Source organism: Centroberyx affinis, unplaced genomic scaffold, assembly GCF_046629955.1.
Source record: "Centroberyx affinis isolate AG114_WGS23_722 - 3 ecotype Tasmania unplaced genomic scaffold, CSIRO-AGI_Caff_v1 ptg006592l_1, whole genome shotgun sequence".
Taxonomy (NCBI): Eukaryota; Metazoa; Chordata; class Actinopteri; order Beryciformes; family Berycidae; genus Centroberyx; species Centroberyx affinis.
The window spans coordinates 1-72,089 of NW_027283341.1; the positions used below are offsets into that span (position 1 = coordinate 1).

General features: G+C 40.8%; 1 protein-coding gene and 2 long non-coding RNA genes across 4 annotated transcripts; 2 read left to right on the forward strand and 1 right to left on the reverse strand.

Moving 5' to 3' along the window:
- The first annotated feature begins 563 nt into the window (after positions 1-563).
- LOC139638844 (uncharacterized) lies at positions 564-5,526 on the forward strand. Its single transcript, XR_011694825.1, has 3 exons — positions 564-747; positions 984-1,126; positions 2,907-5,526. It is a non-coding gene; the product is annotated as an uncharacterized lncRNA (long non-coding RNA).
- A 5,579-nt stretch (positions 5,527-11,105) lies between these two features.
- LOC139638843 (transmembrane protein 50B) lies at positions 11,106-35,727 on the reverse strand. Of its 2 annotated transcripts, XM_071512871.1 has the most exons (7): positions 35,437-35,727; positions 33,962-34,213; positions 28,796-28,908; positions 25,965-26,032; positions 23,693-23,785; positions 14,519-14,576; positions 11,106-13,268 (listed from the first exon to the last, which is right to left on the reverse strand). In XM_071512871.1, the coding sequence occupies exons 2-7, from the start codon at positions 34,058-34,060 to the stop codon at positions 13,223-13,225; spliced, it is 477 nt and encodes a 158-aa protein (XP_071368972.1). In that variant the 5' UTR covers positions 34,061-34,213; positions 35,437-35,727; the 3' UTR covers positions 11,106-13,222. The 2 variants fall into 2 exon arrangements, with proteins under 2 accessions (XP_071368972.1, XP_071368973.1); XM_071512872.1 differs by lacking the exon at positions 23,693-23,785.
- Positions 35,728-38,004: 2,277 nt separating this feature from the next.
- On the forward strand, positions 38,005-47,933 carry LOC139638845 (uncharacterized). Its single transcript, XR_011694826.1, has 3 exons — positions 38,005-38,144; positions 42,878-42,970; positions 47,218-47,933. It is a non-coding gene; the product is annotated as an uncharacterized lncRNA (long non-coding RNA).
- Positions 47,934-72,089: the final 24,156 nt, after the last annotated feature.

Sequence of the window (72,089 nt, forward strand, 5' to 3'; positions counted from 1 at the left end):
TTTACTAATTATTAGTAATGCTATAATTTATGTTATTTTATCATTAGTTTGTGTAATATAAAATCATTTGTTTATAAATGATATATTGTATCATAGCTGATAAGAGACGATAAAAAGGGTAAAAAGCTATGATACAATATATAATTTATAAACAAATGATTTTATATTACACAAACTAATGATAAAATAACATAAATTATAGCATTACTAATAATTAGTAAACATTATTAATGATCATTTCATTGTTTGTTAACAGTAAAATAACTATTAACTAAAGTTTAATTAACTATCAATTTACCATTTATTAATGATGGTTATTATAAAGTGTTACCACTTTTTCGCGAATGAGCTGACGTCGTTCAATTTAAATTAACCGTTAAATTTACCGGACTTCTTTCTGCGGATTGATACGATTGGACGCGGGCCCTCCAGAGTCTGTGACCAAACTGTGTCCATGGCAACGGCCTGTTATTCATAGCAGCGGTCTGCTATTCAGAAATAACCGTAGAATAGACCGTAGAATGCCGTAACTGACCAATCAGAATCGAGTATTCAACAAAGCCGCGTGATAAGTACGAACGTTATCCAACCTTCTCCCCGAACAGGAATTTGAACGCACCACTTCATCAGTGACTATCAGAGATCTGGAGGAGGGGGTGCGCTACTGTGTGAAGGTGCGGTTCATCTTGTACCACAAGCTGCTCGGCCCGCCCAGCTGCACACAGTGTGAGCTCATCCCCGAGTCAAGTAAGGCTGCCTTTGTTTATAGGTGCTAAAGTCTGAAAGGCATTGAAATCGTTAACCGATTGAAAAAGTCATAATGATATTTTTTTAATTTGAATCGGCTGCAACAGTTTCAAGTCATAAAATCATAACTCTGAAGTCTGAACATGATAAAAAGTGGTAATGGATTGCTTGCAACTTTCTCTTTTGTCTGTGTGTGTGTGTGTGTGTGTGTGTGTGTGTGTGTTTGCATTTCCCAGGCACAAAGCACAGTCTGATAGTAGGCCCCATAGTGGCAGTGTTTGTCTTGGTGGTATTCCTGATACCGGCCATCGCCTACATCCTCCTCTTCCACCTGGAGAGAATCAAACGGTGGCTGCAGCCTCCATATTCCATGCCAGAGGTCGGTACATTCCTGAACAGAGCCACCGAGGCTCCGCTCTGCATCTCTGCTCATGTTTGACTTTACTGGATGATTTGCTAGGATGGAAAGTACCAATTACTTTGAAATCCTAAATACTTAGTTTTTACTTGGCTTCGTGTCGTCAAAGATGCTCTATACTTCCTGAACCGTCTCTGGTGTTGTCATGGCTACGCATCAGTGTCGACTTAAGATGGCGTTAGATTCAGGCGGATACTCTAGTGATCGGTTAGGGAAAATCGAATCCCCCCTCCCCCCTCGGAAATCGGTTAGAGTGGAGGCAATGTCAGACTGAAGATGGAAATGGAGTGGAACGAGTTGACAGTTCTGTCTGATATCAGGCAACGGTCAAATAATAAGATCATAAGATTGTCAGTTAAACTCAAAAAGTTAAAATTGTGCTCATTGTTCAAGTTAGAGGACACAAGTCAGTTTCAGCCTTTCTCCACCTACTGCATAATGTAGAAAAATCCAGAAGAAGTTGGGGGGGAGGATTTGGGGGTGGGGGGGGGTGTAATATGCCGTTTGAAAAAATCTCCACACCACCAAAACGTCATCATTCAAATCAAGTCATTTCAGCAGCTAGTTGGTGATGTAAAGCTGGGACTTTTCACACATAATCCAGAAAGCAAATATGCATTGTAATGTCAGGATTATGACCAGGAACATTAACAGTTGGGGGGGGGGAAAGTTTAAGGTGTCCTGGGCCATGCAAACTGATATACCAGGCTCTTGCATAAAGTGGATTAATAGTTAAACTAGTTTGCCTGGTGTCCAGCCAACAGAAATCTCAGTCTTTAGCACTTGGATTTGCATGGTGATTCATAGCGGTCTGATCCACTGACTGATTCACTTCTGAGCTTTTAAACAGCTGATTGTTCCTAAATTCCGTTTTTAAGGACTGACGAAATCGCTAAATCTAACTTGCTATCATACAGTTCCTTTGCCAGCTGCATTTTGGTTGTTGCTGTCACTCTGTAATGTTTGTCATAAGTAGGTTCATCCAGCCCACATCAAGGTTATTATCGTTAACGAAACTAACAAAATAACGAAAACTAGGTGTGAAAAAACATTTTCGTTAACTGAAATAAAAATAAAAACGAGGCTTTACAAAAAAACGATAACTGAAACTGTATTGTGTGTTTACAAAACTAACTAAAATAAACTAAAATTATAGAGAAAATGTCTTTAGTTTTCGTCTTTGTCAATTTATTTCATACATAAGCCTAGTATTTTGAATTTTTGAATCTCGCCCCTGACAAATACCCCATATTACAAAAAAAGACTAAAACTAACACTGAAACTAATAAAAACTAAACTAAAACTAAGCATTTTCAAAAAATAAAAACTAAACTAGCAAACCCGCTTTAAAAACTAAATTGAAAACAAAAAGTCAAAACGAAATAAAAATAAAAACTAATGAAAAATGCAAAACTATAATAACCCTGGCCTACATCGACCATCCAATCAGGTTTGTCGGACAGTACACTGTCTGATTTAGCTGCTGATGGATAGGCTTGGTCCAGACCGCTATGAGTCTAAAGACTGAGATCCATGGGGGCTGGACACCAGGCAACAAACTAGATGTGCAGCACAAAAACTTGTAGATAGATTCACAAATGTGGCAAAACCACAAACCGGCTCACCAGCCCACATTAAAATGACCAACTCCCACTCATTCACATACCTGTTATTCACACTGTCCACAATGCATATCAGTAAGTGAACGTTATATCTGATTTATTTATTTTTTCTCCTCCAGTTTATCTTCCAGCCTCTTCCCAAGGACTGCCACTTCAGCAGCAGCATCCCCACCGAGGAGCGCTACGATGAGCTTTTAATTTCACAAGAGTCTTGCGTGAGAGCGTGACCCGCAGCTCCTCTTCACTCCTCCCTCTGCTTCTTCAGTTTTTTTTTTGTTTTTTGTGTGTCCTGCTCAAACCTGTGGATCTACAGTCTCTCTAACCAGCATCAACAAGAACTGAACAGATTTAATCCAGTTTTTCCCCAGAAGTCATAGACTGGCTGCAGCTGGCGATGTGGAGTTTGACTGAGGAGTAAAGACTGGATTTGAGGTTAAAGGAGAGGACCTAACGCACTCGCCAGACCACTGGGCTCATTAAGCTCTATACCATTTTATCATCCCCCTAGTCAAATTTCGGCTAGCGAAATTTCAATTGCCAAATCGAGAATCCCAATCTTTGCAGCTATCTGCAAAACAAAAAAAAACACAAGATTCACTAAAAGTTCGCGCACTACCCGTGTGCAACGAGGAAATTTCCTAAACGCCGGTCGAAAAGATGAAGCACACGTGATAGTCATGCACGCGTAAATGGAATCATTTTGCCAACATAGTAGGGATGGGACGATATCTCGAAATTCAATATATCGCGAAAACAAAAATTTGACAATACGTATCGTGGGTCCGAAAAAAATAAATTGCGATATTAGCTACGTTTCATTCTGCTGTAGTCATCACAAATGAGACGCTTGACCATCACAATTTCACAAGCTCGCTATCCAAATGACATTATTTGCACTTTGTAATGACATTTTTTTGAAATTGTTTACATTCTAGCGAGCCAGTGGCATTCCTAGAAAGACAGAATTCTGCACAGTCAGACTTTTATTTATTACGTCGTATCGTGGTCGTAGCCAATCGCGTATCCAATGCAACTTGATTTGACAAAAACTATTCGCTTAAAAAAAACAAAAACAAAAAAAACGCAAATTCCCTTATTAGACCCACCTTCCTGATGTTGAGTTCCTTTGGACAGTCCGTGTCTTCGTTCAGTCCTTCACCTTCCTCCCCTTCATGACCGAGGTGGATTCAGATTCACCAGGCGTTCACCAGTGCGTCTACTTGACACTAGTTTTGGTGGAAGATCGTCTCGAGTTAATTTCCCTGAGCCAAGAATACTGCTGATGTGATTTTTCTTTTCATGCATTGGGATTTAATATTTGTACACTATTGCTTCTTTATACACGAACAGTCAAAAGTTTGGACCCATCTGATTAAATGTGCTATGTTTCTCATTCTCTTAAAGCCATTTTAATCTAACGGCTTCTGCTTAAATGCTTGAAATTTGTTTCTTAGACAAATATAAATAGTTGATCCTATGTATGAATTTCTTTCCAAAGCCTTTGCCTTTCCATCGAGGCAAAGAACCTAAAATATAAGATCGTTTTGGTCACTGCATAATTCCATTTGTGTTATTTCATAGTTTTGATGTCTTTACTATTATTCTGAAATATGAAAAGTAGCAAAAATAAAGAAAAATGTGTGTGTCCAAACTTTTGACTGGTAGTGTAGGTGTCTTCTTTTTCTTGTAATTTCAGTACCATGCACTTTTTGAAAACTATTGCAACATTTTTTGCTTTTAGGCATAACGGTTCCTTTTTAGTAAAAGTTTAGCCCATAGTACTGCAGCTTATGACACTCATGGTGTTAACAAAAATAAACCCGACTTTTCAGAACATTGGCTCCAAGACAGTCATGTACTCATCTTATTAAACAATGGGAACATAGTAAAGAGTTTGCAGAATTCTTCATTTTATACTGTATTGTAGGGTACCAGCACTATAAAAGTACCAACATTTTAAAACGGTACTAGACAGCATTTCAGTACTTTCTGAATGCCATCCGTCGGAAAATAAAGACTGTAAGGATTCAGTGGAGCGGTGATGTGTCGGGCTGCTCAGGATCTTCGTGGAGAAAAGACGGAAAAGCTCGGAAATGGCAGCGGTTTGAAGTGAGATATGGCGGTAGGCTATTTCTCCTACAAAGCCGATGATGAAGGTGAAGCTGAAGATATTACTGCACCTGTTTGCAGGATGTTTGACAGTCTGTGTCGCCAAGGGAGGCAACACATCTAATTTAGCATCTCAACAACCAATCCCGATCTCTACAAGGAATTCAAAGCCCGACAGCTGTGACAGTAACGGTTAGATGCATGACAAGAGGAGATTAAGGTATTTTAAGTTCATTCAGACTCCTTTCCCCCAGTCTCTGACGAACACAAACCGAATACAAACACAAACTGAATCCAAACACAAACTGAATCCAGGCCGCTTCAAGGCTGATGCTCTTTGTGATTCTGTCAAAATCTGTCACTAAATATAACATGTAGGCCACAGAGTTTAAAGCTCCACCGTGTAAAAAAAAAAATAAGTGTGATTAAAGGTTTAGAGCTCAATAGGAGAATTTCTTCATAGGTGCCAAAATAATAAAAAAACAATATAATAGAAGGGCATCATCAGGTAGCACAAATGAACACAAAAAGGCTTTTATAATACATGCAGCTACTAGTGTTTTCAAGGCAGGCTTGTTTGTGTGTGAGTTGTGAGTTGTTGTATTTTGTTAATAAATATTTTTGACAAGATATGTTAAGTTTCCGTTTCATTTTATAAGAAATTCTCAGCCGACGGTGATTTACCGTAGTATCGATTCAGTACCGATATCGAGGGGCCAAAGCCGGTATGGAGACAGCGTCACTACAGGCACAGCCGCTTCAAAACCGCCTGGGCAGACCGCGTCGGGCAAAACCGCCTGAGGCAAAAACCGCCTGGGCAGACCGCGTCGGGCAAAACCGCCTGAGGCAAAACCGCCTGGGCAGACCGCGTCGGGCAAAACCGCCTGAGGCAAAACCGCCTGGGCAGACCGCGTCGGGCAAAACCGCCTGGGCAGACCGCGTCGGGCAAAACCGCCTGGGCAAAACCGCCTGGGCAAAACCGCCTGGGCAGACCGCGTCGGGCAAAACCGCCTGGGCAAAACCGCCTGGGCAAAACCGCCTGGGCAGACCGCGTCGGGCAAAACCGCCTGGGCAAAACCGCCTGGGCAAAACTGCCTGGGCAAAGGCAGTTTTGGGCCTGGGCAGACCGCGTCGGGCAAAACCGCCTGGGCAAAACCGCCTGGGCAAAACCGCCTGGGCAGACCGCGTCGGGCAAAACCGCGTCGGGCAAAACCGCCTGGGCAAAACTGCCTGGGCAAAACCGCCTGGGCAGACCGCGTCGGGCAAAACCGCCTGAGGCAAAAACCGCCTGGGAAGACCGCGTCGGGTAAAACCGCCTGGGCAAAACCGCCTGGGCAGACCGCGTCGGGCAAAACCGCCTGAGGCAAAAACCGCCTGGGAAGACCGCGTCGGGTAAAACCGCCTGGGCAAAACCGCCTGGGCAGACCGCGTCGGGCAAAACCGCCTGGGCAAAACCGCCTGGGCAAAACCGCCTGGCCAGACCGCGTCGGGCAAAACCGCCTGGGCAAAACCGCCTGGGCAGACCGCGTCGGGCAAAACCGCCTGGGCAAAACCGCCTGGGCAAAACCGCCTGGGCAGACCGCGTCGGGCAAAACCGCCTGAGGCAAAACCGCCTGGGCAGACCGCGTCGGGCAAAACCGCCTGGGCAGACCGCGTCGGGCAAAACCGCCTGGGCAAAACCGCCTGGGCAGACCGTGTCGGGCAAAACCGCCTGGGCAAAACCACCTGGGCAGACCGCGTCGGGCAAAACCGCCTGGGCAAAACCGCCTGGGCAAAACCGCCTGGGCAAAACCGCCTGGGCAGACCGCGTCGGGCAAAACCGCCTGGGCAAAACCGCCTGGGCAGACCGCGTCGGGCAAAACCGCCTGGGCAAAACCACCTGGGCAGACCGCGTCGGGCAAAACCGCCTGGGCAAAACCGCCTGGGCAAAACCGCCTGGGCAGACCGCGTCGGGCAAAACCGCCTGGGCAACCGCCTGGGCAAAACCGCCTGGGCAAAACCGCCTGGGCAAAACCGCCTGGGCAAAACCGCCTGGGCAGACCGCGTCGGGCAAAACCGCCTGGGCAAAACCGCCTGGGCAGACCGCGTCGGGCAAAACCGCCTGAGGCAAAACCGCCTGGGCAGACCGCGTCGGGCAAAACCGCCTGAGGCAAAACTGCCTGGGCAGACCGCGTCGGGCAAAACCGCCTGAGGCAAAAACCGCCTGGGAAGACCGCGTCGGGCAAAACCGCCTGAGGCAAAACCGCCTGTGCAGACCGCGTCGGGCAAAACCGCCTGGTTTCACCTGTGGAGCAGGGGCTGCGTGTGCGACCGGGTTAAAGACTGCTAATATCAGCTTTTCATCTGTGTTTGCCAGTGCTTCACCGTTCCCACCACATCAAACCAGGAAGGAAAGCCCGCCTTCTGCTTGATTTGATTGGCTGCCTGGCCCTGAGTGTGACACGCTTCTTGGTGTGATCGCCCTCTTACTGAGTCACTCTGATGGTGTGGAAAAGTTTTGACTTTAGAAAACACATAGATGCTCCCTTATCAGTAGACTTTTTCAGATCTGAAGCAAGAGTTGAGCTTAATTTTTTTTTCTGTCTCAAAGATGCCACTGTAGAAGCTCCCTTTTATATCCTGCATTACTACTGCTGACAGTGCTTTATTGAATGCTGTACAGTAGTCATACAAAAACCTCTAGTGTCTCTAAATCCACCAGTAACTTCCAAAAACCTGTACAATGGCTACGTTTTCTGACGAGTAGTCGCACAGACTGGGCAACTCCCGACAAATATTACTATATACTACACTGAACAAAAATATAAACACAAGACTTTTTCTATATGCACACAAAAGGCTTATTTCTCTCAAATTTTGATCACAAAATTTTGATCACTAACACGGATTTAAACAAATTTGTGAACAAAATTTGAGAGAAATAAGCCTTTTGTGTGCATAGAAAAAGTCTAAGATCTTTTATTTCAACTCATGAAAAATGGGAGCAAAAACAAAAGTGTTGCATTTATATTTTTGTTCAGTATACTATTACTATATCATAAAAAAATAAAAATAATTCAAAGATGTGTTTTTCACCACCTCATCTATTTCCTCCCCAGCACTACAAACAATTGAAGGGGTTCCAGGGGGTCCCCAGCAAATTGATCAATTGTTAAACCTCAGCATTATTTCATTTACAAGAAGTTAACACAATTAGAGAATGTAGACAAATGACTGTTTTGATCATAGTTTCACTGTTATCTCTCTACCTACAATACAGATAGTCTTGGGTTTCTGGACAAAATCACATCTGACAGTAAATATATTCTCAGATTTGGGTCCGAGAGATAAAATCTCATCAAATGGGGGTCTGTGGCCCTAATGTGGACTGAATTAGGGGTCCTTGATATGAAAAAGGTTGAGAATCACTGGTATAGTATGTAATGGTTCACAAACCTGTATGCGTTGATTAGTCAAACTCCTATGCATTTAGTCGGATGTTGAAAGGTTTAGCACAGAGCAGGTGGATCTACATCTCTTGATCCTTCAGAAACTCTTGAACACTGTTTATTGTCCATTTTGGTCTTGAATGGGACTCGCTCTGGTCTCGATCTCGACTTGGTCTCGACCCCCTTTAGACCTGGTCTTGGAATCGACTTGGACTCGACTAAGGCTGTGTTGACTACGGCCCTGGTTGACAATACTAAATAGAACACGAGGGTTGCCGCTTCTTGTGGAGAACATATCGAGCTGCTCAGAAGGAAAAGTATTTGATTTTTACCCTGTACAGGCAGGATCAAGTGGACTGCATGGAATGACAAAACATTTTTTTTTTTAAAAATCCTCATCCCCGCTTGTCTGTAAAGCAGTGGTGTCCGACCGTCTTCCATGGGCGGGCCCAGAGTCTGCAGGTTTCCCTCCAGCCAAACACCACAGCAGCTGGTTTCACTCATTAGCACACGGCTCATCACAACCCAACTCCTCTGGAAGGTTTGTCCAAGTTCAAGTTCAAGTTCGTTTATTTATATAGCCCTTTATCACAAGCATGTCTCAGAGGAAAATCAGTGGTGAACAGAGAGATATAGGACAAGCATAGCGAAAAGCACAAGGTAGACAAGAGGAGACAAATCTACCTATTAACCTTAGTGATAGACGAGAGAGACTTAAGAGAGAGGGCAGCAGTCGTAATTTGTGGAGAGAGAAAAGGCTTGGATCTAATTGTGCGTTCGTGTGCTAGTAGATGTATCTGAAAGACAAATTTTCTACTTGGAAATGTCACACGAACGCCCTCTGAAGACGAATGATTACGTTGGAAACTCTTGAGAACATTTTGCTACGCAAGTTTCCGAGTTACGACGCAACGGTGACCTTTAACCTTCTCAACATGCGTAAAAAAAGTAAAGTTTTGAGTCAGTCAACGGTAAGAAAACACATAGATGCTCCTTTATTGCAAGTTTGAAGCCTAACATCTGTTTGAATGAAGTTTAATTAGCTTGTTTAGCTGCAGGACATCCACGTTTGTTTATTGTTTGTCTTCTGGGTTTGATTTTCAGACAAAGTAGCACACGATTCCAATGCTGTTCAGCAGTTAGGGCTGAAAGATATTGACCAAAAATCTATTTTGCGATTATTTGACAGAATATTTCAATTGCGATTTAAACTGCGATTTATGTCATCAGAAGTTTTTCTTGTCATGCATTTTTTAGAACTTTAAAATTGTTTAAAGAAAAGTGATTTCATTGTTTTAAATATGCCAGTCTAGACACATATATCCATCTAATCAACCCATCAAACTGAAAGTGGACAACTTTCTGCCTTCAGATTACCTAAATAAATACTTTTTAAATGGCATTTCTGCTTTATTGTATAGTTAACAATGGAGTTAGTCAGGAAAGATGGGGGGGGGGGGCTGGTTATCAACTGGCTCTGTCAACCCAGGATTTACCTATCAGCTATGAGTGTGTTCACATGAAAGAGGCGGGGTTTGTAACAAATAGCCAATCACATGCAACATGGACAGATCCAGATCAGACAATTCGGATAAGATGAAAGTATTGATCCCTGTGGGGAAACTAGATTGTTGCACAGCAAAAGTAATATGATTCAGCGAGGAAAAGGACATAGAATAGGCCTATAAAAACTAGAAAATAATAGTCTAAAAGTAGGCGAAAATAATAAAATAGGCTAATCAAACAATAAAAGCCATAGAGAACAGACCTAATTATAGGATGATATAAGCCCTAATATTTCCTGCTGACATTTTCAATCGGAAAGAAATGGATAGCAACTAACACTGGGTTCTTCTCTCAAGAAGAACAAATTCTTCAAATGAATAACTGTCAGCATTACAAAACATAACCGTGAAAAGTAAAAGTTGTTTCTGCTTCCAAGGCTAGAGAGGATGACTGGAGGAACTGTCTGTCATCAGGACACAGTGGGCATATTTTTCATTGATAAAATAGTTTGTGGCACACTGAGGCTGTAAAAAGATTTTCTATTCATAAAGTCGGCCTCATGTTCTTCGGGGCTGCGGTGATGGAATATGAAATAGCTGACATTGAACCAAACACCGTCGGGAATCCAATTAAAGTCAGCACAATTAATATATGCAACAGTAACTTGCATTAATAATATGGTCAATTAAGTAGCCTACCTGCTATTTCTCAGATATAATAAGTTATCATGGAAAACAATGTGATTCTACTGGTCTGTAAACACGTCGCCCTGTGAACAGCACTTCTTACTGTCTGTTCATTCAAAAATACCCAAACAGTTTTCAGTTTTTTATTGTGATTTCCATTCGTATATTTGTCCATATCGGGATCCTGTAGGAATGGTGACTCCCTGTTTCCAGAGAGCTGATTGGTCAGAAGGCCTTTCATACGTTTTGATCCGATGAACCCTGAACTTAACCTGCTCCGGAGCAGGTTAGCCGTGCAGCACGAGTTACCATGGTGATCTACCCCGGTTAAAAGTATCCCTAAAAACCCAGGGTTACACCTGAAGTTACCTCGCTAACCCCAAATCCTGCTTCGTAGTAAAGGCCCCTGGTGTTGTGCCAAAATGTGTACCCCCCCCGAAAAAAAGTTTTCCCTTGGCACTATGTGTTGTTTTGCCAGATTCAACCTCGCAGTTACACGGTTTGAACTGTAGCCGACTGAGCCACAGTCACACTTCACTTTGTAATAAAGACTCCCACGCAGCCGCATTTGTTTTTTTTTTTTGTTTTTTTTTATTGCAGTGGATTACATAACAGGTATTCAACATCAGTCATTGTAAAGTCAATACAACAAGTGAGCGGTAAGTTTGGACAAAACGCTCGCAAACCAAACACCCCCAGATCTAAACTGCTTCCTTTTGACGGAGAATAATTCCCTGAAAGGTGCGTCTTGTCAGCCATTCAAACGTATGATGACTTCATTCACACGCGGGCCGTTCAAGTCCATGGATCGGATGTCAGCGGTTCGGTTGTGAGCAGCGAATGAGAGCGCAGCCCCCGGTAAAAAATCGGTGGAGGCGGCAGAGAGAGAGAAACCCGTTTGTTTTGCTTTGTGGGGGGAATTCACTCACAGATTTCCTCAGGTTCAGCTCACACCCAAATGCGTTTCCCACAGCCTTATGCAACGCTTTGGAAAACGTATTTCTAGACCACAGGACATTATTAGATGGCTGGGGAGACTTGTGATGGAAACTGACGGTCTGCGGTACAAAATATACAGTTATTACTCTCATAGTGCCATTGGGGCCATTTTGTCTATTTTCCAGCGAGGTGGGAGGGTAAATTAATGTGCTGCAAAAATCTAGAGCTGAACAAGAGCCGCGTTTCATAGGCTTCATCTTACAGTCGGCATTTAAGTCGATGGAAAGTATATTTAAATATCATATCCGAGCCCAAATGCTGTTTCCCCTGCCATGTCTTTCCATGCAGGAACGACAAGAGCATCTTATTAAATTTTTAAAAAAATGGCACGTATGAGAGTGTATGATAGTCAATTACAGGTTCTTTAATACTGCTTCCACTGCAGTCGGTCTGACAGAATCACAAGGCTTGTTAAATACTGAACTAGTCTGAAATGGCTACAGAGATCCTGCTAACGAAAACTAAAAAACACCACTACTATCTCTTAATGCGTACATCTTATTTTAAAAGACATTTGTCCCTTTTCTGGTAGAAACGACAGGTTCGGTCTGAACAAGGATAGAAGACGAGAAGGAGATGAGACAGAATTACAAGTTAGCAGAAGACGCTTTCATCCTGAGGCAGAAGAAGAAGAAGAAAAGAAACACTATCACTCCTCTAAAAGATGATATAAATCCAGTGCATGTGTTGACCGCTGACATAAAAGGATACAAAGTGAGCAGCTAAAGTAGAGACGGCAAAAAAAAAAAAAAAAAAAAAGAGCTTTGTTCCCTCTGCGGTGTGCTCTCGCGTTTCTGTTCCGCACCCACTTCAAAAACATATTTACATCGATAAATTAGCCCGTCTCTCGTGAACGATGAACGTGAAAAGCAAAAAGCAAAAAGCACAAACGCAGGTGGTCGAGGTTGACAGCATCACACTTTCCCTTAGTGATTCCCTACAGTGTGATTACAGCTGAAACTACTGAAATACTTCTAAGATAGAACAGAATTTAACAAACTGGCTCCACATTTCATGGCGACAAAAAGGGATTCCCTCATTCAGTACAAAGACATTTTCCGACAATTTAAAAAAAAAAAAAAAAAAGATTTTCACAAGAGAAGCACGCTTACAGTATGAATTAAAACTTGAGATGTATGCAAATGCGTCTGAGCTACGGCGTCCAATCAAGGAAATCCAGCGAATAATGTGATGAAGGAACTAACAGCAGGTCGGGTGATAATCTCAGAATAAAACGACTGAGAAGAATTTTCCAATCAGGAAAGACGTGAAAAGAGATGGAGAGTGATAAACAGAAAAAAAAAAAAAAAAAAAGGTTTAACACTATATGCTGGTTGACACATAATCAACGTGTGTGTGTGTGTTTATGTGTGTGCTTGAGCTGAGGGGTCCTGATGGATTTCTATTTAAAAACAGCAGGTTACAAAACATGTTTTTAAGACTCTGTGTGTGTGTGTGTGTGGTGTGTGTGTGTGTTTTGGAGGGGGAGGTTACTGAGGGGTTTCAAAACATTAGGTTATAAAACGTTCTGTAGATTCTTGTGTGTGTGTTTGAGCTGAGGGGTCCTAATGGATTTCTATTTAAAAACAGCAGGTTACAAAACATGTTTTTAACACTCTCTGTGTGTGTGTGTGTGTGTGTGTGTGTGTGTGTGTGTGTGTGTGTGTGAGTGTGTGTGATAAATGCATATGCCAGATCATGGACCCTCTAACCCCATAAATCTTCGGTCCGGCCAAACTTGTAGATCAGAGTGCTAGAGAGGGAGAAAAAAAAAAAAAAAAGACATAATGTACTTTGACGCTGCATTGCATTCTGGTCTATTTTCTGCTACTGTGGGTGGAGAAATTGGTCTCTCTGCCTCTTCTAAGATGGATTTCTCCCTGTATGATTGTTGAACGTTGGTTTGACGTCACATTGTCTTTGTTCCAATACGAAAAATACACCCAACAAAACACATGGACCCAGGAATGCAAGGTGCATCGCTAATAGCTGTTTTTTTGTTTTTTTTTAACAGTTTAAGTGTTTTAAGGTGGATTTTTCCTTTCCTGATGCTGCACAGTAAAATGTTATGACACTACACTATCTGACACTTGGCAGGTTTTATCTTCATTTCATCTTTTCAATTTAATTGTTTTATGTTAAATAAAAGTAACAAATTGAAAGATGAAGCAGAATTCTATATTGGTCTGTTAACCAGGTTCTGCTTGATGATTTCTTTCTGATTATGATCTTATTCTGATTAAGATAAGATAAAGGCATTTGGTAACACTTTATAATAACCATCATTAATAAATGGTAAATTGATAGTTAATTAAACTTTAGTTAATAGTTATTTTACTGTTAACAAACAATGATCATTAATAATGTTTACTAATTATTAGTAATGCTATAATTTATGTTATTTTATCATTAGTTTGTGTAATATAAAATCATTTGTTTATAAATGATATATTGTATCATAGCTGATAAGAGACGGTAAAAAGGGTAAAAAGCTATGACACAATATATAATTTATAAACAAATGATTTTATATTACACAAACGAATGATAAAATAACATAAATTATAGCATTACTAATAATTAGTAAACATTATTAATGATCATTTCATTGTTTGTTAAAAGTAAAATAACTATTAACTAAAGTTTAATTAACTATCAATTTACCATTTATTAATGATGGTTATTATAAAGTGTTACCAGGCATTTGCTTGACAATTTAAGTAGTCAGAGTATTGCCTAATCAGGTTAAGTTCAAATTATTAGTGTGCATGTAAACATATTAAAAATGTGACAAAATGTGAATCTTAAGCATTTTCACTCCCTCCTGCTGCATTTGTTACATTTCTTTTAAAGTGATGAAAAAGAAAATTGTACATAATCAGCTATAGTAAGACAATTAAAATCATAATGTTTTGTTGGTAAATATCATGTAGCCCTACTTTACAGCAGGTTTGTTATTTGACTGTTGATAAAAAGCTGATGTAAGTTTCACATTATCCTCACCTGAAGAAGATGAAGGCATTCTGGAAGAACACAGCCAGGCCGGGCGCCACTTCCTTTTCTACAGAGAGAGCAAACAACATGGTAGAAGAAGTAGTTAGTTGAAGGAGAGTAATTGTACACACATCACATAGGTGCAAGGCTATCAGAAAACTCATCTCTCTATCATGACGGCTCTCCCTACATATATGGGTATTTCTCTAGACCCTGACACACATATCTGTAAATTTCCTTATTGTGTGTTTTCATTGTGATTTTTCCTTATTGGGATTTTTTCCTTATTGTGATTTGATCTAGCTGACTTTTTTATAGAAGGGTGTTAAGACGCAATTTCTTACATGAATTTAAGATTTCTTCTTTTTCTCTAACTTAGGTGATGTAGATTTTGATATATGGGATGTTGTACCTGATATTATGTTTATGCTTATATATAAGATTTACATGTATGTTTGATATTTTTGAAGTTTGGCCTTTGTACTACTGTTTTTTGCTCTATGTATCTGTTTTCTATACTTTATTGAATTGTTAATTATTTTTGGATGTTTATCACCCTGGGCTGTTTGGATGGTTAACCACACCTGCCATCATAGAGCTTGTCAGCCTATGGGTGAGCATGATGTATAAATATGGGTGTGGTTTCCATTTTTCAAGCATTTTGACCTGATGAAGATCCAAGTAGGATCGAAACGTTGTCACTATTAAACTTTTGTGGCATGGAGCGAGTGTGCAGAAGTATTAGTTAGCAGAGCTGTGGACTTGAGTCATTGTGACTTGGACTCCAGTCGACTCGAGTCACTGTTTTGATGACTTGCAACTTGACTTGACAGAAAATAAATGACTTGAGACTCGACTTGGTCTTGGAAGTTAAAGACTTGTGACTTGAGACATGATGACTCGAATGACTTGTTTGTGTCCATTTTATGCTTTCAGTTTAAATATTAAATATAAAATATTAAAATGTTCAACGTTGTCAATGTTCACATTACAAGTGTCTGTAGTGTGTAGGGCTGCAACTAACGATTATTTTCATTGTCGATTAATCTGTCGATTATTTTCTCGATTAATCGATTAGTTGTTTGGTCTATAAAATGTCAGAAAATAGTGAAAAATGTGGATCAGTGTTTCCCAAAGCCCAAGATGACGTCCTCAAATGTCTTGTTTTGTCCACAACCCAAAGATATTCAGTTTACTGTCATAGAGGAGGAAAGAAACCAGAAAATATTCACATTTAAGAAGCTGGAATCAGAGAATTTTGACGTATTTTTCTTAAAAAATTACTCAAACCGATTAATCGATTATCAAAATAGTTGCCGATTAATTTAATAGTTGACAACTAATCGATTAATCGATTAATCGTTGCAGCTCTAGTAGTGTGTAACGTTACCCGGTATGCGAGCGCACACTGGGAATGGCGTTGTCATGATTGGATGACGAACCTGTCAGTCAAGCTCCTCGCTACCTGACGTTTTTTTCAACGAGAGGCACTCGTTAGTCGTTACACCCTCCTGCTCTAGACTATTTGGTATTTCTGGTGGTTACACACACACACACAGTATGATCAGATCTTTATACGGTCTATGGATCAGATCAGATCATCATGGCGGCCGCGACTGTGCCAAGAATCGTCACTTTCAGATTAAAAAATTTCAAATGTGAAGGAAAATGGCGAACTGCTGAATGCAAGACCTGCTCATCAAAGATTTCTGACAGCCAGACACAACATCAAACTTTGTTCATCATTCGAAGACTCATTCGGATCAGTAAGTGTCTGTGAGGGCCGATGTTAGCCAGATACCATCTGTTCTCTCACAACTCCGTAGCTTGCTAACGTTAAAAAAAAAAGTGACTTGACTAAGGACTCGACTCGACTCGACATAACCTGTGACTTGACTTGACTTGCCCAAGAAAAAATGACTTGGGACTTGCTTGAGACTTGGACCAAATGACTTGGGACTTGCTTGAGACTTGGACCAAATGACTTGGAACTTGCTTGAGACTTGGACCAAATTAATTCAGTCACATGTCTGGTAGTTAGTGTCGTTGCATGTGTGCCTGGTAATGTCCTTGAAGGCAGAGAGAGAGATGAAATTGTCCAATTTGAGAGTCTTTTGTAGTTCTTTGTAACTGTGACAAATTTGCGGCAGCTTCCTGTAGCAGCAGGTCTGCTGCACATCCTGCTGAGCGTTCCTCATTCCAGTTTGCTGCTCCCAGTGACTGGAATGAGGAACGCTCAGCACGATGTGCAGCAGACCTGCTGTTACAGGAAGCTGCCGCAAATTTGTCAGATGCAAGAGCAAGCAAATGGATTTTCCATAAAGTGTATAAAAAGGGTCAGTTAAAAATCACAGAGGTCTGTCCTACTGGGAGCGTTGGTGACAAACCTGATGGCTGAGTGGAACAGACCGACCCGCTCGAGAGCTCTCTCACCTGCAAACCTATAACTCACATCACCGGAATTTAAAATGGGTTTCATGTCACTGGGCCATGAAGAGTTTGGCAGAGAGAGTGAAGGAGGAACAGTTACGGTACAAAAAGCCAAGTCTTGCTTTGAAACTTGTCTGAAGTTAGCTTTACGTTAATGCAAAATGGAAAATGAAAATGCAGTCCCACATTAGCATTTTCATTTTCCACTTTTACGTGCATTATTTGAGCCGAAATTAAACTTTAAATGCAATAATCCAATTTGCATTTGAATTTTCATACACTAGAATGGAAATTTGCTGGCAATATTAAAATGTTAATGAAAAAGACATTTGACATTTCATTTTCAAAACACATGCTCCGGTTTATAGTTATTATGTGTGCAACATTTAAGTCAAAATTAAAACAAAACTTCAATAATCCCATGGCATTTTCATGCTCCTGTCATGCACAATCAAAGACAATCTGAAAATGCAAATGAATAAGCCATTTGACTTTCAAAGACTCGCCCTGCTTTGTGGTTCACAATATTCAAATGTTAATTCAAATGTAAAGAGAGAGAAGCAGCGCCTGTTTTTGCCCGTTTCAATCCCACAATGAAAACGCATTTTCATTTTCCTATTTACATAAACATTTGGATAAAGTTAACTGTACGCTTAAGGCTAGATCTCATCGCTCACTACGCCGCCCTGCTCCCTCTGAAACATGTTTTCAGCTGTACTGCTCCTCCTGATATGCAGCAGTAACCTGGAGTTTAGAGAAGCCTGTGACTGGAAAGAGTCCCAGATCCAGATTCAGTGGAGCTCAGCGCCCAACAGCAGAAGACGAGGTTTCACTGGGAAGCTACAGGGTGCTGCCGAGAAAGAGCTTACAAGCTCAGTCAATTTTCCCAGGATTAAAAAATTAAGAAAATGCACCTGCTAGCTGATGAGCTAAATTCATTGTGTAAGCAGATTATTTAAAAGACCTCAAGTTAATTTATTTCTCTCAATCACTGAATTTCACATTTCTGGTGTGAATCCCGATCCCCCAGGTCTCTAGGATTATTGTCAGGGGATCGTGGCACATTTCCTGCCTCAGAGCTGATATTACTACTATAATATTACGTTTTTATTTAAAAGTTTAGACAACATTGTTGACCTCGCAAAATTTTTCTCCTCTCCCATTAACTGGCTATGCAGCAGCTCCGGGCTGTGCATGGCTGTATCGTCCAAAAAACTGTTTTTGGTCTGTGAAAGTTTCAAGCTTTTGGAAAACATGATGGTGTTCCCCTTGTTGTCCTGGGTTGTGCTTTTCAGACTTCAGGCTGGTGCTGCAAAAACAAGTCTATGCCAGGGACTCTCAACTGTTTTCAGCTGTTTATTTTCTAGACCTTTCACACCAGAAGCGGCAATGCGCATATTTTGCGTGAGTTAGAGCGCAAGCTGGAATTTCGGCTACAGAAACATATTTTCGGCTTTCACTAGCGGGGGTCACCAGCAGTTTATTAAACAATTTCAACAGCCTATGGGTTAGTTTTCTGTAAATAGTCCGTTTTAAGTTAATGCTTTACGTCTTAACATCGTTCAAAGCAGCTGAATAATTCAACAATGATACTATCTAGGCTTCTTTTGAATATGTAAATAACGCAATATAATTTTTCTAACCTCATATCCCCATCCTTTCGGATATTATCTGCCATGCCTGTGACTTTTTGGCCAGGTTCCAATATGTTTTTAATGTGGAGTTATATAACTCCTTGGTGCTCCGGCGCCTACAAAACGTTCGCCTCCTGTAAACGTCAGAATGCCATTGGACGGTCAGCGTATTTGGAGGTTAAAGTTCAATATAGTTGAACTTTGGGCACAAAAATGGGCTTACCTGATGCGTCTTCTGAGTAGAAATTGGTTAAGTGAATATGTCACTGTAGCCGCTCATTAGAATGTGCCTTCTACGGAGGTGTCTGGAAACAGCGTGTCTTTGTCTTTGTCGAAATCAAATGCTGCAGCACCGTTTTCTAGATGCAGCCTTGATTTGCGTTCAAATTTAATATTCTGCTCATGCAGTAAACACTGGTATGCAAACCAGAGAACAACAGCAAAGGCAATAACCTGTCCACGCTGCTGGTGCACAAGCCTATGCTCCATTGTGTTATGTTTTTTTCCCGGGAAGTACAGAAGTCCCGCACGAAAATTCAGACTAATGAGGGACCAGTTTGATCGCGCATGCCGTTTGTTTGCAAATCTTGGTCCGCTTAGAAATATTGCTGTGTGAAAAGAAACTGAGCCAAGGGTTAACTGCAACATTGAAACAAATTAGTCGCTGATTTGGAACAAAGCGAACAAACTACAGGTGTGAAAACGCCCTTAGTTTCTTTTATCAATCAATAAGTCATGAGCATGTAAATCATCTACATGTCTTTAAAAGAAGACGAGTAAAAAAAGAGGTAGGGCTACATGGGCTCACTAAGGCACGTTCACGCCAAACCTATTTACCGTGGTTCATTCAAACTGTGAAGTGTTCACTCCTTTAATTGAGTTCATTTGGACAGATGAGAACAATGCCTACAACGCCTAAAAATACAAGTCTGTCCTCTTCCAGGAGAACTGCAGTGCGGTTTGTTAGGAGCCCAAAAACCTTCACCTCATGATGTCGATTCCCCACGGATATAGGATATAATGGAAACTATACAGCTCCACAATATCGCCAGCTGACAAAATTAATGAGGTGGTCGAGTCGGATAGCAAGTGCCAGACAAGAGTGAGAGACGGGGGAATAATGAAGCCTACAAGTCGCTGGTGTGAATACGTCTTCCTGCGGGCTTATTATATGACTTGGGGTGCTGGAGCAGAGCATTGTGTACCAGAGCCGACTCCAGTGTGTCTCGAGATTATGCTGAAATATGAAGAAAAAATACATCCAATGTGAAGTCCAGGAAAGGTAATATGAGTGGCATTGAGCTGAATGGATGGATGAAGCTGAAGAGGGATGGAATGGATGAAGCTGAAGGGCGCACTCAAGCTGAATCCAATTTAAAGCCCTGCAGCTATATTTATTCCTGAAAAACATTAGAGCAGAGGATAAACACTGGGGAGTGAAAATTACTGATGTTATTGAATCTCAAGTTTAACGTGTCCTGTTTTCATTTCCCCAGGGCGAATTCATTTATTTTGAGCAGCATATTGTTAGTTCCTAGAGAGGCACGACTTGCCAAGTTGAGAGTGAACATCTGGCACGATCCTTTTATGTGCCGAGTTTCAAAATCAGTCGAGCTCAAAGAAATATAAAGCTCAAAAGGTGTTTTGGCATTAATGTATTGTATCCATGGGGTTTCAGAGGCAGGACTGGAGTCAAGACCGCCATAATCGAGTCCGACTCAAGTCCAACGCCAGGTCCGGTCGAGTTTGAGTCAAGACCGAGTCCAAAAGGGGTTGAGACCACGTCAAGACTGAGTCCTGAACAGATCGAGTCACATTCAAGTCCAAACTGGAAATAAGCAATAAACAGGGTATTATGCCTTTCTAAATGCAAAAATGACAATAACAGAGTTTCTTCATTTTCTCTGGACGATTTATCTGCAAAGGAGCTCTGCATTAAACCCTTAAACATCCACTAGCAGGACTAGCATTTTATTGGAGGTAAGGTGAAAAGGTTTAAAAAAAAAAAAATCATAGCTATGCTGAGGAAAAAGCAGAGTCAGGCAAAAAAAAAGAAAAAAGAGTCGACATTTAATAGTGGCTGAAACCCAAGACAAGCCCGTGACAAGTCCAGACAAGCCATGTAATTGCTATCCCTACTCGAATTATCAGACTGAGTTTTTGTGACATTTACAGTCACCTACTCATTGTACTGAGTCACGCCAGAAGCTGCACTGCCAGCAACAAGGAACTCAGAGGAGAATCTTGGAACTATGATAGATAAGTTGAATTTTGAGAGCAACACAGATCTCATCTGTAAAAAAACTGCAGCAGTGGCTTTATTGCCTCAGAAAATTGGCCATGACTCTGATGACCTCGTTTTTTCAAAGCGTACACTGGGCCTTGCTCAACCGGGGCAAGTAAAGTTGAACTCTGAAGCAGAAAACGGAGGATGAACTCCCTCCCCCCAATTTGAGCGAGGAAATAGATTTTTCAAGTCGACGAGCGATACGGCGGCGGTGACAGCCGTCTACAGCACCCGTGGGAGAGGATATATATCAGTCTGTCAGTGTGATGGAAGTGATGGGTCATCAGACGAGATGGAGTTAACTCCGGGGATCTCATTTCTTGCAGCAGAGAAGTAAAGAAATTACGCATTACATCATCATGGCAGAAACCCACGTAAAGGTGAAAGTGAAGGGCGCCCTGGTGTCTCACTGAGTAGAGTCCTTCCTGCAGCAAATGGTAAATGGACTGCATTTATATAGCGCTTTTCTAGTGCATGTCCTTCCCTCTCTCTCCCATACCTTCCTGTCTCTCTCTCTCACACTGTCTCTATCAAAAATAAAGCATAAAAAATGTCAAAAAAAAAAAAAAAAAGGTGAAAGCAAAACATTTACCGATACGACAGGATCTGATATGACGACACCTTGTGCGATTAAATTAGGGCGAGCGCCTAGGATTAAGTCTAACAATGTATTATGGCGCCCCAGAACCATCCAACGCCTCGATACCCAACCTCAGCACCGGCCAGACCTACACTCACTTAAAACTACACTCCCAGTCAAAAGTCTGGACCCACCTGATTGAATGCACTATATTTTTCATTCTCTTAAAGCCATTTTGATCTAAAGGCTTCTGCTTAAATGCTTGAAATGTGTTTCTTCGACAAATATAAATAGTGAAGTTGATCCTATGTATGAATTTCTTTCCAAAGCCTTTGCCTTTCCATCAAGGCAAAGAATCTAAAATATAAGATAGTTTTGATTTGTTTAACACTTTTTTGGTCACTGCATAATTCCATTTATGTTATTTCATAGTTTTGATGTCTTTACTATTATTCTAAAATGTGAAAAATAGTAAAAATTAAAAAATGATGTGTGTGTCCAAACTTTTGACTGGTAACGTACACTGCAATAAAAGTCAAAGACTCATCAGCACAACACCTATATTACATTTTTGTCATTTAGGCCAGTGGTTCTCAAACTTTTTCATATCAAGGATCCCTAATTTAGTCCACATTAGGGCCACGGACCCCCATTTGATGCGATTTTGTCCCTCGGACCCAAATCTGAGAATATTTTTATTGTTAGATATGATTTTGTCCAGAACTCCATGACTATCTGTATTGTAGGGAGAGAGATAACAGTGAAGTTATGATCAAAAGAGTCAGTCTCCTACATTCTACAATTGTTCTTGTCAATGAAATAATGAAGTTTAACAATTCATCAATTTGCTGGGGACCCCCTGGGATGCCCTCAAGGACCCCTGGTGGTCCCCGGACCCCACGTTGAGAACCACTGATTTATCTATCCAGAGTTTGCAACAGTAGAGTAAGCTTCGATTCCCATATCAGCAAAAATCACAAGGTCAGGTTCTTAGCGCTCTTACAGTATTACTGTAACTATACAACAACTCATGTAAGAGAAAAGTACTTGGAAAATGAATAGAATAAGAGCTATGGAGAGAGACAAGAGGGGATTTTTTGTTATTGGAGAGCAAGTAGAAAAGCGATATCATTCAGAGGCAAGAGAGGGTGACAGATCTGTACAAACTATCAAATCTGTTTTCTGCCAAATGTATGGTATCTTCTACTCACTGAGATAAAAAAAAAAATCATGGTACATGTGAATGTAAAATCACAATAAATCGGATTTTGATTCTGCCCGTTGAACACTGAGTCGAGAGTCGTATTGGCCCAGTGGGCTTCGGTATCTTCCATGTAGTGAACACTATGTACATGTAGGCTCTACTCTGACTTGTTTCATTTGTCACGGTACACATGACCCCCACTCTCAGCCATTTTCCCCCTCACTTTCCACTGTGTGAGGTCTGATGAGGTAGAGATAGCTAAATATATATAAATATATATATATAGCAGAGACCGACAGAGGATCCAGCTACAGATATTAAAGTTATTACAGCTGCATCTTTTCTGGCTGCTTCTAAACCAGACAGGGAGAAGGGTGATTTTGTACCTCTGCTATCACACTGCTGCCATTACAAAAATGATGAATGCCATATTTTGTAGGTTTTGGTTTTAGAGAGAAAGCAAGTAAGTAAGTAAGTCGCAAGCAAGCAAGCAAAACAATCTAGCAGGAAGAAAGCAAGCAAGAAAGGAGGAAAACAAAGAAAAAAAAGATAATACGTAAGACAACATTGAAAGCTTGTTTTCTACCTCTTTTATCACAACACTACTATTACTGCCAAACATTCTGTTTCTTGGTACATCTTATTTTCTCACAGTATTGATTCTTCATCTTACGCTTCTGTCGCATTGTTCGGGGGCATTTCTGTGAGTATGAAAGTAGTAGAGCAAGAAAAAAGTAAGCAAGACTGAAAACAAGCAAAGGTCAGAGTGAGCAAGAGACTGTGAAAGAAAATATGAAAAACAACAATTAAGAAAGTAGAGAAGTGTGAATGAAAGCACAAAAGGACATGCAGGAGAGTGGGTAAGGATGAGCGAAGAAAGAGCCTAAGCTAGAAAAAAAAAAACAGCGAGGGAGAGATAAAGCGAGCAATGACAGACGGCAAGAAAGAAAGATGCAGAGAGACAGAGGTACGGAAAGAGACAGAGAGACGAGGGCAAAGAACGAGACAGAAAGAAAATCAGTGCAAGCGTCATGAGCGAGACACTCACTGGTCACGACGTAGGCCCCGAACAGGATCCAGATGGAGGCGATGAGAGACCCAAACATCATCATGAAGCCGATGAACAGCCAGAGTCGAGCTCCTGCAGGGATAAGGGAGGGGCTAATCACTTTCATTAGCACATGAATTACTCGTCACCGCTTCACAGTAGGGCTGTCCCGAATACCGTTTTTTGGGCTTCGGAGCTTCGGTAGTAATCAACAGCGAATATTCGAAGCTTCGGCCGCAGCGGGGGGGTGTGGGGGCGTTTAAGAGTCACGCACCTTCAAACTGCCATACACGGGTAACAGTTCACCCGACAAAGTTCACACATAGTCACAGTTCCTCCTCACAAAAACACAGCGCTGAAAACATGCTTAACATACATATAACTTCAATTTATAGCCCGAGAGAGAGAGAGAGAGAGAGAGATGGTCGAGCGAGCTAGAAAGTGAATGAAGAGAGGGAGCGGTAGTAGTGAGAAAGCCGGTGGATCAGAGAAATAAAACGTTATTCTCTGATTGTTTCACAGCGGTTATGTTCTAAAGCGCAGAGAGAGAGATCAACAGAGAAATGTCTTGCTGCTGCTTCTCCTGAGTTTTGTTCAGCAAATTTGACAATTGACAGCTTGAATTTCAGGTCGTACTTTTTTCTCTGTGCCACCATGGCGATCAGCAAATGTGACTGACATTTGAATGCAAGTAAAAAAAATAAATAAACCGCTTCGCAGCGTCAATGGCAACCGGCTTACGGATTACATATAAAATTACATTTAAAAAAACGAATATCCGAATCCCAAAATTGAAAACCGAATACCTACCCAGCGAACGAATATCCGAATAGTCGAATATTCGGGTCCAGCCCTACTTCACAGTTCAACACACACCCACACAAATACAGATACACACCATGATGAACACAGCTGTCATTCCGGAGCAAGACTTTTTCCATGCTTGTCCAAAATCGGACTATTCAACATACGTGCCATCTGGGGGACGCTTTTGTCCAAAGCGCCTTTCAGTTAAAAGAGTACATACATTTTTAGTACGGGTGGCTGCAGAGGAAACAGAACCACTAACTGTGTTACTGCCTCACTACCCCGAAGTCCCAAATTACTACTACTATTAAAGGATAAGGCTGGTGTTTTTTAATGCATTTCTTACCGACATAGTTTCAATTTTTAAAATCGCTAACTGTTACCATGAAAAGTCAGGCTGTTGTAGTTATTACCAATTCAAATTGGAACAAATTCTTCATTACACCGGGGACTATTTTCAGTGCTACGGAACTGCTTTCCTGAGATCGCAAACTGGTTACAGCCGGCTTATTAAGTTGTTTGAGGAAAACGTCGGCCGGCCCAGTGCATCATGATGATAAATATGCTGCCAGAGCAGCAGCATGACTCTGTGATGGGTTTTTAATTGGTTTTTAATACAATGGAGTTCTATGGCTGCTGGGACATGGCTACATTGACTAGACTTGTTGGCAAAACAAAATCATTGCTGATTTTGTTATTTTCATATGATTTGTTGACGGTAAGAAATGCATCCTTTAAGCGCCAAATGCTGGGAAAATTGGTCTTTGGGGGATAAATCAATAAAGCTCCAATAAAGGTAACTTTTTGAAAAGTTAACCTTTGAATACTTCAGTCGTATACAGTCTTTGTTCTTCGACTGTAATCAAACTTTGTCCCTGCTGGCCACCGTACTCCCTCTCTGACTGCGAGCCAATCAAATCAAAGCAAAAAGATAGCTGTGGGCCACGTTCAACGCTCGCACCATTTTGCTACGGTCCAAAACATTTTGAACAGTTGAACAATCTGTTTGCTCCCAACGGTGTGATACGTTTTGCAACTGCTGTTGAGGTCCGCTTCCAATCCCGTTACGAGGTGATTCTGCATTTTCATTGGCTACGTACAAGCGGCTGTAACACGGATCCGCAATTGGCTCGGACAATTCTTCCAGGAACAGTCACAGAATCGCCTTCTCAGCCAATAACAACCCGTAACAAACCGTTTCCTTTTAGACTTCCTATTGAACGCGCCCCTGTATCAAAGACTGTTGAGTGATGGCCTGTTTCGCTGGCTCTACACAAAGTGGTAACGTCTACACTTTCATATTCCTATGGTTTAATGTATATATTATTTATTTTTTATTATTCTTGGCAGGTGTACTCTTCTAGTTTTCCACCCCTTTGTAGATGAGCAAAAACATTAATTTCAGACACTCTGCAGGTTTTATTGGCAACTTTACAAAAAGCAAGGAGCACTAGGAGAAACTCACCTGTCCTTCCAAGGCAGCCCTCTCCGTACGTGTCCCCTCTCACCTGGCCATTAGAAACGGCATTGATCCTGAAAATTGAGACACAGTCACAGTTAGGATACAAAGAGGAACAAAATCCATCTAAAAGCAGATTGGCCTACATCAGCGGTATTCAACCGTGTGCCATGGAGGGCCGAGCGTATGAAGGTTTTATTTAAAACCTACAGCAGCTGATTTCACTGACTTCCAACCAGAGAGAAGGAACTCATCAGTGACATCACCTGCAGAAAATCAAAACTCCAATATTTAAAGCCAGAGATGAGATGCATTCAGTGTTGCTTTATTGGATTGGAAATTGTCTTCGTAGACCCATTATTTGATTGAGACTTTTAAAAAGGGAGCTTGTATTTTTTACTGATTGTGCGAACAGCACTAAGTGACATTATGGATTTGAACTCTCTGGAGACCAACTGTGGTGTGAAAAACTCTAGACCAGATAATAAGCCCTTAAACAGGGGAAAAAATCTCTGAGTACTGTCACAGTGTCCACAACCTCAGTAAGATAAGATACAATGAAACTTAAATTAAACCTGTTAGGAAACTCGGTCATGCAGCAAATAGTAACAAGATACAGCAGAACAGTGGAGAAAAAGAAAATGTACATAAGCAGTGTTTCCCCTATGGTTTCTATGTGTCTGCCGGCACCAGAAGGGCTCTTGAGACCTAAGTACATACAGTACATTTTAGCACAGTAATGAGCAGGAGAAATGTATGTCTAGCTTACATATGAGGTGTCTCAGGATTTAGGAAAATACACTTTTATTGAACATAATAAAAGTATAATATTTAATACAATTATTGACATGTATTGTCAATTATTAATTCTTTCTTCTCTTGATCAGCCAATCTTTTAAACTCATCTGAAAATTCAAACATGTGATTTGACAAATAAGCTATTAGTTTATGTGTGATAATAATATGTAACGTTAATATCTCTGTGAGGGAATCTGTCAGTTGTCTTTGAGATTGACAGCTTTCGCGCGTCACGGTGGCCCTCGCGCACAGTAAGGCCCGCCTCCAGGAAGAAGAAAACAATCGGTGCGTGTGGAATACCTACTATCTTTGTATCAAGATGGATCTTCCAAATGTTGTGTATTTCACAGATATGTGTTTCCTTGCGTATTGCTATCAAATGATTGCGTTTGCTGTAACGTTACTGTGCGATACGTGAAGTCGCAGGACCTTTGGCGAATGGTAATCCTGAATCCGTGATCAGCATTGCTTGCTTCAATTAGATGCGTTTACATGGAGCCTTTTAATCAGAATAGCAGCCCAATCAGAATAAAAATGCCTCATATAAACTCAATCAGAATAAACTGCCGATCCGAATGAAATTTCATTCCGTTTGAGAGGCTGTTTAACCCTTTCATAATCCGGTCGATGGATAAAATTTCGTCATGTAAACACTCATTCCGATCACTTTCTTTATCTCGCCTCTTTCTGCACACGCTCGCGCATTTAACGTAAGTAACGTCAATAACGTTTCCCTTTTTTCCGGGAGGATTCGAATGGATGTGTTTGTTATTAACCCCGGGGCGCTCAGGCTTGATGTGGGCGGTGCAGCCCGTTTTTATATCAAGTCCTGACTCCGCCTCTCCGGGCCAGTTTCGGTTTACAGCGGTGAAAATTACAAATGGACCCAATCATTGCGGGGGCAAAACAAAACGTCTTTTTCTGACACTTATGCAGTCGTATGTTTTGATAAAACTGTTGCTTCATCAGAAAGAACAGCAGGAAAGAAATAACTGACGCAGGTCCATCATCTTAAAAACGTAAGCCCATGTTAGAGTGCTGGATTCGGTGTTTTGCGCATGTCAGAAACTTTTATTATGATTACATACTGTGGAGCATGTAAACGCACATCTTAATGCGATCGTTATATTTAGCGCTCAGGTAAACACTTGTGTGGCAATCTTCCTTCGGAATGATTTCATTCAGAATGAAAAAAAAAATGTCTCATGTAACCGCAGCTTGACATCTACCCGGTGCTTGTTGTTATCATCGTTGTGCTGACATTATCAGGTAAGCGCAAAGTTTATATGCTTTACTCACAGCTGTGTGAATTGACCTGGATATGAAGCGTCCGTAGCGCAAAATAATATAACGTTAGTTTCTAAAGAAGACGGAGCCCTCTCATCTCTCCGTTTATATGCTTTACTCACAAGTGTGTGAATTGACCTGGATATGAAGCATCCGTAGCGCAAAATAATATAACAAAGAGATAAGAAGGACCCCTCTCCTCTCCTCTCTAATTCAGCAGCGGCGGTCATATTTCAGCAGCGGCGTAACGCTGCTGCTAGGTGCATATAGGGGAAACACTGATAAGAATATAGCGATATATATATATATATATATATATAAAAACATACACCACTGACAATTTCAATACTAGAACACTGTTGGTTGCGTATGATTATGACCCTCTTCTATCAATGACTGCCAATGGAGAGGCACCAGAAATTGTCTTCTGGTGACACCATAACTAAGCAATTAGATCTTGTACAGTAGTGATGCCAAATCTAGATTAAACTGAACTCTAAAGGTAATAGACATAACGTGAATTTTGACAGCTGAGCAGAGCAACCAGTGAATTCAAGTAATGAATTCAAAATGTTAAAAACGAGTTCCTGCAGCTTTTTACAGCATCTTTCCCCAATCTTCTCCCAGTAGACTATTAAAATATGCTTATTATTCAGGACGGCACTGTTAATCCTCTCTCTCTCTGTTTCAGTCTGTCTCTGATTATTTCCAGAGACAGACAGGCATATGAACGGACGTTGACCGGCGCTTACATGAAGAACGCTATGGTTGAGAAGACCCCGCATGTGTGGAAGGCGTGGTTCATCTCCGCCTGGGTCGGGTACGTCACCGCCGCGTCGATCATGATCCACCAGCCTGTGAAGAACTGGGAAAGAGAGAATACAGGGTTAACATGCACAGTATTTGAATACAGAAAGTAGCAGTTCCTTCATTTGATTTCATGTCCCGCTTTCTGTTTTGATGCGGGGAAAGAGGATGGAAAGTAGGGTTGGGTATCGAGAACCGGTTCCAATCTAGGCCCGGTTCCAAATTGACTAATTCACCGGAATCCATAAGCGACCGCACTGACAATTCCTCTTATCGATCTTAAAGCATTTTGAACCCAATAAAGCGCTAAATACAGTCAGCGGCAAATATTTTGTTTTTGTTCTCTGAGGGTGACCTCCAATTACTTGCATTGTTTCACTTGCTCTTGTATCTCCCCTCTTTATATGTGTGTATATTGATGTTTAGGGCTGCAACTAACGATTATTTTCATTGTCGATTAATCTGTCAATTATTTTCTCGATTAATCGATTAGTTGGTCAAAAATGTGGATCAGTGTTTCCCAAAGCCCAAGATGACGTCCTCAAATGTCTTGTTTTGTCCACAACCCAAAGATATTCAGTTTACTGTCATAGAGGAGTAAAGAAACCAGAAAATATTCACATTTAAGAAGCTGGAATCAGAGAATTTTGACGTATTTTTCTTAAAAAATTACTCAAACCGATTAATCGATTATCAAAATAGTTGCTGATTAATTTAATAGTTGACAACTAATCGATTAATCGATTAATCGTTGCAGCTCTATTGATGTTAAGTCTATTTAATTTATCGGATTGTACATTTTCATACTTTATATACAGTCCTATTTTTTCTAGTGCTATTCTCGTTGGTAACTGCTGATAGCACAGCTTGATATATGCTTACTGACTATTGGATTATTGCTTGTGTCTGTCTATTGCACTGGATGCCACTTTACTGTTATTGTTTTATTGTTTCGTTTTTGTCCGTCTGCTATTTGCACGTACCAAGCTCAATTCCTCGTACGTGCATAATGTAGTTGGCAAAAATAAATCTGAATCTGAAATCTGAAGTATTTTGTTCTCTAAAGTAAGGCTTTATGGCATTTCATCAGGAGATGGGTTTTCAGCTGACAGGCGAATAACCAGCAGGGCATTTCAGTCAGCTGTCCTCATCTCGCTCGCTCTGCTCTGCATAGCTTCCTGGAGGCAAATGGCAGAACGAGTGAAATTCACTTTCAGTTGTCTCTTCTGTCACTTATTCATGAGCTGGCGAACCTGTTAAAAGCGGTTAAAAAGCTTTTTCTATTTTCACATCATTCGACAATTAATAAGGGAGGCTAGTGGAACTCTGCTCCTCAGCTGTACGAGTCTGTATTTTCTCTAAGGGTGTGTGTCTGACAGCAGGAGAGGAATAGAGACAGCCTTCATCTGTATGCCGCCGTGCATTTGAATGAGTCTACTTTTGCTGTGTGTGTGTGTATATATCTTTCTGATTGGTGTGGTATGTTGAAGTACCACCAGCTTAACCCATCTTAAAACTTCCCTTCAGGTGAAAAGGTCACTCCTTCGCCTCACACAAAAAAGTCCGGCAGACAGCAGCGAGGGAGGGCAGAGCGAGAGAACACTGCACATCTTCACACTTCACATTTTGGCTTTTCAACACTCCCCCCCCCCCCCCCACCTCCACTCCCCTCGCCCCTTAACCTAACCAGTGCTGAGTGTTTTGTATGTTAAAAATTGAAAAATGGCAATAAACGTGAAATCATAAAAAAATTAATCTTTCTTACTTTCTTTCGTATTTTTTTTTTAAATAGCGTTGACATTCCAAAACAACCCAACGGACAGAAATCTATCCGTTAGTAATTCTGTCCGTTTTCTGACGGATCAGTGTGGCCGGAGTTCACTCTGTAGGTGAGTTTGAATCCTCAGTTTTGAGATACAAATAAAGACTCACCCCCTGATTTACGAAGGCAGGCGCAAACCAGGTAGATTTAAAAAAATACATTTTATGTCTGCGCCTAAATTAAAACATGCTTTCACTGGGCGGTAAATAGTGTGATCAAATAAGCTGTTTTTTCTTTAGTAAATCAGGTGCAAGAGCTATTATAATAGTTAGAATAAACCCATCCTTCATTTTTGCGCTCTCTGGCTGACACTCCTTAAAAAACATATTCATCAGTTCTATGGATAATAGACTCATGTATTTTTCCCCCACATATGGGGCAGGCCACATAGATAAATGGCTGTTGTGCGCTGAACTGTGAACCAGCCCCCAGGCGGCAGGTCTAAGCCTTGCTGCCAATTTGACACGGTGGCCAACGGTGGTACTGCAGCCTAAAATTCATCTGCGGCCCAAAAAGCTTTTCCCATAGACGGCCATTGTAAAAGACAGTCCTCTAAAACTGTTCAGAAGATACCTACAACACCACACAAGACCTTAAAACACTCTTTCAATTATGTATTTTTTAATCATGAAGGCCGATTTGTTTAAAAATCACTCAGAGCCGTATAAAAGGCTGTTTTTTGTGTGTGACGTCACCCCAGGGTACGAGCCAATCACGCGCCTCTGAGCTCTGCATCGGGGACGAGCGTCCTGCTTCCTCTCTGCTCCGTCTGTCAGCTGTGTTCCTACAGTCCGGCTTCGCTTTTATTAAGATATTAAGTATTTTACATGAGTAGCTAGGGCTGGGCAATATATCGATATTGTGATATGAGACTACATATCGTCTTAGATTTTGGATATGGTAATATCGTGATATGACATAAGTGTTGTCTTTTCCTGGTTTTAAAGGCTGCATTACAGTAAAGTGATGTCATTTTCTGAACTTACCAGACTGTTCTAGCTGTTCTATTATTTGCCTTTACCCACTTAGTCATTATATCCACATTACTGATGATTATTTATCAAAAATCTCATTGTGTAAATATTTTGTGAAAGCACCAATAGGTCATCCCTACAATATTGTTGCAATATCGATATCGAGGTATTTGGTCAAAAATATTGTGATATTTGATTTTGTCCATATCGCCCAGCCCTACTTACAACTGAACATTTAGCCCACTTCGTAGAAAACACCGAGATATATATCGTGCATCGCCATTCAGCCTAAAAATACCGAGATATGATTTTTGGTCCATATCGCCCAGCCCTATGAGTAGCCCACCGGTATTTAATATGTACAGATAACAACTGATCACCGAAAACTGAGGTTTGGGATTAGGTGTGTTTTCTGTGCTTGTTCATGACATGGAGATGTAGACAGCAAGCTAACTATTAGCCTTGTTTTTAGCCTACTTGACATGTACTCCACAGTCTGTCTGGCGAACCCAGCTAGTCTGACATTACATGCTATTCATCACTTTTGTATTTCGTTGTGAATTAACGTTATGTTCTTTTAATTTTTTTAAATAAACGATTTTAAATAAGTTGCCCTGCTCGTGATTTCTAATTCAGTTTCATGACAGTATTGTATGGTGCTGTGTGGTGAACCTGCTTAGTGACTGTGAGTCTAGCTGCCAGTCAGAGTTACACTGAGTTTCTGAACAGAAGCGTTTGTGGCTGCTGTGTAGGGAAGTGAACCAGGTCCACATTTAGTTCTGACAGATAAACTAACTGTATGATGACATCTTGTCAAACTACCATAGCAAAGTGCTGTAAATGCTTGTGCAAGGATAACTTACAGGGCCAACTTGTGATTTTCATTACCTAGTTCTGCTAAGTAACTCAGAAAATAGCAGGAACTGAAGCTGCATTTAAATGTCAGAATGTAATGTATTTTCCATCTTGTATATAATTTTCTAAATCCTCTTGCAAAAATTTAATAGGTTATTTAAACTAAATTAGATCTACATGTTGACGCTGAATGAACATTAAGTATTGAGGGGCAGACGAATATGAACTTTAGGAGATTCCTTCTCTCTCTGCTCTGCTCTGCTCTCACAGCTGCCCCTCCCCCACCAAACTGCCCGTTCCCACGCTCCCACCTGCAGCTGCTCGCTCCCGACCTGCTCACTTGATGACGAGAGCGCGACTGGGCCAAGGCGGGGCCAAGGCGGGGCCAAGGCTGGGCTCGCTCGTGGGCCCGCTACTCCTGGCGGGAATACGTAAGCAGACACTACTGCGCAAGTTCCGTGGGCCGCACATCACGGAAGTAAACCAGGAAGAAAAAAACTTCCAGCTTACGTTCAAATGAATGGGCGGCCATTTTTCCGTTCAGCCTCCAGTTAATATAGGACCTCCTTGCTGTGAACCCGTTGTTACATCATAAGTATCCATCAAATGACACATTTCCAACAGGTAGGTCTGAAAAGTCTGGGAGAGGTCCGGTCTTAGACTAGCTATAGGAAGCCTGTCTTTGACGTAGGGCTGGGCGATATTGACAAAATCAAATATCACAATATTTTTGACCTTGTAAAATCTCAGAAATCTCACCCTTCCCATGCACACACTAAAAGACTTAAAAGACTGTTGCTTGCCTATCTTCAAAACGTTAACTTTGCAAGAACTAAGAAAAACAGCCTTGTTTTTGCCTTAACGACAATGCATTTTTCAGTTTATCCAATGGGGTTTTCAAAGGTTTTCAGAAGCTGAAGGGTCTCAAAACTTTTTCAACCCATAGACGCTCATGTAATCCTATTAGGGCTGGGCGATACATCAATATTATATCGATATCATGATATGAGACTAGATATCGTCTTAGATTTTGGATATTGTAATATCGTGATATGGCATAAGTGTCTTTTCCTGGTTTTAAAGGCTGCATTACAATAAAGTGATGTAATTTTCTGAACTTACCAGACTGTTCTAAAACGGGGAAGGAAACCCTGTCTTTGCATTTTATTTTGATAAAAGATAACAGTCTTGTTTTAATAAAAGTGCTTGTGACATCTCACATGTGGCTTTGACTTACAACTGAACATTTAACCTACTTCGTAGAAAATACCGAGATATATATCGTGTATCGCCATTCAGCCTAAAAATACCGAGATATGATTTTTGGTCCATATCGCCCAGCCCTAAATCCTATGTATTTAAGTAAAAAACATAAAAATCTCCAAAACTGCAGATAGTTTTCACCCGACGACGATGACATGCATGATGACACTCTGCCTCTCTTTCTCCAGAACACTGACCAGAACTCCCGCGACGATGGACGCCACGGCGTTCCTCCTCTCCCCCCAGTCGATGCATTCACACTCCGGCCAGCGGAAGTTATCCAGGAAGCCAGCCATCTGCAGCCCTCTTCCTCCTTCTTCTCTGATCTTCCTCTTCACAGGTGAACTGGTCCTGGTCCTCCTCCTCCTGGCTCCTTCTGTGTCTGCAGCTGCTTCACCTGCTGTTCCTCACAGACTGACCGAGGGGATCAATTACTCTGTCAAAGTTGCCTGTAGAAGACACAGTAAAGCATGTGGCATTAACATCACTCATACACAGCTGATTCAATACATAGCTTTAGGTGTCCCAGACATGTAAGCAGCAAGTATAAACCTGTCTAGACTAGAGAGATTTTTTAACAGAGGACTCCATATAGCCGTGTTAGCCCCAGATAAGTGCCGTTTGCTCGTATGTAGGTTGTGTCACCAATCTCCATTGAAAAATAAGGCACTTTAATGTTGGTTTACTTATCAACAAAGGCACTTACTTGGGACAGCATGACCTAAGACCTTTTCTGACTTGTTATGATCCAATCTTTACTTCTGTATAAATCCAATACAACAAGCAGCTCTTATTTAAATAAAAATGTCACCTTTTAGAATTGGTTCACCTGTTATTCCCACAAACTTCCTCCACCAAAACAAACCGTTGTGGGCGGTAGGGAGTAAGGTGAGCCAGTTGTAGAAGTTGACATTTGATTGAAATAAAGTGCTACTCGGTGGGTGATCTGTATGCCGAATTGAAGAATTACTTCAAATCAATCCGTAAGACTAATGTCATGTTCTACCAGACATGTACCTTTGCAAGTTAGCAAGGCCACATTTAACTGCCAGATTTTATAACAGAGTTTGGCGTTCCGTGTAGAGTTTCAGGTCCGTATAGATCTATGTAGGCTTACACATATGTCATAAACCCTATGTGTACATCTCTTCAGTCCTAGCGTTAACGTTACATAACGCTATATCCACCGTGACAGTGACACTTGCGAGGAGATCAAACAGAAAACGCCTGATAACTGTCAAATAATAACGTTACTGTAACTTAGCTGATCTGTAGCAGCGCTAGTTATTAGCATAGGGAATCCATTGTGTCTGTTCTTTGGATTGCAGATAGCATCTATAACTACATGATGTTACCTAGATTATGTAGACGTTAACAAGTCACGTTAATGATGGATAACAACAATCTTAGCAAAACACATGTCCTGGGTTTACAAAGCCCTGACAGCATGCTAACGTTAGCTTGCAAACTAACGTTAACGTTAACTGCTAGCTTGTTGGCAACGTTAACGTTAACGTTAGCTAGCACGCTAGTGAAGTTCAAGAATAAACTAGCTAACCTACACTAAACGTTGGCGTCGTGTATAGCGTTAAACGTTTAAAAACAACCCACTATAAAATGCTTTTCTAAGTATTGTTACGTGCCGTTAAAATGGAGATAACGTTATGCCCACCTTATCCGTGGCCAGTGACTGCTTTCAGTTTCCATTAGCATGAGATGCTACTTAGCTAGCTGTGGCCACAGCGTGTTGTGTTGGCGTGATAAACAGTGTCGCTCAAATCAGTGAAGCCTGAACTCAGAGAGGAAACACACGATTTAACCGGGTGACTTGCCACTTTGTCACTGATCTACAGCCAGTTTTGCAATTTCCCTGCTAACGATTAAGGGTACTGAGAAAGACGATAAGGCTGCTCCTTAGTCTTCACTCAAAGACAACTTCATCCAAACATGTGTATCCCCTAAAATATATGTTTCCCCAAGAGGTGTGTCCTCGTTTTGCCCTCAGTGTGTGTTGCTGTTTTGCCACTGCACTAATAAAGGTATTATCATGGGGGGAAACGTGCTTAATGAATAACAAATGATTTATAGCCTGACTTCCCTGCAGAGTCAATCTATTACAGTTTGAGATAATACGATTACAAACGTCCATCTCTATTCATTAGGAGACAACTAGGTAGAGTACTGCCATTCTTTGTTATCCCAAAACATTGTTTTTAAAATGCTGCTTTGCTGTTTGAAAAGCCACTGACAGGAAAACAAACCCCCCAAAAAAGTTGATTTTATTTTAGTATTTTCTCTTGTGAACTTGAGGCTCACTGTCAAGAGGAACATGTTTTAGGGGACACAAATTTTGGCACAACACAGCAGGGATTCTTGATTTTTTTTTCAAGTTTTTTGTTGTAGGCTATTCGTTTTGAATTGTATAACTGTCTACACTGTACATGGGGAGATAACATTGGTGAAACCTATGCTTATAATAGTCATTTTCATACATTCTCTATTTGTGGTCATTTCTAGTGAATATATCCATCTATTTAACTAATATTTGTTGTAACTGACTCATAAAAACCTGCTAATTAGACACACTGGGGTAATAAGGCCTCACACTATGTTTTTCACTGTAACCTGGTTGAACATTCAATAAAACCGATATGAACTTTGAACTGCTTTACTGGCTGACTGATGTGTCACTCATGATATAAAAATATTTGTGATAAGGTGAGTGCACTTTATCACTTATAATCTCATTACTAATCAGATCAGTAATCAGATTAAAGGGAAGGACCACTCAATTTACAATATGACCATCAGTATTTGTGAACACGAACGAGGTTTCAGGTGTTAAAGTTAAATGAGTTTTATTATTTCATATGGTTTTGCTCATCTTGCTCATCACTTTTACAGTCTTTGTACCCAAACGTTATTACAAAAGTTATTCCAAATGTTTTTAACCTTTATGTCTGTTTGTTTTTATGTGGCATGTCTTTGTTTTACGTCTTTTTTTATGAGCCAAGTCAACCATCCTGTTCTCTTACAGTCTCTCATTCCTCACGAGTCACTAATTTAGAGTCCAAGTCAAGTCTGAAGTCAATTAGTATGCGACTCGAGTGTGAGTCACAAACTCCCCAGACTTTCCCCAGTTCAGTTCATACTCCGAAGACATTTCATCTCTTCTTAGCTCGTAGTTCTCTGGTTTCCGGCTTCAGGAGCGAGTTGTTTGTGTTCACAGATATTGAATAACACATCAATTATTAAACAGACTAGTATTAGGACTCGGGGGAAGGGAAGATGGCTTCTGGTCATAAGCGGAATTTGAATGGGTGCAGCCAACAATGCAGAAAATCCCTTGGGATGTGATATATTATATGAAACTTATATGAAACTATACTATATGAAACTATACGAAAAAAAAGCATATTATGAGCAATCAACTATTTTCTGTCGCTATTCACTCTTATAACCTTTATATCAACACATTAATTAGCAAATTGAAATGAAATCTAGGAAAATGAATTTGTAAGGTTGGTGCAGTATACAGTTTTGATGTTGTTGCTGTGATATTGATGCACTAAGATGACACTGTGACTTGGTAAATAAATACACCAAATTTCATCTAAATGCTTCTATGTGCAGCATTTTCTGTAGCATAATAGTTGTGAATTTTAACTGTATTTGTCATTCTGCTGATTAGTTATTTTTGTCCTTTCAGAAATATAACATGGTTTGGCAGACGGCAGACGGAGATCTGAGCTGTAGCATGAAACTGTAGCACTGAAAGTCAGTCTCTACTGGTCCAGTATGAGCAGTGGTTCTCAACGTGGGGTCCGGGGACCACCAGGGGTCCTTGAGGGGGTTCCAGGGGGTCCCCTGCAAATTAATGAATTGTTAAACTTCAGCATTATTTCATTTACAAGAAATTAACACAATTAGAGAATGTAGAAGAATGACTGTTTTGATCATAGTGTCTCTGTTATCTCTCTACCTACAATACAGATAGTCATGGGATTCTAGACAAAATCATATCTAACAATAAAAATATTCTCAGATTTTGGTCTGAGAGGCAAAATCTCATCAAATGGTGGTCCGTGGCCCTAATGTGTGGACTAAATCAGGGGTCCTTGATATGAAAAAAGGTCGAGAATCACTGCAGAAGACTAGGAGCGTTGGTTGTCGATGACCTCAGAGCCGGAGGGGCGGGGCGGTTTGTCAGAGGAGGAGTTAACTTTGTTTTTGAGGAAGAGAGTCAGCTGCAGATGACAGCCGAGTTCCCCCACAGACAGACAACAATAGATTTTCTCCTCATACTTCAAGACTACAGGCTTTTAACCTGTTGCCACAGACCCATCGCTCTGTAGGAAATGGTGTGACTGATCATCAACGGTGAGTCTTTCCTGCGATCAAATCTGCCTGAAGCTGTGGATTAAATTGTGTTTTTGTCTGGAACATTCAGAAACCGTCTTAATCGAATCATTGCTGTGAGAAAAGACACAACAGATTTTGATGATATAGCAGCCCACTGTTGAGCTGTGTCAATTATTCATCCGATCCAGACTTCACACCAACTTTTAAAATAAGAATATCTTTATTTTTTTCATTTATGTCTCGTTTTTGCCTTGTGAAGAACAAAAGCCGTGGAGTTTTGAAATCAGACAGAACCGGAATTTAAAAAAAAAAAACAAACAAACACAATATCCATGTTAGAGAGGGTGCAGCCTGTGAGAATGAGTCAGCATATTTCTGTCAGGAGGCCTTTCAGGTGCTCGCCCCAGGCTCAGAACTTTCACACTTGCTTTGAGGGTGTTGCCTCAGAGTTTTTTTTATGTGAATACGTGGCCAAAGGTTGTTTTATATCTCAGGAGCGGTGAATCACAGGTAGAATAACTGCTGGAAAAGTTTTATGACAGTCATGGTGTCGAATTCACCGGAGGCCAGCGGCTCAAAGAGCTTCGGTGAAACCAAGTCAGTGATCTCAAAAGCAAAAGGGGCTTTTGTTTTGATCTTCCTGGTTTTCACTGATATCGGTTTTTGAAGGCCAATACTGATAATGATATATTTGGAGTGAAGCTGCTGATAGCCGATATTTTGTGCCTACATTTTAAGATGACATCAGCAACAATAACAGACAAAACAGCCAGGATTATTTGCTTGCAGGAATATCAAAGGCTGATAATGATAGGATCACAGATTATAGGATAATACTTTGGATTATTAAGGCTGATTCAAGGCTGTAATTTTACTTGAAAAAATTTCTGTAGACTTAATCCCAAACTCCATGAAATGTCTGTATATAATAGCCTAAATACAGCAGTTTACACTTGTGTAATCCTACTTAAGACGCAGATTCAGACTAGGTTTAGTGACTGGAAGTTGTTTTATATAATCTTTGTCATAGTGCAATAAAACAACAGACTCTTGCACTTTTAATAGGCCGGGCAGGATGAAGCCCTGTGATTGGCTATAGGACTGGAAGTTTGTGATTGGGCCACTTCATCTGTAACGGACTCAGACTTTTACGACGATAGAAGGAAACAACTGTCCCGATTCTGTTCACTTCTCCTCCTCCTCCTCCTCTCATTCACTTCCCTCCTTTCCTTTCCTCGCCTCCTCCGAGTCACTTCCTGGCAGGGAGGAGAGGAAACGAGACGCGGTGAGGACAAACGGGACGCTCACTCTGTCACGCGGGTTTGAACCTGGACTTCTGGTTGAACGTCATTGTCTCTTCTCACTTCGCCACCCTGCTGCCCCAACAGTTGTTAAAACTTAATCTATATCTATATCTCACAATTTAGAGGTTTAAACTGAACATCACCATTGATTGATTCATCATCATCATTGATTGAGTCATTTTGATCAATTGAAGAGCTTAAAAGCGCATATGATTTACCCAGAACATCTTTTTATTTTTATTTACAATTGAGAGCTGCTTTTTCGAAGTTATGGAGTCCCATGCAATAATTCTCTTTCTATACACCCGCTGCTTAAGCTTTTATGTATTAAACCTAAATGTGGGGGTTTTGTATCCAGTCTGTATAAAAAGTTACAGGACGCTACAAGTCCTGTAATGGGGGTGACCAAAGTCTGGAATGTTGACTTAAAGGATTGGGAGCAAGTTAATAATTGGAAGAGAGTATGGGAAAATATCAAAGTTTCATCACGACATTTTAACCATCAAATGATTCACTACAAATTTATTCATAGACTGTACTTCACTCCCAGGAATTCGCTGTCAACTTCAACTTTGTTCTACACCCATTTGCCCTCTGTGTAATAATGGAGAAATAGGAACCTACTTGCATACAATGTGGCAATGCCCAGATGTGGAGTTTCTCTGGTCTCAAGTGACATCCCTGATGGGAGGGTGGGATAAAATGTTAGGTTTCTTTCTTTTTTTTTTTTCCTCTCTCTTGAATTACACTGTCCGCAACAATGTGTTGAGGAGATGTGTGGACACATATGGGTGTGATACATGCGGGTATGTGTATATGATTTATTATCGTTACACCATAAAGAGACAAAATAAAAATTTGATCACAAAAAAACCATTGATTGTTTTTCAGATTTTGATTTTGAAGTTGAGATGTAAAAGAATTGAGATAGGAGAATGGAGAGATGGAGAGATGGTTGGAGATGGTTCATGGTCTATTGATATTGTGTGTATTTGTGTACTATTTCAAGCATCATTACACAGTTTTAGGATTTCTAAGTGAAGTTCATGTAAACAGTTGTTGGTGATGAGTTGCCATTTAGCTGAGCCGGCACAGCAGAGCCAGCGACTCCCTCTCATCCGGCGGTGGAACGACTCGAGGGACATAAACACCAATTTGGGGCAGAGAGATGATCCAATTACAGAGGAACTTTCATTATCATGTGGCAGTTTTCTATGTTTTGGGGAATAATGAAGTACAGTTGGCACTATAAATGAATGAAAAGGGCGCATTTGTCCTTTCACTTTCACTTTAAGGTTTTCAGCCGTCATTCAGGTTCAAACACTTCGATTTGCTCTTTGTGAGCGATTCATTCTGCCTTAAATTGCCCACCAGGCGTTTTGTTCACATTCCTGACAACCTTTCTCCTTGAGGTCATTGAAGGACACAATATTCTCAATAAATTCCAATCCGGCTTTCGTCACCAACATAGTACAGAAACAGCAAGACTAAGGCCCTGTTCGAAACCGTTCCCTATTACAGAAATAGTGCACTATATAGTGTATCCGCCATTTTCTACTAGTGTCCGAATTCTCAACGGTTAATTTGATTCACTAAATAGTCCACTATAAGATACCCACAATGCACTACAAATTGTAGTGAACAGACAGTGTACCCTACAATTTCTCCTGTATACCACAATGCAATGTGATCGTGTCTTACCGAAGAAGAAGAAACAGCTAGCTAACATGTTAGCTAATAGAAACTGGTCTATTTACCGGTTGACAGCGTTAGCAAATCAACAAAAGATTAGACACCTCATTCGAGTTTCCTCCGTTTTGAACCAAGAGCAGCAAAACTGTAGGAATCATGGTTACAGGTCAGCTGACTACTTTATCCACCAATACAGGACAGGAGGTGATATGAAAGCTTCTGCTAGTCATTAGCTCACAAGCTTGTTTACCAAACCAAAACAGCTCGCTGTCATTAGCAGACGGCACCAAAGTTGATAAAACCACACTTGCACATGATTAGAATTTCAACAATTTATTTGTAATTTAATGCTGAAAACTTGTCAAAATCAATACGACCTGAGTCCATTTCAACCTGCTGTCATGATGCTTGGTTTATTTACGTGATGCTGGGCGCATCCCGGTGCGTCACACCAATATCCAGCGCATTTTTTTGACGCAATTACATTTACTGTAGTGTCCGAAATTTCGTTTGGTCGTTGCTCATATAGTTCACTATATGATAAATACTACATGGGGAATAGTGAGTGAGGGAATGAGTGAACCATTCCGAACGCAGCCTTAGAGTGACAAATGACATCCTCATGCGGGCTGACAATGGCGAACATTCTATCCTGGTCCTGCTCCACTTAACTGCTGCTTTTGATCACTCCATCCTGATCATTGATCACTCCATCCTGATCATTGATCACTCCATCCTGATTGAACGGCTTAATAAGTGGGTTGGTATCTCTGGCTCTGCTCTCAATTGGCTCTCGTCCTATCTTAGTATCTAGTTTAATACATCCATGGTCCGTGCATGTCTCTAGCTAACGTTAGCCATGCCCATGTTAGCTTCGGGTGAGCACGGCCCCATGTTTGACTCCGGCCACATTGAGCACGGTCCCGATCTGCACACTGCGGTCAGGGGCTTCTCCCAAATTTTGCACATTACCTCAGAGTGGATACCTGCACATGTGTACTAAATTTGGTCAAGATAGCACAATGTGTTCATGAGTTATGGCATTTTTTGTAAAATAGACCCCGCCCACAACATTTGACCAAACTTTGGAAGCCAATTATTTAAAAAACGGTATGGAATATCAAAAAACTGCTTGATTGCTTTGGTGCAAATTTGGTGAAGACTGGATACAATTTGTAAGAGGAGTAGCCAAAAAACAGCTTTTGAAAAAAAATCAAAATGGCGGAAAATCTAGTCAGACGGAAATGGGCGTGGCCTGTATGGATAGATGCGTAATGACCCAAGTAATCCAGGGAATGGGCGGGCCAGTCAATTTGATAGATTTGTTCATTACATTTTCCTTCAGGTCAAAAGGTCAGGGAATGTGTTATCAAAGAATTAGCTACTGACGATGTTGCCATGTAAGGTGTTATTATAAGTAAGAAACACCTGACATAAGGAGAGCTAATGGGCTCTACTGTTGTCAAAATACAGACTGGAGGGATCGGTCAACAGCTTTCTCTCTAGATAAGGTTTTGGTGCAGCTGCTCTGGCTCTATATACCAACTCATTACATGCACTCATTTTATATCTACAGTATTTCCACACTTTTTTTTTTATGGGACTCGAGCACACGTTATGAATGTTGAGCAACAGAATGCGGTGCCAAACAAGATAACACTTGCTTAACGAAATACACTCCTCCCCAGCCGTGTTGTTCTCATCCATTTTCATGCGGTTCTGATCTGGTCTGTTGTGGTCTGTTCTGTGGGGCAGCCTGCAGGTACGTGCTGCAGAAGCTCCGGGCCGCAGCGGGAGGCGAGGCGCAGCCGGAGAAGCCCAACATCGCAGCATGCACCCAGGCCAGAGGTGAGCTGAGCTGGGGAAGAGGAACGGGGGGACGGGGGGGGGGCTCAAATCAATTGGTCCCATCGAGGTTTCTACCAGCAGAGCCGATTCTCTCATTGTTAGGGCTTTAGGATATGGGCAAGAAACACTGTTGGTTGGCCTCTCTGGTTATTTTTGATTAACATTGCTATTGTAGACACCAATGCTGATATTGATATTTTTAGACATAAGTCATCGATTGGCAATATTTTGAAAAGTATTCAGTCAGTGTTTCTCCCCAGTTTTCGTCTTGTCAGGGTGGAAAAGCCTCTGAAACAGCATTTAGATCATCATGTGACACTAAAATTCTCCAGTGAAACCCATTGAAACCGCCTTTAAATTAAGAGTTAATTCACAAAAAACATACAATTAAATGAATAAACAAAACATGTAAAAAAAATAAACTTTCCTTGCAGGTTTTACAGACTCGTTTTTTTGTAGCTGAGGTCAGACAGGAATCATATCGGTGTTGGACGACATGACCAGCTAATATCCGATACTTCATAAAAACGGCAATATGGCCTGATATATCTGCAGACCAATATATCAATCTAACTCTATACCGATGCTTTGGATTTGCTAGTATTGGATGCACTGTAAAATTTTCTGCCGATTTGTCAGCCGGGGATTTTGTAAAACACTACACTACATACAGTTTGGGAATTGCAGTGGTCAATAGGGATGGGACAATATATCAAAATTCTATATATCGCAATACAAAAATTTGAAAAATAATAAGAAAAATGAATATCATTTGCACTTTGTAATGACATTTTTAAATACATTTCAGCAAGGCATTGCCATCGCTAGAAAGACTTGTTGCTGAGAAATAAACGTAATTCTGCACAGTCTGACTGTGTTGTCATTGAACTTTTATTTATTACATTGTATTGTGGTTGTTCATATCACGTATTGAATCGTATCGTGAGATAAGCAGATTGTCCCATCACTAGTACTCAATATTGCGATTTCAGTATTTTTTGGTACGAAGTATGCAGCCCTAATGAATCTGTTAATAACAAGCAAATAGTAAACATGTTGTCCTCCACCAGTGATGTAGTTCCACCCTTGGGTCAGTCAGTGATTGCTGAGTGAACTTGAAATATGAGTGAAATTGTATAAGCATTTTCATATGGGACAATGAAAGGACAGATTGACCATATATTTCTGTTGCCTACTCTCCTCAGAATTAGGCTTACAAGTTATATCTTGAAATGTAATTGTCCTGTTTTTACTCAATACAGTACAAAATATAAGAACTACAATACACAATAAATACAATCCGTACATTACACAATGTACACTACTAATACAATTTATAATACAATATACAATATAACATACAACACCAGGAGCGTGAGTGTTATGAATAATATAAATGCCAAATGATAAGTGATATATGGTATTGCACAGTAGGTAAGTGGTAATATGATATAAGTAGTCAACACTGAGGCACAGTGGTAGTGCAGTGATGATGCAATAACAGAACAACAGTCCAACAACTGGACAATAACTACAGTGTCTTGTGGTTAGAGGTTTGCCCAAAAATTCTCCATTGACTCTCACTTCAACACATCAACCCAGTCTGATGCCTCCAAGTGTGTAGTGTGTGTAGACTATTATGTTACCTATGATAACTTTAAATGTATTGCTTTACCACTGAGTCCCCATTCACTGTCCCCCACATTGTATGATAACTTTAACTGTATGACTGCTTTACCACTGAGTCCCCATTCATTGTCCCCCACATTGTATGATAACTTTAACTGTATGACCTGCTTTACCACTGAGTCCCCATTCATTGTCCCCCACATTGTATGATAACTTTAACTGTATGACTGCTTTACCACTGAGTCCCCATTCACTGTCCCCCACATTGTATGATAACTTTAACTGGATTGCTTTACCACTGAGTCCCCATTCATTGTCCCCCACATTGTATGATAACTTTAACTGTATGACTGCTTTACCACTGAGTCCCCATTCATTGTCCCCCACATTATATGATAACTTTAACTGTATGACCTGCTTTACCACTGAGTCCCCATTCATTGTCAATGCCGGCCCCTAGCGGCACAAAGTCAACATTACAGTGTGACTAACGAACTAACTAACTAACTAACGGAGGGAGACCGATCCATAGTCCCCCTTTGGTGGGGGACAATTAGGAAGGAGGCGGTGCCAACTTTAGCGTCTCAGACTGTGATCCGGCTGCGCTGTCGGGAAAGGTTTAACAGTCTTCCCAGAGGACCGAGGCCTCTCTCAGTCTCGCTGACTCGGCTCTGACAGCGGGTTACGCTTCAGGACTCGACTCTCAGCTCCCCGACTCGTTTCTTTATTCTCTTTCATCCTGTTTTATCCACTCTCTACGCTTGTCACATTGTTAACATCACATCGGCCCTCTGAATACTGTCTATCACCATGACTGCTCCCACCGGGAGGAGTAAAGTAGGGGTAGGAGAGGGAGTGAGAGAGAGAGAGAGAGAGAGAGAGAGAACAAAAGAGAGAGTGCAAATTACGGATCAAAATGTAAAAGTTTGTTTTTCCTTTTTCATCTAATTTCCAGCGATAATATCTCTGCTTCATGAGTGTTAGGAGTCTCATGACTTGGACTCAAGTCACAATTTTAACTGCTTGAGACTTGACTTGATGCATGAAGTGAAGACTTGAGACTTGTCTTGACTTGGGTTCTGGTGACTTGAGACTTGACTCTGACTTGTACTCTGATGACTTGAAAAGGTTTCTAAAGTCTTGACTTGAGATCTTGTGTTTGTGTAAATGACTCAGATTGAAAGTGATGAGATTCGTTCCAGCAGACGACTGAATTTAAATTCTGTTTTCTGAATTTGTATGGAATGATTGAATTTATTGAAGTTGAAACTGATTCTAGAAATCAAACTCATGATGCTCTTACCAAGTTTTTATCCTATTAAAACCATATTGCATTGAAAAGTCCTAGATATTTAATTTTCTTTAAGCTGATGTTCTTGTTGGAGTATAATGAGCTTCACTTCCTACAGTCGAGAGCAGAGGCCAGACCACAGTACACTGACAAATGCATTCAATGTGTTTATGTTTGTGTGTGTGTGTGTGTGTGTGTGTGTGTGTGTGTGTGTGTGTGCTGTCTTTGGCACAGCAGAGTAAAATGGATTTCCACAGCCCAGCAGCTGTTTGCCTGTTTGCTTGTGTGATTTATTCTCTGTCTGTTGGTCAGCATGAAACTTCACTGTGCAGCTGCTCCTGCTTTTGATTCAGTGCTGCTGATGAGCCATCACTTCCCATCACACCCTAACCCTAACTTTAAACTAATCCTAATCTTAACCCTAAACCTAATCTAAACAGGTCTGGTCTTTATAAAACGTGGAATAACGAGACCTTGCTGAGTTTTAATCAGGATCTGAGTTTTAATCAAACTTGTACTCATTAACTATGAACTTTCTCTACATCTGGTAGAATATACTTTACTTTCTTTTCTTTTTCAATTTTGAATGTAGCTGTCATGTGTTAAATGATGTAACTGTTTTTACCTCAAAAGCCTAACCAGGGACAGACACAGTTTGCAAATCAGTTCTGGCCAGAAACCCTCAAACAATTTGCATTTTCCCTGACAAATAACCAAATAAATAAATAAATAATGAATAACAAAGAATTCTCCCACAATCTCCTGGAAACGACTCCTAATGCACAAACTCTTTGGGTAAATTAAACAAGCGAGATTTGAATCTCTCTGAAAAATTTGAATCAAGACTTAATTGTTTTGCTCACCACACCAGATGGAGTTGATGAAGCCTTCACAGACTCGCAGCCTGAAGGTTCTCTATCCGACTGTTAGATTTACATTTCTCCAGACCCTCCTTGTTTTAGGTGTCTAAATGAGATTAACCCTAAACCTAATCCTAATTTTAACCTCAACCCTAAACCCAAGCCATAAATCTAAAATAGCCCCTTAAAGAAGTGAGGACTGGCAAAATGTCCTCACTTTGGAGGATTTTTTTTTCTCACATCTTTCTATCCTTGTGAGGACATTTGGTCTTCATAAGTATAGAAATACAGGAACACACACACAATATTGTTGAAATGAAAGCTGAAAACAAAACAAAAATGTAACTGAAAAACCCATATAAACCCATTTTTATCTCTGTTTCTGTGTCTTTCTGCTTCACATCTCTCTCTCTCCCTCTCTCTCTTTCCCTCTCTCTCTCCCCCTCTCTCTCTCTCTCTCTCTGCAGCAGGGAGGGATGGGGGGTCGCTCCAGGGAAAAGGAGCGGGCGTTGAGCCGAGCTTCACGCCCGTCCCGACCCGGGCGGAGCCGGAGCTCAGGGTTGAGCAGTGTGGATCCTGAGGGTAAACTGAGAGCTGGGGAGAGTGCAGGAGGATAAATAATAGAGAGACAAACATATCACCCCCCCCCCCCCCCCCCCCCCCCCCCCCACACACACACACACACACACACACACTCTTGTTCAGCTTCCCACTCGTATCAAGCAATAGTTTCACCAGGTTTTCATGCTCAGAAACGCAGAAAAGACAGTTATGGACATGGTACTGAATTCGATCAATAACAGCAAGATCAATAACACACGACGCATCCATATACATTGAATGATCTGATTTATGAGAACGGTCTAGGTGCAGTAAGCTTTAGAGAGTTCCAAGGTGAGGATAGCGAAAGATACGAGCCTTTTCCTGGAATTATTTTCCCGATTGAATACAGAAATATCAGTAACTCTGAGCTGTTTCAAACCGGTCATAGAGTGAGTCATATGAAGTTCGACTCAGTTTCATTCATAGGATAAAAACATGACCTTTGGTATAGTTTTTATAGCCGTCTGTCTCCAGGCAAGCTGCTTTATTCGGAATAAAAGTGGCTGAAGAATAGAGGATGATGTTCTTTCTCTCTCTCTCTCACACACTCACACACACACACACACACACACACACAAATGCACACACACACACAGATAACAAATCCTCTCCTTCACCTCACCTCCTGCACCCAGCTCTCGGCTCTCCTTCACGTGGCTCGACCGAGCGGCTGAAGTCGGCAGAGAGAATGAAAGCCTGACCACCAATTCCCCAGCAGAGGAACCGATCAGGCCGGATCAATACCCGAGCGTCTGCCGACAGCACTGCGCTCACTCATACATCCATTTATTCACGTGTTCTTTTTTTATCCCTATTTTCAATTAAAAAAAACAGAGCATCTCTCTTGTGATTCTGTGTGTGATTCCTTGTTTTTCTAGACTGTCGAAGCTCATCTCTTCTTTGCTTCTTTACGAATTGTTTGCAAATGATAGATGACATAAGGAAGAATATGCTGTATGAGTATGAATCGTGAACTGTATCGTCGTTTTTGTTTTAAGCCTGTCGTCAGCTGATGAGGTGGAGACTTCAGGTTCATCTTAACTAATAATAATAAGAAGAAGAATAAACTTTATTTGTATAGCACCTTTCATACAAGAAATACAGCTCAAAGTGCTTTACAACAATTACATGCACCAAGTGCTTCACATAAGACTTGATAATGATTGTGAAAATAAGATAAGATGAGAATAGAATACATAGAATGCATCTTCACATGAAACTAGTAGAATATAAAGGGAAAACTGAAAACTGAACTGAAAACGTTGTCGCGGTCGGTGATGTTTTCACCGTCTGTGGCTGATAACTTAAAGGAATAGTTCACCCAAAAATGAAAATTCTGTCATCATCTCCTTACCCTCATGCCAAATGAAACACAGGTGGAATTTGTTAGTCCATATAACACACAGGGAGGCTGCAGCACAACTTGGTAGCAGCCTTCTCCAAAACAACTGAAGTCAATGGGGACCTGTTCTTTAGAGCTCCAAAACAAAAACAGCCAAACAATCACACTGTGAACAGAAAGACCTATATACCATTATTTGTTGCAAATCAATCAGCTGTAGTTCAGATTTGCACTAAATGATGGTGTAAATATACTGTAGGTCTTTTTGGAACTCTGAAGAACTGGTCCCCACTGACTTCAGTTGTTTTGGAGAAGGCTGCTATGGAGTTGTGCTGCAGCCTCCCTGTGTGTTATATGGACAAACTTCACCTGTGTTTCAACTGGCATGAGGGGGAGGAGATGATGACGCAATTTTCATTTTTGGGTGAACTATTCCTTTAACGCTTGCTACATTGACAGTAGTTAACTTGTGCGATAGCAAGAAAAAAGGAGGATAAACCTTAAAATTAGGCTAAATTAGGGCGTCCCAGCAGCAGTACAGTACAATGGCAGAACAAAGTACAGGAAGGCAATAAGGTAATAAAAATAATAAGGTAAATAAAAATAGTGCAGAAAAGATATAAGGTTATATAGATAAATATAAAAAACTATGAAGATAAACAATATAAAACTATTCTAAAGTGTCTAAAGTGGTGAGTCCAGTGTAAGAAAAACATCAACAAATGACATTATCTAATGCAAAGTATGAGGATTCATTTGTAGTTTGTTCATTGTCATTGTCAATCGTTAATTTTATGTATTCAACTAGATGTAACTGATACAGACAACAATAGTGACATCAAGTGTTTTAACCATTAATTTGAGGTAAAAATGTAAAAGCTATTTAAGGTAAAAGCTATGGTTAGGTCTACTGCAATTCCCCCTATCACTACTAGTGTGGAAAAACGTTCAAATTGTAGTTTGGCTCTTCATCAGTTCAGTGATGGAATTGAATTTTGCCACCATAATCAAACCCATGCATCATGCCAACTGCTATTTTACAGAAGAGTAAATTGGAAGTGTCATTTATGTCACACTGAAATTATTTCAGTTTCAAATGTGTAAACTCCGATTTACTACGGATTTATGTTCAAAATATAGCTCCTAGCTTGAAGCTCAACTGGTGCCATAGGCTGCAGGAATCTTTCCTGTTATGCTTGATATAATGTTTCTTCACATTTTTTTTTTTTTTACATATCAGATAAATAAATAAAGACAGACTCCATATGCAGGCTGTGGTTTTCCATATCAGGATTGCACAGTGCGTGTCTGCACACTGTGGGCCGCTACAAACGAAAACCTTTAGATAATGAGGATGCTTGCAATATGATTTAATATAATACGACTTGCTAACAGGAGGTATGCCTCATGCTCCGCTGCTACACAGAAACCCCCCAGATGGTTCCACAGCCGGTCTGATCTGCGACGAACCCGCCGAGAACAAAACCCGAACATGAACAGACCGAGGATTTTCATGACATCACCGACATTGCAGCCGCAGCCCGATCTGATGAATCGCAGAAATTCACGTGAAGATGATTTCACCGTGTTTTTATTTTTTATTTTTTATTTTTTATTTTTTTTTATTTTTATTTTTATTTTTATTTTTTTTTTCTTTCCGGTCAATTTTACACAATATCAACTAATACAGTTATGAAAGTGATTTAAATAATACTACATCAAGAACAAAACAAAATAAACATTATATTATTATATTAACATTATATTGTCTGACCGGAAAAAAAAAAAAAAAAAAAAAAAAAAAGGTATAGGCTGAAGCCTAAGCTTATTGTGCCTACCCATAATACTTAACAAAACATTATCCTTGCTCTACCCAAAATAGCTGTGAAACAAAACAAACAAAAAAAGAAATTATAAAAATAAATATATAAATATATAAATTTGCTAGAGAAACACAACATCATAAAACTGTACGCGTACCCTCTACCCAAAATAGCTGTGAAACAAAAACAAACAAACAAACGTGTTTTTATGAAATTCAATGAAGATTTAAACAGCCACGGGTGTTAGATAATGTGCTTTCTATGTTAAGCTGGGTTGGATAGGGAGTAGTAATAATCGTTAGTTGCAGCCCTAGTAGGGTTTGGTACCCTGTGAGATGCATTATGAATGGGAGTTTCTTCACAAATTGCAGCTAGAGAGAGAATTGGCCACTGTCCCTCCATGACCTGACCCTTGAGATAAAAAATTCCCCAGCATACTCTCATTTTGTCTTTTTTCCCCCCCTCAGCATACTCTCATTTGTCAAAATGTTTTAATAGCAAGTAAGAGACATGAGTGTGAGTTTCTTCACACATTGCACTCCGAGACAGAAATGGCTATTTTATTTTAGGCAGTATTGGCTAGCACCCTACTAGGGCTCATTATAGTTTAATCATTATAGCTCATTATAGTTTCCTCTGACCCGCTGATGAGCCTCCTATCAGCTCCAGACAGAATAACTCTCTCTGACCTGGAGGGCTCTGAGGATGTAAACTGTCAATCAAAACACCTCCGTAACCTCACCTTCACTGCCTGTTCTGGTCAATCTGGTGCCATGTAGCCACAGAAGACCAAGCAGTAAAACGATTAAAGCATTAAAGCATTAAAGAATTAAAGAATTAAAGACTAAAACAAAACAGAGGAACTCAGACTTGCAAACTCAGTATCATCTTTTAAACCTCTTCTCAAAACCAAAGCCTTTTTTATAGTCTGTTCTTCTTTTCTGTCACCATTTTATTCTCTTATTATAGTTGTTTTTGCCACTTATTGTTACATCTTATTGTCATTTTACTTTTTATTTCTGTAGTTATTATTGCCTTTGGACTTTCCTGTATTTTGACCGTAAAGCACTATGTAACTGCGTTTCGAAAAAGCGCTCCATACATAAAGCTTACTATTATTATATTATAAAACCCCAAACTATTCAGCCCCAACACAAACAGATGTTGGCAATGAGCTGAAAGCCAAATTCTCCCAGCTCTCCTGTAAAGCAATAAGCCATTTTTATCAACAAATAAACGACTTACCGCTGTATGGCAGAAGTGATAGCTGCGGTTTCCCCTCTCTGTTGATGCAGTGTGTGCTGAGGCTTTAGTGGACACAATAATCTCACATATCAGAAGGATATACACAGTTGCACACTAAATATTTGACACAAAGAGATGAAACTGCTGTCAGTCTGTAGATCATGCACCTCATGTGGCGATATGGTGAAAACTGGCAAATTCAATGACACACACACACAGTTACAGTACTATTCTGTCAATGTAACAAATACTACATAGGTCAAACATCTCGATAGTTGAAAATTAGGATGAGGATGAGGATCTAAAATGTATTGGAATCGAAAAAGTGTGGCTCAACCGAAGAGGTGGTAATCGTGAAAAATGACTCTTACAACGGGAGTGTTTTTGGATACATCAGCTAAAAACCCTTTATCCTGCTGGCATGAATGAAGAATGTCATTTGATCCCTTTTCTATAAACATAAGTCAAGTGACGCTGTATCTTCCAGAGTGTTATCTGTTCCTGCCATTCAAAGAAAGTTCAAAAAGTTTAAGTCAATTTGTAAGGAATTAAAAAAAAAATTGTTCAAAGTTGCATTATACCAAATTAGTAAGTGTGGCTTTGTAACTTTGGAGGCTGTACTGATCCCTTGATCATATTGACATGTTTAAAGGTTTTTGCCACCTATTGGTTTGAACTGATTTATGAACGGTGAGAAACCTGAGGCCCACAGTGATAGCCATAGTTGTTTTGGAATATGCTTTGTGAATAATGCTAATTTTAAATATTGTTCTTTCAGTATGTCTATCTGGATGGTGGATGTACTTCAGATGAAACTGTTTGAAATTACAATGCACAGTATTTCTTCTCAGTAATTCTATGTGATTCCATTCTATGTGATGTGTTTCCATGTGATTACAACGCCACAATGATTAGAAATGCGGTTCACCTGGCAATCTACCTGTCCCCTGTAAATAAGGAACTTATTCCTTCATTTGTACACATTGGTTGAACGTTCTGTGACAGATGAACAATTAAATCAAGTGAATGATATATTTCTGAGTGCGACCCTCTCTTCACAAAATGGTTATATGGATCTAGGATAAGTCAGTCTTCTCACTGTGCGATGGGAAGTTGATCAAGCAGCTTAACTGACAAAAAAAAATCTGTTTATTCCCCACAAAATGAAGCCTAACTTTAACATTACTCCAGTAACATTAAACCAGCAACACAAGACTTAATGCCATGACCATTGAGACTTATAGAGCTGTGTGTTAGTTCAGATTTTGATTTCCTTTTATCTTTATCTTTACCAAATTGGACCTAAAACACAAATTCAACTGATTTATGCTTTGGATCGACACTGTTGAAGGCAAAGTGGAGACCTGGTGGTTTAAAAATGCTGTTAACTAGAACCATGATACTGATATTTTACTGATATTTTTTACTGAAGCTGCAGAAAAATGCTGAAAAATTCCAAGTATTTTCTTCTTGTCAGGGTGGAAAAGCCTCTGAAACATTCAGACTGTCATGGGACTCTAAAACTCTCCACTGAAACCCAGACTAACTAACTAACTTTTAGATGGGTTAGCACCACACCTATTCAATGTCATGGAAACTCTTAAAATGAGGAATTAACTTAAAATTAAAAAAAAAACATTCAACAGTTAAATCAATACATAAAATGTGTAAAGAAACAAAGCTTCATTGCAGGTTTTCCAGACTGTTTTTCTGTCACCTCCATCATATCAGAGGTGGAAAACAGGACTGGCTGATATCTGATATTTAATAAAAGCTTATAGCTCATCTTAAGTCTAGACTGTAGATTGCTCTATAATTGAATTTGAGCGAGTGTGACTGCAGCTGTAGAAGTAAATGGCACACAGTGAACATGAGATAGACACCAAATGTGTGAAATGGATGAAATCAGTTATGAGAATTTGACAGCTGGCTGCCTCTGGGTCTGTGGGTAATGGAAATGTATTTGAGAGTTACATGTGTATGAGGTGAGGGTGACAGCAGGTTCATGTATTTTTGTAGTATCTGCATCTCCTGTTTTAAAGCAGTTTGACTGACAGATTTTACTTTAAAGGAATAGTTCACCCAAAAATGAAAATTCTGTCATCATCTCCTCACCCTCATGCCAAATGAAACACAGGTGAAATGTGTTAGTCCATATAACACACAGGGAGGCTGCCAGCACAACTTGGTAGCAGCCTTCTCCAAAACAACTGAAGTCAATGGGGACCTGTTCTTTAGAGTTCCAAAACAAAAACAGCCAAACAATCACACTGTGAATAGAAAGACCTATACACCATTATTTGTTGCAAATCAATCAGCTGTAGTTCAGATTTGCACTAAATGATGGTGTAAATATACTGTAGGTCTTTTTGGAACTCTGAAGAACTGGTCCCCACTGACTTCAGTTGTTTTGGAGAAGGCTGCTATGGAGTTGTGCTGCAGCCTCCCTGTGTGTTATATGGACAAACTTCACCTGTGTTTCAACTGGCATGAGGGGGAGGAGATGATGACGCAAATTTCATTTTTGGGTGAACTATTCCTTTAAGACGTAATAACATTTTCTATGCAACTTAAAGGGGAGATGTTCCCATATGATGTTCAATGCATGGAGTTATTTTGTGATTGTTTGTAATTTACCTTCTTGGTGTTCCCACTTTCAACTGAACCTGCCTTGTCTGCTTCAGCTTCGGTTAATGATTTTCTGCATTTCCCAGAATGCCTTTCAACCCCCCCCACCCGACAACAACAACAACAGCGATAGTAACGGCAAGTTAATCTGATTAGAAATCAACTGTATTGACTTCTCGACTGCCGAGCGATATGATTAGATGTGAAACAGCGGTTTATTAACTCAGAGATAATAAACCTCAGAATGCCGTATTGGCCAATCAGAGCAGAGTATTCGACAAAGCCGCGTAATAAACTCAGAACCTGGGACAATCAGTACAATAGATCTTTCCCACAGGGTGACAGCCGCAAATATTAGGCTGCATCAGAACAAATGAACAACAGCCTTCTGTAGATTGCAGAGTCAGTCTCACCAAAGAAAGAAAACAACGCAGCAGCTCAGGCCGCCATCGGCCCGGTGTGGCCCTTAGAGACCTTAGAGACCTTAGAGAAACTGAGTCGAACTTCATATGACTCACTCTACGACCAGTTTGAAACAGCTCAGAGTTACTGATATTTCTGTATTCAATCGGAAATTAATTCCAGGAAAAGGCTCGTATCGTTCGCTATCCTCACCTTGGATGAAGTCTCTGAGGCTTACTGCACCTAGACCGTTCTCATAAATCAGATCATTAAATGTATATGATGCGTCGTGTGTTATTGATCTTGATCTTTTATTGATTGAATTCAATACCATGTCCATAGCTGTCTTTTCTGCGTTTCTGAGCATGAAAACCTGGTGAAACTATTGCTTGATACGAGCGGGAAGCTGAACAAGAGCGTGTGTGTGTGTGTGTGTGTGTGTGTGTGTGTGTGTGTGGGGTGGGTGGGGTGGTGGGGGGGGGGGGGACATCGAGCAAGGCAGGGATAATGAACAGCAGGCGTACAGCGCTGTCGTCAGATAGGAGGGAAATGAAGAACGAGAGGCGAGAGGAAGAGATAGGGTGGTAAATTAGATGTGAGAAACAGAGGGTGAAGAGGGAGCGTGTGTGTGTGTGTGTGTGTGTGTGTGTGTGTTCTTGTTTGCCTGTCCTTGTGAGGACCAGTTTGAGTTTTAGACCTTCGGAGCGAGGACTTCTCTAAGGAGAGCTGGTTGACAGTTTACAGTAGAATCATGATTATGTTTAGGTTAGGGCAGTGGTTCTCAACCTTTTTCATATCAAGGACCCCTGATTTAGACCACATTAGAGCCACGGACCCCCATTTGATGAGATTTTGCCTCTCAGACCCAAATCCGAGAATATTTTTATTGTTAGATATGATTTTGTCCAGAATTCCATGACTATCTGTATTGTAGGTAGAGAGATAACAGAGAAACTATGATCACAATAGCCATTCTAAAATGACAAAATAATGAAGTTTAACAATTCATCGATTTGCTGGGGACCCCCTGGAATGCCCTCAAGGACCCCTGGTAGTCCCCGGACCCCACGTTGAGAACCATTGGGTTAGGGTAAAGGTTAAGGTAAGTTTAGGGTTAGGACTTGGGTTTAGGGTTAAAGGAAAAATCCACCGTGAAACACTTTAACACAGTTAGAAATAGCGTGACGCCATGTTGCGAACAATCACACAGCGAGAAATCCATCGTGGAAGAGGCAGAGAGACCAATTTCTCCACCCGCAGGAGCAGAAAATAGACCAGAATGCAATGCAGCCACAAGACAGATTGTGTTTTGAGTAAGAGCTGCAGCTACAATCAGGGTGCGACTTGCCGGGGGGGGGATGGGGGGGAATTTACCCCCCCTCTGCTTTTGATTTCCCCACCTCTGATCATGAAATGCAATCGCAGGTGGGGACACGTCTTCCCCCCACTCTCTGGCATGCTTTATTCTGTCAGTGAATTAAATACATGTATTTCTCCAATATGACAGTAACATGGCGCAAACAACTTCTTTCCAGCTCATAAATTTGCAGAGCTGTGGATAAAAGAAGGGCGACCAAGTGTAAAAAGAGAAGGAGGTCCGTCATCAGCGCTAATTGTTTTGCTGTTTTGCTTTACTGTACGATATGGTGACAATATGTAAACATATTTACTCCACTAGAATAGAAATCAGGCTTGTAGAAAGGGATGTTAACGCACGCATGTATTACATTTAAGGATCAAAATATAATGTCGCACAAATTCCCTCTTTTATATTATCCTTCTCTTTGCCACATAGCTATATCACACTCACCGGGAGCTGACGCAAGCATGCATGAGTGTATGCATGCTTGCATACCTCCACGGCATTTTCCTACTCCTAATCTCCCTCTCTCTCTCTCTGTGTGGCTCATATATGACATCTCTCAGCTCTCATATAGCCCAGGATCATTACGGCTATTTTAGACCAAGCAGTAAATACATTATTACAATGAATAAACATCTGTAAATACCAAAAATATGCACCAGAGAAGTCCTGTAGACTAGCCTACAAGATAATTATCTGAGCACAAGAAGTAAACGTGTTTTAAACGTCTAATCAACGTAAAATTGCTCAGTGGGTCATTTATATTTGAAACGTGCAAAGCATTTGGATTTCATGAAAAGTTTATTGCATGGTTAAAAATAATGTATCAACATCCAAATGCAAGAATTAGAGTAAACGGGACACTTTCTGAAGTATTTAAACCAACAGGAGGGACAAGACAACTTTGTCACCACAGATATTTGTGATATGTATGGAGTAGGGTTTGGTGTTACTGCATTGCAAATAAAAGTTCTGGGTCAAAGTTGAGTGATAGAGACTCATGTATATATGGAATGTGGCTTATTTATTTTCTAAACCCAAGCAGAATGGTGACAGTGGGTTTTTGGTTTAAAAACCCTATGCTGAAACTATCATGAAGCCTTTTGTAAACATGAGAAATAATCTGGTAGTTATTACATAGTAAACATGAAAACGGTCCAATTTGACCAAAACATCACAGAAAAGTTGAAGGCACAGCTGATATTCAGGAATCATTTTATTTAAAGAAATAAAGCTCTGAAGTGAAGAAGTATAATAAAAAATCAGAATCATCATATCACCTTGATGTTAAGGTGGGAGTATATTCACTGAGAATGTTCACTGGGTTTACAATCTTGTGAACAATTACACAAATATACAATATTAAAATATTACAAGATTAAAACACAATGTACTGATATATCACCAGCAATCAGCAGAATCAGCAAATCAGGCTTATTCTGCATGTTGGTCAAAAAAAGTCATCTATCAAAATACACAAAACAGCCATCCAACTGGTGATATGGTGATATGCCACAGCCAAGCACTATATGGAGGCAAATCACGGCTCCTCATCCTGTGAGGTTTCTCAGTTGGTCAGAGAGAGATGTTTGGGATACGACGATACAATACAATAATAAAACAGTCCAATGTGTGTGTGTGTCTGTCTATGTCCTCTTGCGCCTGAAGAGGCCACAGAGCCAAGAGACCCACTTTTTCTTCTTCTTCTTCTCTTTCAGCTCTGTTGTCACTGGAGCAACCTGTCGAGTAAAACAAAATGTCAGATCTTATTTGTACCTGGACGGTCTGTTGGTCTGTTCTTCTCTGAAACTACATGAAAAGCTAAAACGGATGTTTCCTTTTGCATTGTTTCTGAGCATCATGTTCATGCCGTAGCAGTAGGAAATGGCCTGTGTTTCAGGAAAGTTACAGTTTACGCAGTACCATGGTTAAGGAGTTTTAGCTTTGCAGTAAAACTGCACTGAATGTAGGAAATATTAGGGACATCTTCCTGATATTGAGTTGCAGCCCCACAATCCATGTCAGTGTGTGCTTGCTATAGATTTAATGAGGGAAATCAATAAGGGATAATGGCTTTTACCTGGATTCACCTCATCAGCGTACTTCATGAAAAGAGCAAGTGCACCTGATATTTCGTCCATTCAGTGTTTGCCTTAGGTTTAACACTAACCATGTGCTGCAGACTGTGACTTTGAGAACATGTTGCTTTGAATGGCGGCTCACCTTGAGCTCTGTGCTCCAGAACTCCTCCCTGCTCTCCTTGCGCTCTTTCTGTAGACGCAGCTCCAGCAGGGTCTGGTCTCTCTCTGTCTCCCCCTCCTCTCGCCGGACGGGGATGTTGACGCTGAACGGGGTTTCATCTCCGCTCTTGGTGCCTTCAGCGAAGCTCACAGAGGGCTTGAGGTGGTTGAGGATCTCTGTGGCTATGAAGCTGCAGGCCAGCAAGGCGAACTGAGGATCCTCCATCAGCCCTTGATCGCTCAGCCAGACGTTAGGAATGGCCTGACACAGAACGACTTTCAGGGGCCAGGACAGATCCAGGCTCAGTTTGATCTGCGAGAGGAGAAAGTGGGTGAGTTTATACACTGAATGTACAAAATATTGGGGACATCTTCTTGATATTGAGTTGCGTTATGTTAGTGAAGTGAGTTTGAAGTGAATTCATGTTCCTTTTTGTTATAACCCCAAATGAAATCAAAACAAACCTCCTGCTCGGGGTCGGTGAGGCGTTCGAGGTTTCGGAGGAAGACTCTGTTGCGTTGGTACTTGGCCGCATCCTTCTGCAGCAGGGAGTGGATGTGCTGCACCATCTCCTCCTCAAAGGTGCGGTTCTGCGGCCGGTACAGAGTCTCGTCTCTGCCTCGGAAAAGTTCCACCAGGATGCATCTGATGGTAGACTCCTGCACCACAGCTCTTTCCTGTGTTAGAACATAAGATTTTGGTTGGCTCACTTGAACCCAGTGCAGATGGAGCTTAGGTAGTCAGGGGTTTGTAATCTTTGACCTGGACTAATAGAAATTTGCTGGTACTGTTGGCATGTGAGGAGCCAGTAGAAACAGGCCTGTAATTTAAGGGTTCAAGTTTGGGGTCCCAACCTATAGTTTCACAAACACTTTCTTACACACTGTTTTATTTAGCTGAAGTAAACCTACTGTAGTCAGAAGTGGTTGGACGGGAGCAGAGTCACCAGCCCGTGGTTGGGGAGGAGATGACTGGAGAGCTCTGAAGCCATGCACAAACCCCTGGTCTCCTCTCCTTCCTGCAGTTCCTGGGACACTGAGCAAAGACCGACTGTCTAACCCGTCAGTGACAGGCTTGGTCTCTGCAAACAGTTCAGTCTCCGGGAACTGCTTCATGAAGGCAGCCAGGCTGCAGTCGAGGGCCAGAGGGTTCTTGGCTAGCGAGCTGGTCGGCGTCTTCACCTCCTCATAGTCGTCACCAACAAAGAAAGTGCCGTCCACCCACACCACATCCCTGTTGGACGAGCGGGGCTCGGTGACTCTGCTCCGGTATTCCAGGACGTCCTGGTCGGTGATCCTGCGCAGGGCCTTCTGGAAGACCTTGGTGCGCCGGATCCAAGTTCCGTACTGCTGGAACATTTTCTCCCGCAGAGACTCAGGGAGAAGCTGAGAGAACAGCCTGGTCTCCATCTCGTCTCTCTCCCCGGGTGCTAAGAGCAGAAAAGAAGGATCGGTCAAACAGTGTCATAACACTGGGAGCAGAGAACAAGGAGGGGTGAAGCAGTGTCACAGTGGAGAGTATTTCTAAAGTAAAAAAAATCATGGGACCGACCAGACCTCCATTCCTCCCCGCAACATGAATCTGGTTGTGTCAAGAACACCTATTGCATGAAGTGCAAGGTATTGTGGGATGTATAGCAATAAATGACCATAGCTTCTTGCATTTGATCACCTTGGTTGGAAGCACCTGACAGCTCGGCCTGCCTGCCTGGCTGGTACATAGTCAGGACGGCCTCGATGATGACACGCGGGATTGAGCAGAGGAGAGCAGGGTCTCTCATCGCCAGCAGTTTCTTCACCTACATCAACAGACCAGGCATGTTTGTGAGAGGCAGTCCAGAAAGATTTGGACCAAGGACAATTTTTAGGAGTATTTTGTCAAGATAGGGCGTTAGGGGTTCAACTCCCACTGGGACAATCCATTCAGAAAATGCATGTGCTCACACTATTGCATGAAAAACATATCCAACAAATGGGATGCGATTGTCACTGATGTCCAGTTGTACCTGAATAGATGAACCAAAGCTCTTCATGAGGCGGCTCTGGAGCAACACGGCGGCTCTCCTGGTGTTACACCATGGAGGAGGGAGAGTGGTATCCACGGCAACGCCTGGAACTCTCCGCAGGGTCTCCAGAGTCACAGCACTCATCTGGACAAGGAGAGGAGAGGTGATCACAACGAAGAAGAGAAGAGAAGAACAGAGTTAGATAGTAGTAGTTGTAGTAAGGGTAGCAGTAGCAATAGCAGCAGCAGTATTAGTAGTAGTAGTAATAATAGTAGTATTAGTAGTACACCTACATGGAGGCACAAGGCCAGAAGTTGCTGCTGATCCAGCCGTCTGGTACCAAAGCCGTTCAGTGGGTGGAGCTTCAGCATCAGCTGGATGAGCAGATCCTCCACTAGCTCACTGCTGACAGTGAGTGTAGCAGGGAGAGGGAGGCAGTCTGCTGCCGACAGACTCTGTGAAATCACAAGCTGGTAAGTATTTGCATTTACTTCATCAGCTTTTATGTTAGAACTAACTGACTTCAAAATCTTTTCAACTTTTCTCCTCAGCTTGCATTTCTCTGATTTCTTTTCATAGCTTTCCACCCTCTTCTCTGTCTTAGATCATCATTCTAAGATCACAGGAATAGTTTGATAGCCATTGTCAGGACACCATGGCTCTGACCTTTGAACTCTCACTATTGGTTGCTTGTTGGTGATGTAGGAATTTAAGCTTATGTCACTGTTGCAAACACTTTAAGTCTTGAAAATGTAAGTGTAAAATGTAAATGTTTACGTGACTACAAACATAGTGCTTCCACTGCAAAACTGTCACTCTGAAAACAATTCTGAATCATTTTTGTCATCATACTTGACAGTTTTATGTTATTCATGTCATGCATTTTAAAATGTGTCAGCTGAACAAAATTGAAATAGAATACAATAAAAACATAAACAAATCTAGACAGGATTAAGTTTAATTGAAAGTAAGTTTAACTCGTCTCACTCACCTGTCTGTCCTGGTTGGGTGACAGCTGATCTGGGACCAGCTGGGCTATGTTCAGAGCCACCAGGTGAGCAACATACTGCTGGAGGATGGGTGAAGAGACCAACAGAGCTTTCTCCAGCACGGCTCTGGGCCCTAAAACCTCCTCCAAGCTGCCCAGGACGCACTTGGCCACCTTCAAATATACACCTTAGATATAATATGATGGCAACATATAGGCCTACTGCTGATCTTACACTGCAATGCATTTTATTTTTGTCATTCAATGTATTTTGACATAATATTTTCAACACATTAAAGGGGATTCCTCCTGCACTTGCAGCATTTGAACATGCCGGCAGTACAGTAGTCACCTGGTAGTGCGCAGTGGGCTGGAGCAGACAGTTGGCCTCCTGCTTCTCCTCCATCACCTGGACCCAGGGGAAGGAGGGAGAGAGGAGGCGCTGTGTGTTCAGAGAGCCATGGGCCTGCAGACAATCCACAGGCTCAGGGGCACAAGGGCTGATCTGGAGAGCACAGAAGACCAACATGACACAACTTGAGTTTCAACCATGAAGATTTAATGAAGGGGAAGCATGCATGTACTGTGTATCTCTCCAAGGGAGGGAGCAAAAACATAAGGTGAGATTTGATCAATTATACATGTAATATAAGTCAATACGTTTAATAGTTGGAGCATAACGTAATAAAATAATTCTGCAGAAGCCTGAACTGTAACTACTGGAGCATCTTGTGATTGTCTTTGGATTCAAAGGTTCTCATTTCATATCACATTGAACACACATCCATGATAATGTACCTGAACTGCCAGCTGGGAGATGACTTGTTTGAGGGAGTAGCTGTGGACCAGCTCCGTCCAGGTCTGGATCCTGGTGTGGGGCTGGGCCTCAGCTTTCTCCACCTCAGAGGGACTGTAGTCCATGATCTCGACAAGGCAACCTGAACACCATGGAAAATAACATACAGCATGGTATGATACAGCATTTATTCAAGTTATTCATTTATAGTACAATATTACTACAGAGAAAGACACCGATAGCTCAATGAAATGTTTGAGGCCACAAAAAAATGCAGCAGGAGCCTTGACAGCAGACAGACTCATATTAAAGCCGTAACTCCCCCATGTGAGGCTGATCAGGGCCTGTTATCCCAAAAGCATTTTAGTATGTTGCTAGGATGCTAGGATGCTAGGATGATCCCAATACATTGCTATCTACACAGAGAATTATCCGATTTCACCTGTTTTTCCCTCTTACAACATCAAATTTGTGTTACAAGAGGAAAAAGTGTCAAATTTGAACTTTGCAGTGTAAGTCTAGCCATAGTGATTCATTTGGTGACAATATAACAAACTGTAACATGTAACATTTCACTGACACTTAGGATGCTACAGGTTAAGCAGTGAAATTAGATAAGTGAGTGAAAAAAATCCTACCTTTGCAGGGTCTTGGAGAAGGTGGTTACTGATAAGTCAGTGGTGAATGCACGCTCAAAGCAACAGCAGACAACAAGGTGAAAACACAGTCAATCGCAGTCGTGAAGACGTGGTGTGTACGCAGAGGGAATCCATGTAAACTGACACACAAGGCGCATCTTGGACCTGAAACTCTGATTCCATAGATTCTAAACTCCACAACTCTCCATTGTGCCCTGTGACATCACAGTTCAATGTTGAAGAGATGCTGCTAAAATGGAAATGCTCTATTTTTTATTGCTCAGTGTATTTATTTTATTGTATTTTATTGTATTTTATTTTATTTCTGGGCCAGTCCATGCTGGCAGCTTGGAGGAACAGGGAAAACAATAGGTGGGGTCAGTGGAGGCAGAGGATTTGCCTTGATGCTGCTCCATTAAAAACAAAGACAGAGACACAGATGACAATTAAGTACATGAGATAACAGTCATACAGCATACCATACATACAAAAACACATGTGCCAAATCCACACCTACACAACCACAACTACTGAGTAAAATAAGAGTGCCCACCCTTTAATAAAGTGACCTAATGCCTTATAAAGGCCCTTCATTTACCTGACTTCTAATGCTTCCATTAAAAATCACCTAGCCTGCACATTCAGGTGACAAACAGTCTCTGTGTAGGTGTCATTATGGACGCATGAGGTTGGACAGCTAATGCTCTGGTACCTCTTCCTAGAAGGAATGGGTTTGAAGAAAGAAGTGGCAGGGTGTGAAGGGTTGGTGGACAGTTTCTCCCTGTGAATACAGGTGGCATATGGAGCACAACCACAACCAGTGATCTTAGATGATGTGCTTGTAACTCTCTCCAGCTGCTTCCTCTCTTGAGCTGTTGTATTGACATACCATGTTGTGAGGGAGAGGTGACAGCCCTGTAGAAGTGAACCACAGCTTCCAGGGTCACAGCAAATTGACTGAGCTGACGCAGGAAGAAAAGTCAGTGATGGGCCTTGCTGATTATAAGGCTGGTGTTGGCCTCCTGCTTCAGTGTATGGGAGTTGGCAGTCCCAAGAAACTTCATGCTTTTAGGATTATATGCGTGCACAAGAGAGAATGAAGACATACAAGGAACAAACTATCTTTTATTATTATTTATTAAGTATTTATTTCTGCTCAAAACCTTCTGGAAGAGATTTATATAGATTTCCGGCAGTTATCTCCCCAAACTTTCTTTTTTTCATTTTTGATAGCGTATTGATTTATTTATTTTTTCACCTCTCCTGTCCTTCTCTTCCCTTAGCTCCTTTGTAAATAGGCCAATATATATATAAATTCTTAAACAAGGCAAGTTCAATTATGAGGGCAGGCCAGGGTTTGTTTTGTTTTGCTAATTCTACTACCGTATTTCCTCTAATATTGGCCCGGGCCTGTATTTACCTCAACTGCAGAGGGTACCAGGCCTTTATTGGAAGCAGGCTTATATTAGAGACAGGCCTTTATTTCTATTTCCCTCTGTTTGATAAGTATATTTGCTCATATTTTAGTACGAAGCCTCCTTGTTTTCTGATCTGCTTCTGTTTGGGGTTTGTTAGGTAGCCGTTTTTTTGTTACTGCAATGCATTATGATAATCAATCAATCAATCGACAGCAGCATGCTCCAGAGACTTCCGCCAGGAGTTTACCGGTATCTACCGTGCCCTTGAACACAAGGTGTTACCTATTTTTCAGCTCTGTGCATGGCCTCCTTTCATCCCAGGAAATAAATACAAATATAGTGTTTTATAGATAAAACACAACGTATGAATCACAACGCATAGGCTATATATGGTTAATATGCTATTCTGACAGCAAACTGTGCAGTTAATTTAGTTTGTTCTTCCATGTTTTGAGGCAAGTAAAATCGAAACAAACTGTTCTCACATTGTTCTCTGTAGTTACAGAGTAAGTTATATATATGCGGTGGTAGTTCTCCCCTAGTAACATGTACTTACAGGGTAACTACAGGGCGTGTGGATTGTAATCTAAAGTACAGTTAGTTCTCCCTTTGTTACATTTAGTTACAGGGTAACTACAGGATACGCCAGCTGTAATCTTAAGTGTACATTGTACGCCTTGAATCATTAAAAACCAAATCTTACATCCTTAACTTAAAAACTTTATTTAACATACTTCTTATTTCAAAATAAATTATAAACCTTCGAGGAACAAATAGCATTGAATTCTTTATTTCTTTGTTTTTCTTTCATTGCTTCCTCATTTTGTTCTTCTTTTTCATCTTCCTTTCCACTTCTGATGAAGATGACCGGGTTGAGGTTGAGAGGAGGGGAAAGAAGCTGGTGCACCTTGGCCATATGTTGACCCTATAGAGAAAAACTGTTAGTGTCAGTCTCTTGACCGTAATTGATAGTCTGTGATGTCTGGATTTCTGACAGCTGTGATGTCTCCCACTTGGTGAGAAGCCATAAGAATCAAGCTGTTGGCCACACAGGCGCAAAGCCATCATCGCTGGCATTCTAGATGTGAATAAATACAATGTTAATGGGCTATACGTAAGGCTATACAAGAAATACTGTATAGCTAACTGTCTTTTATTTATTTTTTTTACCTTTTTGAATTTTTTCTGTTACCCTATTTAAATGTTGTTTGTAATAGGTTTCATGATGACCCTGATGAAGGCCACAAGCTGAAACACGTTGGTCTAACAATAAAGTTGTTCTATATACTACAAGTGTTGCTGGAGTTTTGACCTTTTTAGACATGTTTCAGCTTCTGTAAGACACAAACCCACAAGCGTTATACTGTATTACATTGAATGTAATGACACAGTGTTGTAAATTCTATTAGAGCAATCATTAGTGTTATCTTGTAAAAACTGCAGGGAAACAGTATAAGTTCTTTGTAAGTTCCCGAATTGTTACCCCCTTATTCCATAACTTCACATCTTGTTCCCCTGTACCTACATATATGTATTGGTACGTACTGTACTGGTACACCGTTAGTACAAAAGATTACACCGTAACTCTGGAGTAATTACGCTGTACATTGCGGGCTGTAATCTAAAGCGTTACCAATAACTCTTTACTAAAGGATAAACATTTTAAAGATAGAATTCGGCAGGCTATGGGACAATATTTTCAGAATAATGACAATGGACAGGCTACACCCATTACTTTGTGGGAAGCTGCTAAAGCCACAGTACGTGGGGAAATAATAGCATATGCTGCTTTGAAAAAGAAAAAGGCACAAAAGTAAAAAATTGAAATAGAAAAACAAGTAGGAAGAAAAATAGGAGATAAAAATATTTCACAAGACAAACGTATTACGATAGCAGTCCAAAAGCATTAAAGCATTAAAGTTCTTGGCATTTAAGTTAAAAAAACAGAAGGAGAGAATTATAATTTCTAAAATTAAGGATGAAAACTCTAAGTACCAAACTGAAAAAACTGAAATAGCAACACGTTTTCTGAAATATTACCAAAATCTCTATAAAGGAACAGATAGGAATGATAAGGGACTGAAGTTACATTTGAATTCTTTAGATTTAACCAAAGTGTCAGAGGACAAAAAGACTGTCAACTAATTCGACATTCCCCACTGAGCAAAAGACGTGATTTCAACGTCGCGTCTATGCTTTAGCTCTCATATAGCCCAGGATCATTACGGCTATGTATAGACCTATTTTAGACCAAGCAGTAAATACATTATTACAATGAATAAACATCTGTAAATACCAAAAATATGCACCAGAGAAGTCCTGTAGACTAGCCTACAAGATAATTATCTGAGCACAAGAAGTAATTTCAACATTGCGTCTATGCGTAGCTCTCATATAGCCTAGGATAATTTTGTCTATGTATAGACATCTAATAAACTTTCACTTTTCAACCCCATTTAAACTTAATTTGGGCCATTTAGACGTGTTTTAAACGTCTAATCAACCTAAAATTGCTCAGTGGGATATATGGTCATATATGATATATATGGACATGGATAGAATTTGTTGGGGAACAATAATATGTGTATGATAGGGGTTTGCACTTGTATTTTTAATTTTCACGCCTCCTTGTGTAAAATATCACCCGGCAAAAATGCATTCCAAAAATATCTCCCCCTCTGTGTTTTTTTTACAAATCGCACCCTGGCTACAATCATAGACACCCCAGTGTTCACAAACTAGTTGGCTAGCTAGCTGTATTTATATGCCAATGCGCCCAAATTTGATTGAATGCAGCAAGTTCACGCCTGTTCTCTGGGGGTTGTTGAAAGGCATTCTGGGAAATGTAGGAAATCGCTAACTGCAGTAGAATTAAGTGAGGCAGGCTGAGGGAAAGTGGGTTCACCAAAAAATAAATTACAAAACTTCATCACAAAAATCGAACAGTGTAAGATCTGAAGGGTGATTTTTCCTTTCACATTGGAATTCAGTTTAGGGAATGAATATAGGCAATGAGGGTCCTCACAAATACAGTAAGGACAAACATGCATGCATGACTCATAACAACATGGTTGCAGTATTTATAGTTTTAGAGAGAGAGGGATAATTTAGGGAAAGCAGCGATTTTCCTGCCCACAATGAAGAAAATGAAATACTCCAGGACAGCACTCCTATTAATTAATTTATATTTATATTTATATTTATTTTACAGACGTTTTGGGCTGACGCAGCAGCTTCCAAAAAAAAATCACAAATTAGTTATATCATTTTTTATATGTACTAACAACAACACTCAGGACATGAAACAACATTTATGCTATTCCAACAATAAGCAAATATTTATGTAGTCCTATACATTGCAAAGTAGCCTAAACATGATCTAGGTTCGGCATACCTACATGTTTTAACATAACAGAAAAATATCACAAAAAAACCTCACAAAAAACAAGATAAAGACAACTCTTCATTGAGTCCCCTTGGCTCCAGTGTATCAAGAAAATGTATCCAAAATTACGCCTTATGTCCTCTGAGTGTTGTTGTTAGTACATCTAAAAAATGATATAACTAATTTGTGATTTTTTTGGAAGCTGCTGCGTCAGCCTGATTACCAATAAGAGTCACCTCAAGTTCAATAACTTTATTTATCCCCGGTGGGGCAATCGGTTATGCAGCAGTGGGATGCATACATTTAGCACACATAAGACACAGGGCACATAAATACAACACTAGACCAAAAGACATAAATACACAGTAAAAATACGCCGTCAATTAAAAAGATACAACGTTATGCAGACAACTACCATTTCTCCTAGAGTTAAGGAGGGAGATGGCAGAGGGTATGAAGGAGTGTTTGTATCTGTTGGTTTTAGCTGGTGGAAGTCTGAGGAGGGAACCAGATGGCAGAAACTGAAACTGTTGATGTAAAGGATGGGAACAATCAGACAGGATGGATTCTGCTTTCTTCTATAACTGTTTGTTGTAAAGACCCTGCAGAGTTTCCTGAGCAGTGCCAGTTATTTTGCTACAGACATTAACCACCTTACTGAGCACATTTTTGTGTTTTACCTTGAGAGATTGATACCAGCAGATAAAGGAGAAAGTGAGCACAGACTCAATAAAAGATCGATAAAACATTGTCATCGGGGTCCTGTCAACCTGGAACTTAGAGAGTTTCCTGAGACAAAAGAGACGCTGCTGGCTTTTCTTGTGCACCATGTCAGTATTACTCTCAAATGTCAGTTTACTGTCTAATATAGTTCCCAAATACTTGTAGGACTCCACTATTTCTATATTCTGGCCATCAATCACTGTACTGACAGGAGAGGGGTGGGAACGTCTAAAATCAATAAACATATTCTTAGTCTTTGACACATTCAGTACTAAAAACGATTCATGACACCAGTTTGAAAAATGATACACTATGACTGTATCATCAGCAAACTTCAAGATGTGATGGTTTTCATACATGCTGTGGCAGTCATTAGTGTACAATATGTACAGTAGAGGAGAGAGGACACATCCCTGGGGAGAGCCAGTGGATGTTACGGACAGCTCGGACAACTGACCATTTACTCTCACTCTTTGCGTCCTGCACGTGAGGAAGTCTAGAATCCAGCCAACAATACCGCTGTCCAAGCCAAACTTGTCTGTGAGCTTCTGGACTAGCAGATGTGGCTGTACGATGTTGAAGGCTGATGAAAAACCCACAAACAATAATCTTGCCTGGTTGTCGGAGCTCTCGAGGTGCTTGTATATGTAGTTGAGCAGAGTTAGTGTGTCATCCTGAACAACCCCCTCTTGGTTCTATATGCAAATTGCAGTGGGTCAAGAAGATGTTCGGTCCTGTTCAGTAGTTCTTTTTTGATCAATTTTTCAAATGACTTCATTACTAACGAGGTCAGGGCTATGGGTCTGAAGTTATTCAGAGACTTAGGAAGTTTGGTTTTGGCGACAGGAAATATGGTGGATTGTTTCCACTGTTTGGGGACCCTCTGCTGAGAAAGTGACAGATTCAAAATATAATTAAATATAGGGCCTAGCTGTTCTGCACAGTGGATGAGCATTCAACTACCAATATTATCAGGGCCAGCACTTGTTCTGGTTTTACAGTGTTTAAAAGTATTCACGACAGTGTGAACATTAAAAGGAGTAGCCAGGTGACTGGATTCCAATAGAGTATTTTTTAAGATAGCTGTTTCATTGCTGAAATCATGCACATCAAATCTGGAGTAAAACCTGTTAAGCTCTTGTGCCAGAACTTGATCTGAAGTGAACCCTTCTAGTGTCACTCTTTTCTTAACATTGTCAGTTAGCCCAACCATAGTCCTGATCAGTGGTGTAGTGGTGCCTGGGGAAGTGGGTATACTCTTAATTTATGCCCCAAATTTTTTTTTTTAAAGCGGCCCATCCAGCAAAGGATAAACGCCCTGTGTTATAAACAGTGACATGTAAGACTACTCTGCATATTTAGTTCACCCAAAAATGGGCCAGTAGGCTAGTATTTGCACATTGTCACTTGACTTCAGGGAGTAAGGATCATTATGAAACATTAGCCACAGAAGAGGTGCAGATTTTGCAATCAATACTGGCCCACAGACTATAGGGTGAGACAACTACATAATTATGCATTTTGAGTGAACTATTACTTATTCCTTAGTCCATCCACACATGAAAATTGGACAACTATTCTCTCACCTTGCAAGTAGTCTATGGGCCAGTAGTTTCTTTTGTGAACTGTCTCTTGAAACAGCTGATTTGCAGCAGATAGTGTAGGCCAGAGTGTGGCAAAATTATAAATTTAACATTATTTGTCATGGGGCAGTTTGCAAATCATCATCGTCATAGTTTTCGTCAACCACATTTTTTCAGTGACGAAAACGAGATCATAGCTAAATAAAAAATGATTTATGATGACAGAAACTATCACGAAATGTATTGACAATTTCGTCAACGAATAAAAACGAGACAACAATGTTAGGGTGAGACGAGTTGGGAAGAGATCCACACAGAAGTAGTCTCTTTGTGTCTCTCGCTCTCTCTCTCTCTCCCTCTGTCTCTCTCTCTCTCTCTCTCTCTCTCTCTCTCTCTCTCTCTCTCGCTCTTTGCAGCACACTACTGAATGATGCGCATCAGAGGGGATTTAGAATTGGGTATACGCAATGCCGACTGAAAAATAAGTAGGTATACGCCGTATACCTGCGTATACCCTGCACTACACCACTGGTCCTGATACTGTCACAGGCTGAGCCCAAATTATTATTACTTAGCTTGTCTTCAACTTTTCGTTTGTAGCATAGTTTAGCCCCCCTAATTTCCTGTTTGATCTCCTTTTGCACAGACATAAGCTCAGGAAGATAGCCCAGTTTAAAAGCCTGTTTCTTCTTATTTAATAACACTTTAAGGTGTCTGCTCACCCATGGTTTACTATTGGGGTAGATCTTAACTGTCTTTACAGGAATAACAATGTCCTCACAGGATGATATCCAGGAACTGACCACGTCCTCCCAGGCTGTGCTGTCCAGACAACCTTGCAGTGTCAATGTGGCTTCCTCTGACCACATTTTAATGAAGAAGGGTGTCTTGCCCGAAACGTCTGTGCGGCAATACATTTTTATTTATAAAATGTATATTTTTAATTTTTTGAGGATTCAGCACCCACAAAATAACTGAGGGTTGAGCGCGTTTTGGGGAAAATTGTTTTGATTCTATATGTGCAGTAAAATAGTCATGAGGTGTGTGTTTGTGTGTGTGTGTGCATCGCTGCATGTGGGCAATGCATCTGGGAGTATCCTGGAGTGTATATATATATATATGTGTGTGTGTGTGTGTGTGTGTGTTTGTTCTGTGCATTCTGTGATCAAACTGGACAAATTGCAGTGTCTTGTTTGGTCAGATACAGGCCAAAGCGCAAAGAAAATTGGTAATCTCACGCACAAAAGGAGTGTAACACACACACACACACACACACACACGCACACACACACACAAATAGTCAATTCCAGTGATTTCAGATCCGTGCGGCTCGGCGTCTCCAGACAATACAAGAAGGCAAGGTGGAAGAATTACTTCTTACCGGCCAGGAGCTTCAAGCATAACCTTCTGGTTTTCACACACACACACACACACACACACACACACACACACACACACACACACAAAACAGAGACAGGTGAGACAGGGATATAATGGAGGGAAAACTCCATCCATCTATCCATCTATCTATCTATCTCAGAGAATTTCATTAGCATTGGTTTCAATGGAGAGTTGTAGTCAATATTAGTATTAAAGGAAAATACCAGCTGCATTTAGTTATAGTCCATTTACTTCTGTCTACATCATGCAGAGGAGAGACCAGCCGGTGCTTTATCCTGTCAGTAGAGGTTAGTATTGAATTAATGGTGAGTCACGCTGGACAGAAATTGTTTTATATGATAAATCACTTCATTCCCATTGCAGACAAAACGTTTTCAGCCTCCTGGCCTTCAGCAGTGTCTGTGAATTCTCATAGTGTGTGTGTGTGTGTGTGTGTTTCTCCATGCATCCAACTGAATATATAGCAACAAAACAAAGTGATTATTTGGTGACGCTGTTGTTCGTTACGCTTGGTATTTTGTTTTCATCAATATAAATCACATTTATGGCTGTAGCCTACGTTTCCGTATGAATAATCTGAAAATAAAGAGTGAGTTGTTGTTCTGTCACCGATGGATGATGCTTTCTGACTGCTTTAGTACTTTGCATTTATGTGCCCACACACACACACACACACACACACACACATCCGCCCTCCTTGCTGTCTCTCTGTGTGAAGTGAAAGACCTTCCAGACTCATTTGTGTTTATTTATGG

What these genes read in the sequence shown, in the direction of transcription:
- LOC139638843 (XM_071512871.1), bottom strand. Translation starts at nt 34,060, where the DNA reads ATGGCTGGCTTCCTGGATAACTTCCGCTGGCCGGAGTGTGAATGCATC. An exon ending in GGGCTGCCTTGGAAGGACAG is followed by an intron (nt 23,786 to 25,964) that starts GTGAGTTTCTCC and finishes TTATCCCTGCAG; the next exon opens with GAGCTCGACTCTGGCTGTTC. An exon ending in CGGGGCCTACGTCGTGACCA is followed by an intron (nt 14,577 to 23,692) that starts GTGAGTGTCTCG and finishes CTCTCTCTGTAG; the next exon opens with AAAAGGAAGTGGCGCCCGGC.